The sequence below is a fragment of the Miscanthus floridulus genome, chromosome 8, assembly GCF_019320115.1.
Source record: "Miscanthus floridulus cultivar M001 chromosome 8, ASM1932011v1, whole genome shotgun sequence".
Taxonomy (NCBI): Eukaryota; Viridiplantae; Streptophyta; class Magnoliopsida; order Poales; family Poaceae; genus Miscanthus; species Miscanthus floridulus.
Window position 1 is genome coordinate 18,651,113 of NC_089587.1, and position 72,089 is coordinate 18,723,201.

The 72,089-nt window shown below is 46.7% G+C and overlaps 2 protein-coding genes and 4 non-coding genes across 7 annotated transcripts; all 6 read right to left on the reverse strand.

The window, feature by feature from the left end:
- Positions 1–16,309: 16,309 nt before the first annotated feature.
- Positions 16,310–18,627, reverse strand: LOC136475887 (B-box zinc finger protein 32-like). The gene is made up of 2 exons (XM_066473539.1): positions 16,975–18,627; positions 16,310–16,875 (listed from the first exon to the last, which is right to left on the reverse strand). The coding sequence occupies exon 1, from the start codon at positions 18,232–18,234 to the stop codon at positions 17,539–17,541; it is 696 nt and encodes a 231-aa protein (XP_066329636.1). The 5' UTR covers positions 18,235–18,627; the 3' UTR covers positions 16,310–16,875; positions 16,975–17,538.
- A 6,453-nt stretch (positions 18,628–25,080) lies between these two features.
- Positions 25,081–25,195, reverse strand: LOC136478552 (small nucleolar RNA SNORD14). Its single transcript, XR_010764278.1, has one exon. It is a non-coding gene; the product is annotated as a small nucleolar RNA SNORD14 (small nucleolar RNA).
- Positions 25,196–25,278: 83 nt separating this feature from the next.
- LOC136478544 (small nucleolar RNA SNORD14) lies at positions 25,279–25,397 on the reverse strand. Its single transcript, XR_010764272.1, has one exon. It is a non-coding gene; the product is annotated as a small nucleolar RNA SNORD14 (small nucleolar RNA).
- A 74-nt stretch (positions 25,398–25,471) lies between these two features.
- Positions 25,472–25,590, reverse strand: LOC136478547 (small nucleolar RNA SNORD14). The gene has a single exon (XR_010764275.1). It is a non-coding gene; the product is annotated as a small nucleolar RNA SNORD14 (small nucleolar RNA).
- Positions 25,591–27,571: 1,981 nt separating this feature from the next.
- On the reverse strand, positions 27,572–27,722 carry LOC136478911 (small nucleolar RNA snoR2/U65). Its single transcript, XR_010764568.1, has one exon. It is a non-coding gene; the product is annotated as a small nucleolar RNA snoR2/U65 (small nucleolar RNA).
- Positions 27,723–46,093: 18,371 nt separating this feature from the next.
- On the reverse strand, positions 46,094–54,542 carry LOC136475888 (protein STRUBBELIG-RECEPTOR FAMILY 3-like). 2 transcript variants are annotated; one of them, XM_066473540.1, is made up of 17 exons: positions 53,946–54,542; positions 51,808–51,937; positions 51,660–51,728; positions 51,429–51,494; positions 51,280–51,351; positions 51,100–51,171; positions 50,951–51,022; positions 50,808–50,873; positions 49,839–49,904; positions 49,286–49,695; positions 49,137–49,193; positions 48,657–49,042; positions 48,319–48,587; positions 48,068–48,206; positions 47,562–47,701; positions 47,295–47,451; positions 46,094–46,550 (listed from the first exon to the last, which is right to left on the reverse strand). In XM_066473540.1, exons 1-17 carry the CDS (start codon positions 54,064–54,066, stop codon positions 46,464–46,466), a joined length of 2,379 nt encoding a protein of 792 aa, XP_066329637.1. In that variant the 5' UTR covers positions 54,067–54,542; the 3' UTR covers positions 46,094–46,463. The 2 variants fall into 2 exon arrangements, with proteins under 2 accessions (XP_066329637.1, XP_066329638.1); XM_066473541.1 differs by lacking the exon at positions 53,946–54,542 and having other exon boundaries at positions 51,429–51,585; positions 51,808–51,839.
- Positions 54,543–72,089: the final 17,547 nt, after the last annotated feature.

A 72,089-nucleotide genomic window follows, 5' to 3' on the forward strand; every position in this document is an offset into this window, starting at 1 on the left:
CACTTGGTGTCCTAAATGAATTTTGATTAAACAAAAAGGCTATAGAACGCACGCCCGCATGCACCACTGCCCAGACCACACCGCTGTTGCCGTGCTTGGCACGCGACTCGTGTGTACTCGAGCGCTTTGACAGGATTTAGAATTATTTGCTGGTGTTGTACTCGGGTTTTGGGCCTCTTTGAGCCCGTGGCGTGAATGGGCCGAGAGTCTTATTGGGCCATCAATTAGCCAAGTAGTACTTTTGAACTAGCTTGTGACTTGTGTATATGTCTGCTTTCACGTTTGCACGAAAGGCCACGCAAAGTTTGTCATCACATTGTCTTGGACGGTGGCCGGCCGGCCACGCCGCGCTAAGGCCAAACCACTAAGTTGGCCCATCTGTGTTATCATGCACGTGTGAAGGACGGATGGGAGTATAGCTCGGTGCCTAACCCACCACTGCGCGGTAGTACGATGTCGGGGCATCAATTCAAGTTTTCGTCATTGTCGATCGCTTTAAGTTACGAACGGCGCCGCCTCTATAAATTTGGCCTCGCAATACTCCACATCTTTCTAATTAACCGTACACACTAAGAGCCAGTTGCAGCGCCACGAACAGCACACCGGTGTGCTCTGTTGGTCGACGAACACCACCACACCGCACTCGAGCAAGCAAGCAGAGCAAGCTAGCAGTCGACGGTGCATGCTGTCGCTCTTAGCTTGTTGACATCATCTCTGTGTCATCCCTACGTCACCCCTATTTTAGGGCCGCTTTCTTGTAGGAAAATAAATCATTGAATACATTAGAAATACGCCATGTGCTCTCAGCGTCTGCATCGCCTGCTGGGCCAGCTCGCCGCGCTGGGCCGCGCTTGCGTCCACGCCGCCGCTCTGGGCCACGCCCGCGTCCGCATTTGCCATGCTGGGCCGCTCGCGTTCGCGTGGGCCGCCGGCCTCGCCTGTGGCCGCGCGCGCGCCCCAGCCGCGACCGAGCTGTCCATCCTGCGTTGGGCCACCGTCGCTTGCGCCTGGGCCGGCCGTGCGCCGCTCCCGCCTGGGCCGGTTGTATGCGGGCCACTCGCGTGTGCGCCTCGCCTTGCTGGGCCGAGCCGCGTCACGAGTGGGCCGCTCGGTAGAATTGAGTTTTTCAAATTCCAGTAGAGTATAAATGTTTATTCAATAATAGTTTGAGCCGAACTTTGAAAAATAGTAGTAAATTCTATAAAGGTCCAAAAATAGTGAAACCAAGTTTGTTAGGTTCACAAAAATATCATCTATCTGTTAGTGTAGTTAGATTACAGTTAGATGTGGCAATGGTAGGTTCATAAATTCAAACTAGAAGGCTTAGAATTATGTAGATTAATATTTGTAGGAATTTTTGTGGTAAATTGGTGATAGCTATAGCTATAAAAAATTTACAGTAGACTCACTAGATTATTATGTACTTGTTGTAAATTTTGTAGACTTAGAGTAAGTTGATAAATAGAGTAGCTATCATCCTTATTTTATCGTATATAGATTAAATCCGTATTAGGAGTAAGAATACTTCTAGTTGTTGTGATGATGTATGTCATGCCTCACACTTGTTAGTGGTAACCGTAGGTAGCTTAGCAGTTTAGTTGGTAGAACTCACTTAGTAGTTTGATAGATGTATTTTTATTTTAAGAGTTGTTGTTGTCATAATACTAAGTGTCGTATCATCATTTCATGTAGATAGATCATGAGTTGGTGGAGTTCGTGCCGGTGGACGAATAGGAGTACGAGGAGGTCATCGAGGAGTATGAGGAGGAGGTCCTCATGTAGGAAGGAGCCTTGGAGCCTATTGGTGCTGACTTTGCTAACCCGTCACCTGCCCAAGGCAAGCCCCGGTGCATAACCCTTATTTTTAAATGATCACTGAATATATATCTATGATGTGCATTTACGTTGTAGGTATTTTATGGAAACTACATGCATAAATATATCTACCTATGAGTCCTACTAGTACAGGTTGAGTAGCTGCTATGCTCAGGATATCGGTAGCCCGCTGTAGCCTGCTTTCAGGGTGCTTAGTGTCTGGTGGTAGACGAGCACCTCCGTAAGCGTGCTATTTTGGGCGGTTCTACCACAGTAGGTACCAGAGCCAATAATGATTACGAGTTTCATCATCTTTTTCAAAACTTAAAAATTTGACCAATAAAAGATTTGTGAAAAGTAGGATGTGATTACATTATGTAAATAAATATAAGCCCTAGCAATATGGTCTATCTAGGATAGCGACACTGGTCTTATCTAATCAGGTTCTGTAGATACACTGACTTACGTCGCGTAAGAAATCGCTTAGTATATGGAAAGTGAGTGTGCAATGTGCTGAAAATTTTATGAGTCCCGCTATATTCTGGCTTGAGTGAACGTATAGGCCGAAGCATGCATCATGATAATAGCATCTTACTTAAACTAAAATCTTGAATTAGTAAATTGATAGGACTAACTAAAGGAATGCTTTAATAAATGTGCTGTCATTTCTCTAATCCCTTGCTTCTGATCGAGAAGGTTGTTCTAAGTGGATGATTCCTACCTCCTACAGATGAATCTAAGGTCTGGACATGGAAGCACCAGTTCTGGGGTGGCTCACGGTCTTGGCGAAGGCCAAGGCGACAGTGGCCGGGCCATTGAGCATAGCAACGGGGGGGGAGGGGGGGTCAAGAGGTTCCACCTCTGGCTCCTCATCCTTTCCCGCAACTGCCACCACCACCGCCACTGACTCACGTTGAGATGATGGTGGAGCTATTGGCTGCTCGCCGAGAGTCAGCCCGTGCCATGGAGATAATGGCATAAGCTATCGTGGGCTTCGCCCGCAGAGGCCACGGGGGCAACGGTGGGAACGGGGGTGGTGCCCGCCGTCCTGAGGGACCGTCCTCTTACCAGGACTTCCTCAAGACTCACCCACCCACTTTCACACCATCTAATGAGCCCCTGGATGCGGAGCATTGGCTTCGCATTCTAGAGCAGAAGTTTCTACTTCTCGATGTGGCCGACGAGCAGAAGGTGCGCTTTACAGTGCAACAGCTTTTGGGGTCCGCAAGTGCATGGTGGGATATCTTCCATGCCATGGAGCAGCCTGATCATCCGGCAACCTAGAAGGAGTTCACCATAGCATTCCAAGAGTTCTATATTCCTGCTGGTGTCATCAACCGAAAGGTGACTGAGTTCCTAGAGCTACGCCAGGGGAGTATGACAGTAACGGACTATGTGAATAAGTTCAATCACTTGGACTAGTATGCTGGCATTCATGTGGACACTAACGACAAGAAGAAGGACCACTTCTTTCGCAGTCCCTCTTCCATCCTTCAGGAGAAGTTGTACACGGCGAACTATCAGACCTTTGGGGCACTGATGAACGCCGCCATTGCCATGGAGGGTTTTTAGTGGGAGTCCCAGGCAGAGTAGAAGAGGAAGCAAGTGGCAGCAGTGTCTTCTAGCCACCCTCACACTCAAAAGGTTCAGGTTGTCTGATGGGGGCCCTATCAGTCATCAGGTGGGCCTTCGTTCCGGCAGCCCCAGCAGACTTCTCAAACTTCCTCCACTCAGTACCGTGCACCCCCGCAGCAGGTGCAGCCCTAGCAGTCTTAGGGACAGCAGGTCCCACCTCATCAGGGGTTTGGGAACAAGCCTGGTGCTTGCTTTAAGTGTGGCAAGGATGGCCACTATGCCTGGGAGTGTCCCCAGAACTAGCCAGCTCAGACCGCTCAACCATCGGTGAACTCTAGGCATGTCAGGAGGACCATAATCAAGAAGAAAGTGCCTAGCAGATCTGGCCAGGTGCATTTCAAAAATGTTGAGCAGATATTGCAGCAGGAACCAGTGATGGCTGGTATGTTTACCATAGATTCCCATCCAGCCTATGTTTTGTTCGATTCTGGTGCATCACATTCCTTTATGAGTATGGGGTTTATAGAGCGGCACAACTTACCACTTATGGCTATACCGTATGCCTATAAGATCCGTACTATGGGTTCACAAAAGTTTATCAATACCCAAACGGATATAGTAAGCTTGGTATTAGCCACCCACACTTACCGCCTATAGTTCATGGTAATACCTGGGCAAGGCATTGGTGCTATTCTTGGAATGAACTGATTGCGAGTGTATGGGGTAGTATTGGATATGAAGCAAAGGAGTGTGGAGTTATGGCTTCCTTCTTCTAAGGATAGGATGTCTCTTATTATACCCACAGATCCAGTCTTACCTATTGCTGCCCATGCTGAAGCCTCTCCTGATCTTACCTCCATTCCGGTAGTATGTGAGTTCCTAGATGTTTTCCCTGAAGATCTTCCTGGGTTGCCATCAGACAGAGAAGTAGAATTCTCTATTAAGCTAGAGCCTGGTACTGCCCCTATCTCTAGACGCCCGTACCGCATGGCTCTAAGGGAACTAGCAGAAATGAAGAAGCAGCTGGAAGAGTTGATGGAAAAAGGTTCCATCCGTCCAAGTTCTTCACCGTGGGGTTGCCCCGCTATTTTTGTGAAGAAGGATGGTACTCTATGGATGTGTGTGGATTACCACCCTCTTAATGTGGTAACAGTTCAGAACAAGTATCCTTTGCCCCGCATAGATACTTTGTTCGACCAATTAGCTGGTGCCAAGGTGTTCTCGAAGATTAATCTTCGATCAGGCTATCATCAGATCAAGATCAGGCCACATGATATACCAAAGATAGCTTTCTCTACTAGGTATGGGCTATATGAGTACCTAGTGATGCCTTTTGGTCTTACCAATGCTCCTGCCTTCTTTATGTACCTGCTGGATTTAGTTTTCATGCTGAAGCTGGACAAGTTTGTGGTAGTTTTCATTGATGACATCCTGATCTATTCCAAGAATGATGAAGAGCATGCCCAACACCTTCAGATAGTGCTGGCTCGACTAAGGGAGCACAAGCTATATGCTAAATTCAGCAAGTGTGAATTTTGGTTAGATCGAGTGCAGTTTTTTGGGCATGTGTTGACACCTGAAGGCGTTTCTGTAGATCCCAGCAAGGTGCAAGATGTGTTAGATTGGAAATCTCCCAAGTCTGTGCACTAGATTCATCAGTTCCTTAGTCTAGCTGGGTACTATCGGCGTTTTATTCTAGATTTCTCTAAGATAGCACAGCCAATGACCAAGCTGCTCGAAAAAGAAGCCGAGTTTGACTGGAGCCCAACCTGTGAAGAAGCTTTCCAAGCTCTGAAGACTTTTCTGACCACTGCTCCTATATTGGCCCAACCAGATATTGATAGGCCCTTTGATATATACTATGATGCCTTGAAGACGGGATTGGGGTGTGTGCTTATGCAAGATGGGCGTGTGATAGCTTATGCTTCGCGCCAATTGAAAAAGCATGAAGTAAATTACCCCACTCATGATTTATAGCTGGCTGTTGTGGTCCATGCTCTAAAGATTTGGAGGCACTATCTGTTGGGCAATAAAGTGCATATCTTTACAGATCACAAGGGCCTCAAGTATATTTTCACTCAGTCTAAGCTGAATATGAGGCAAAGGAGATGGTTAGAATTGATAAACGATTATAACCTAGAAGTCCATTATCACCCAGGAAAGGCCAATGTAGTGGCTGATGCTTTGAGCCAAAAGTCACACTAGGTTGATGAAGCATCTTTGTCTCTCAACCACGCAGAGGTGTTGGCTCATATTGCATTGACCTCAGAATTGTTGGAGCAGATTATTCGGGAGCAAAAGGAAGACCCCGAAGAAATTCCCCACATCAGAAAATTGATGGCCAAAGGGCGTGGCCCTCACTTTAGTGTTGATGAGCATGGAGTGGTGAGATACAAGGATAGACTAGTGGTTCCATCCAATGAAGAGCTAAAAAGGAAGATTTTGAATGAAGCCCACCATTCAAAGCTGTCTATTCATCCTGGCAGCAACAAGATGTATCATGATCTGTGCCACTTGTACTGGTGGTCTAACATGAAGCAGCACATCACTCGGCACATCGCAGAGTGTGACACTTGTGGAAGAGTTAATGCAGATCATATGCGTACTCTAGGATATTTATAGCCTTTGCCCATTCCTGTGTGGAAATAGGAAGATATTTCCATGGATTTTATTGTGGGTTTACCCCACACAACCAATGGTTATAACTCTATCTGGGTCATTGTGGACCGCCTCACCAAGTCTGCTTATTTTATTCCGGTGAAGATTTCATATACAGCCAGGAAGTATGCGGAGATATACTTTGATTGGATTGTGACACTACATGGAGTTCCCCTGACTATCATCTCTGATAGGGGATCAGTTTTTATCTCTCGCTTCTGGGAGCAACTCCAGGAGTGTCTTGGGACTAGTCTTCTTCGTAGTTCAGCTTATCACCCCTACACTGATGGCCAAATAGAAAGGGTGAACCAGGTGCTCGAAGACATGTTGAGAGCTTGTGCCATTTCTTTTCTAGAGAAGTGGGATGAATGCCTGAAGTTAGCTGAATTTTCTTACAATAATAGCTATCAGGAAAGCATCCGCATGGCACCATTTGAAGCTCTATACGGAAGAAAGTATAGGACACCACTCAACTGGGTTGAAGTGGGAGACCGCGGGTACTTTGGGCATGAGTTCATCAAAGAGGCTCGAGATCAAGTGAGCATTATTCGGAGTCACTTGAAAGCAGCTCAAAGCCGACAGAAGGCTTATGCCGATAAGCGAAGAAGTCCCTTGGAGTTTGCAGCTGGAGATTATGTGTATCTCAAGGTGTCTCCTATGAGAGGGGTGCATTGGTTTGGTGTCCATGGCAAGCTAGCCCCTCAGTATGTGGGTCCGTACAAGGTTCTAGAGCAGTGTGGTCCAGTTGCTTATCGTCTCCAACTACCAGATATTTTATCTGCGGTACATAATGTGTTTCATGTCTCATAATTGAAGAAATGTCTGTGGGTTCCTGAAGAAGCTATAGAAATTGAAGGACTTCCCCTCCAGCCAGATTTGACTTATGTTGAACACCCTGTCAAAATCTTGGATGAGAAAGAACAAGTGACGAGGAACAGTGTGGTAAAGTTTTACAAAGTGCAATGGCAAAATCATTCAGAGGATGAGGCCACGTGGGGACAAGAGAGTTACCTATTGAAGCATTACCCCCACCACCTCTCTGGTTCTGATAGTTAGTTGCTGCGTCAAAATGTATTTCCTATCTCCTTCTCACACTAGGCACATGAAATCTCGGGTAGAGATTTTGTTTTAGGGGGTAGATTTGTAACACCCTTGGTGTTACATTGTATAGCTTTTTGCTAAAACATTGCATGAACATTTTACTTGTGTGTACATGTATGTAATATAGAGTATAAATCAATTTATGGAACTTGAAACGTTCGTTTGAAACACAAAATGAATGTTACATTGCATGTCACGTTGTATCACTTGGTGTCCTAAACGAATTTTGATTAAACGAAAACACTATAGAACACACGCCCGCACACACCGCTGCCCAGACCGCACCACTGTTGCCACGCTTCGCGACCTCCCTCAGAATGCCTGGCATATCCAAGGGTTTCCACGCAAAGATGTCTTTGTTGTCGTGGAGGAAGTCGACGAGCGCGCTTTCCTATTCGAAGGAAAGCGTGGTTCTAATGCACATTGTTTTATCCTCGGTGGTCCTAGGGTTTATGAGGACTTCCTTAGAGCCTTCCGCTAGCTCAAAGGACCTAGTCGACCTCTTGGTGTCAGGCGCTTCTTCGGTGACCTCCCTCTTGATGGCGGTGAGCTCTCCGGAGGCGATGATTGCTGCGGCGTGACCTCGCACTCATAGGCATGCTGGAAGGAGGTGTCAACGGTGAAGACCCCACCGGGGCCTGGTATTTTTAGCTTAAGGTATGTATAGTTGGGGATGTCCATGAACTTCGCGTAACATGGACGTCCTAGGATGGCGTGGAAGGTTCCGAGGAACCCGACCACCTCGAAGGTGAGGGTTTCTGTCCTATAATTGGATAGATCCCTGAAGGTAACAAGCAGATCAATCTACCCAAGTGGCATGGCCTGCTTTTCGAGCATGATGCCGTGGAAAGGTGCTCGGGTTGGACGGACGCATGTCCAGTCGATGCCCATTTTGTTGAGCGTCTTGGCATACATGATGTTGAGGCTGCTGCCTCCATCCATCAGTATTTTGGTGAGCCACTTCATGCCGATGATCGGGTCAACCACAAGCGGATATCTCCCTGGATGCGGGATGCCCTCTGGGTGGTCGGTCTAATCAAAAGTTATGGTGAACTCTAACCACCGAAGGAAGACAGGTGTGGCCGATTTGGTCGTATAGACTTCGCGGCGTGCGACCTTCTGATGGCATTTGGAGTCATTGTAACACCCTTGGTGTTACATTGTACAGCTTTTTGCTAAAACACTGCATGAACATTTTACTTGTGTGTACATGTATGTAATATAGAGTATAAATCAATTTATGGAACTTAAAATGTTCGTTTGAAACACGAAATGAATGTTACATTGCATGTCACGTTGTATCACTTGGTGTCCTAAACGAATTTTGATTAAATGAAAAGGCTATAGAACGCACGCTCGCATGCACCACTGCCCAGACCACACCGCTGTTGCCGCGCTTGTCGCGCGACTCGCGTGTACTCGAGCGCTTTGATAGGATTTAGAATTATTTGTCGGTGTTGTACTCGGGTTTCGGGCCTCTTTGAGCCCGTGGCATGAATGGGCCGAGAGTCTTATTGGGCCATCAATTAGCCGAGTAGTACTTTTGAACTAGCTTGTGACTTGTGTATATGTCTGCTTTCATGTTTGCACGAAAGGCCACGCAAAGTTTGTCGTCACGTTGTCTTGGACGGTGGCCGGCCGGCCGCGCCGTGCCAAGGCCAAACCACTAAGCTAGCCCATCCTTGTTATCACGCATGTGTGAAGGACGGATGGGAGTACAGCTCGGTGCCTAATCCACCACTGCGCAGTAGTACGATGTCGGGGTGTCAATTCAAGTTTTCGTCATCGCCGACCGCTTTAAGTTCCGAACGGCGCCGCCTCTACAAATTTGGCCTCGCAATACTCCACATCTTTCCAATTAACCGTACACACTGAGAGCCAGTTGTAGCGCCACGAACAGCACACCGATGTGCTCTGTTGGCCGACGAACACCACCACACCACACTCGAGCAAGCAAGCAGAGCAAGCTAGCAGTCGTCGGTGTGTGTGTTGCTCTTAGCTTGTTGACATCATCTCTGTGACATCCCTACATCACCCCCATTTTAGGGCCGCTTTCTTGTAGGAAAATAAATCATTGAATACATTAGAAATATGCCATGTGCTCTGTTGAGCAGCGTCCGCACCGCCTGCTGGGCCAGCTCGCCGCGCTGGGCCACGCTTGTGTCTGCGCCGCCGCTCTGGGCAGCGCCCGTGTCTGCGCCACCACGCTAGGCCGCGCTCATGTCCACGCTCGCCGTGCTGGGCCGCTCATGTCCACGTGGGCCTCCGGCCTCGCCTGTGGCCGCACACGTGCCCCGGCCGCGACTAGGCTATCCGCCCCGCGTTGGGCCACCGCTGCTCCTGCCTGGGCCGGTTGTGTGCGGGTCGCTCGTGCGTGTGCCCTGCCTTGCTGGGCCGAGCCGCGTCGCGAGTGGGCCGCTCGGTAGAATTGAGTTTTTCAAATTCCAGTAGAGTATAAATGTTTGTTCAATAATAGTTTGAGCTGAACTTTAAAAAATTGTAGTAAATTCTATAGATGTTCAAAAATAGTGAAACTAAGTTTGTTAGGTTCACAAAAATGCCATCTATCTGTTAGTGTAGTTAGATTACAGTTAGATATGGCAATGGTAGGTTCATAAATTCAAACTAGAAGGCTTAGAATTATGTGGATTAATATTTGTAGGAATTTTTGTGGTAAATTGGTGATAGCTATAGCTATAAAAATTTTACAGTAGGCTCACTAGATTATTATATACTTGCTGTAAATTTTGTAGACTTAGAGTAAGTTTATAAATAGAGTAGCTATCATCCTTGTTTTATCGTATATAGATTAAATCGGTATTAGGAGTAAGAATACTTCTAGTTGTTGTGATGATGTATGTCATGCTTCATACTTATTAGTGGTAACAGTAGGTAGCTTAGCACTTTAGTTGGTAGAACTCACTTAGTAGTTTGATAGATGTATTTTTATTTTAAGAGTTGCTGTTGTCATAATACTAAGTGTCGTATCATCATTTCATGCATATAGATCATGAGTTGGTGGAGTTTGTGCCGGTGGACGAACAGGAGTACGAGGAGGTCATCAAGGAGTACGAGGAGGAGGTCCTTGTATAGGAAGGAGCTTCGAAGCCTATTGGTGCTGACTTTGCTGACCCGTCGCCTGCCCAAGGCAAGCCCCGGTGCATAACCCTTATTTTTAAATGATCACTGAATATATATCTATAATATGCATTTACGTTACAGACATTTTATGGAAACTACGTGCATAAATATATCTACCTATGAGTCCTACTAGTACAGGTCAAGTAGCTGCTATGCTCAGGATATCAGTAGCGTGAGTAACCAGTCGTTACCCACAAGTAGGTGATAAATATGATCACTCATGATAAAATAGTGGAAAGGAAAATGGTGACCGGGTAGGGATATGGTTTGGGTACTGGTGGGTGTAAGGGGTTGTGTCCTGCGGCCAACAGGGCATGGCTTGGTTACACTTTTTCCCTGCCTCTATCGATTAAGCACCGGTCGTTGCATAAGGCATCGTGTGCAAGTCACAGATTTATTGTCCCGAGCGCATACTTGGGTATGGGCGCAGAGAAGACTTGTTGCTCTCTTGTCGTGGATCTGGCTCTTTCTAGACCGACTGATGGGAGGCGGGATGGTGGACTTACTTGCACTGCACTGAGTCCGGGACTTAGGAGTGGGGGCTTAGAGTCCAAGTTTGGATGGGGACCTGGACACCCAGGACAGGAGGGCAATGGGTTAGTCCTGCTTGTGCCTAGGGTACAAGCGGGGTGTGTGTTTTTAGGGCATCCAGCTGGGCACATTGATTCGCGAATCGCCAGGCGATCTGGTACGGCTTGTTTCGTGTCTAGCACCGTAGTAAGAACTAAAAGATGAAAGGTAATGAAATAGAACTGATTGCTCAACCCTTGCTTGAAAGCAGAATAGGTGCTTATATAGACTGGATAGATAATAACTTAATATGGCTGATAATAATAACATAAATAAGGACTCACTTATTAGTATTACTTTCTGCTAAAAGAAAACCAGCAAACCATAAAGCTTATCATATTCCTTGGAGTCGGAAAATTATTTCCACTAGTCGGATAAGTCTTGCGAGTACATTGTGTACTCAGGGTTTATTTACCCCTATTGCAGGTGATGCTTGAGAAGTACCATTGTGTGGAGGATTCATCTGGTGGGCACAGATGGATCCTCCTTATCGCTAGATGTTTATTTTAAATTCTGTTGTTTATCATTCCGCACTTTGACATTTGGTATTGTAATAATGTATTTTTAAGAAACTCTGATGTATGAAATGGACAAGTATTGTAACTCGTTCTCATTATTGGATCCTTGGGAAAAATATGGATCTTTCGAGTTCTCCCTTGGGGTGTGCTCGACGGATACCGCCCGCTGTAGTCTGCTTTTGGGGTGCTTAGTGTCTGGTGGTAGACGAGCACCTCCATAAGCGTGCTATTTCGGACAGTTCTGCCACAGTCATAGGCCACCGATCCTCCAAAGATCATGAGGCAACCGTCCAGTGTTGGAAAGTTGCTATCCTTCCCCTCAATGTCATCTGTGGTAGGGTCAAGGTCCTTTCTCTGCTCCCCTTTGTTGGAGCCTTCGGACAAGAACTGCCTCATTAGGCTATAGTCCTTTGTATAGATGCTTAACAGGGAAGGCATGGTTTGGGCATGGCCCCTCAAGTAATTTTTTGAAATGGTTCAGAGTGCCCTCCATGGGCTTCCGACCACCCTTGCGGTCAACAGCAGCCACGAGTGAGTCCTCGCACCATTACTTCTTGTTCTTCCTTTTGGCAGAATGATTGGAGGCGCCTTCACCGATGCCCTCATCCCGCCTTGCCTTGCCATCGAGACGATCAAAGATCGCTCCGACCGCTTCTTCTCTTGAGGCATGGCTGGTGGCGATGTCCAGGAGTTCCTTGGTGGTTCGCGGGCCCTTGCATACCAGCTTATGAACCAAAGACTCATAGGTAGTCTCGGACAAGAAAGCTCCTATAACGTCAGTGTCGGCGACGTTAGGTAGCTCATTGTATTGCTAGAAGAAGCGTGGATGTACCCACGGAGGGTTTCACCGACCTTCTGTCGGCAATTTTTGAGGTCCCATGGGTTCCTAGAGCGCTTGTATGTGCCCTGAAAGTTCCCCACAAAGATCTCCTTCAGGTCCGCCCAACTCTGGATTCTATTGGACGGCAGGTGTTCTAGCCACGCTCGTGCCGAATCAGCCAAGAACAGTGGAAGGTTATGGATAATGAAGTCGTCATTATCCACACCACCGGCTTGGTAGGCTGGCCGATAGTCTTCGAGGCATAGTCTAGGGTTTGTTTCCCTAGAGTACTTCGGGATGTTGGTTCGCGGCTGGTACCTTGGCGGGAAGGCAGCGTTGAGGATGTGCCGGCCAAAGGCCTGAGGGCCCGGTTGGTCGGGGCTCGGGCTCTGGTCCTCACCGCTGTCGTAGCATCCGCCGCGATGAGGATGATAGCCGTGGCTGGCTCCCACTCTTGGATCATCATGGGTACGCCTAAGAGCATTGAGAATGCTACATGCGTCATGGTTATGGCCGAGACGCTGATACACCGGGACCGCGATGCGTTACCTACCGCCCTGTGGTGTCTGGTAGACCTTTGCATCCCTGACGGGATGCCCAGAGAGCGTGCATTGGCTGGCGTCGAGCTCGCATTGCCGAGATAACGAGCTCTCTACCTGCTGTGCCGCCGCACGCTCGAGCAGCGTGTGAATCTCATGGTGAGCCCGACGATCCTTGGGCGCCGTGACCTCTAGAAGGCCATGGAGCAAGGCCACTGCGGCGGTGATGTTCTGGCTTGCCTAAGCAAAGCGAGGGAGGGCTTTATCGTCGGCGATGATCCTCCGGTTCACATCGCAGGCCATGGTGCGTGCGCGCCCTTCGTCTTCGTGGCGTTTGATCTACCGATCGAGCTCCGTGCATTCCTGCTCAAGCTAGAGTCGCGCTTCCTCGATCTCCCGGTGTTGGGCTTTCAGCTGCTCCACCCTCATGCGAGGTGGGGCGGCTGCTTCCCCTTTGGCCTTGTTGCCGAGGTTGTTTGTCGGGGTAGCCTCCCCCTCAGAGACGCTTTCGACGTGTCCCTCAGGGGTACCCGTCATAAAGCATTCTCGAGAGGGGTGATGGCTTCCCCTGCTGGAGTCGGAGCCAGAGGGTGACCCTGGCTCCTTTGCGAGGAGGTCATGGAGAGATTCCATGACATGTTTGATCACCCCCATGAATTCATCATTCATGGGTGGCGGAACCATGCGTCATGCCGCATGGTGGCTAATGATCGTCGTAGCATTGCGGAGACCAAATTGAAGCACTATCGGGGCGCTTCATATGTGGCATTCTGGAGAGAGAGGTTCTCCTCCGGTGAGCCATGCCATGCTGTTGGCGTTGGAAAAGGTGAGGCGGCACTGGTCATCCCTGGATTGCAGGGGTCCCAGGGAGACACCAAGCTGGTGCTCAAGCCTCTCGTAGTTGAGGCCAATGGAGGGGAGAGGTTGGATGGCGGCGTGAGTCAATGCCAACTCTCCTCCCACCGTGATGACAAAGTCTAGGTCCCCGAAGCGCACGTGTGCGCCTGGGACCCAGCTGATACTATGGCTAACCATCCATGGCCTGATGTTAATGTTAGAACATGCAAAGGTCCCCTACCTGGCACGTCAACTATCGGCGTTTCGAGTAAACATCAACGATTAAATTTGTATTATTGCTCGTTCGGCCCGGATGGTGTGCTAAAAAGACACAAGGTTTATACTGGTTCAGGAAGAATGTCCCTACATCCAGTTCATAGTTGCTGCTCGTGTTATTTGCACCAAAAGGTTCATAGTAAGGGGTACAAACGGGCGAGAGAGGGATAGGTCCCAAGTCTCTGATGGAAAGGTCGCATGGGTGCTGAGGTCTTGGATGCTGCTTAGCTATATGTTATGTGATGTCTGATGTATTGAATCGATCAGTATCTCTAGTGGGGTGCCCTGCCTTCTCCTTTTATAGACCAACGGGAAGCAGGGATTTACAAATGGGAGAAGGAAGAAAAACCAAAGGCCAAGGAGATCCTTCAATGATGCTGGGTCCTCCTTTTCCTCTGAGCGAGTCCCCCTGACACGACAGACAGTGCCAGGGATAGCATGTCCACTGATCCTGATAGGGCCGTGCTCTAGCTTCGTTCAGCAAGTGGTCATGTCCCATCCTGCCCCAGCGGGCGGCGCGACGCACCAGGGTGCCGAATCATGACCCTACGGAGAGCAGACGGCGTAGAGGCCCCACGTTCGTTACTATAGATGACATGAGTTTCCTCCTGGACCGTAGTGGTTGTCGTATGTCCCCGTCAGGATTCGTGTCCGAGAGCAAATGCCGGCGCCCATAATACTGTAAAACAAATGTCGGCGCCCACAACACTGTTTGGGCTCTGACATGCATGGAAGGGCTTAAAGCGCCCGTCTTGTCATATCCTGACGGTACTTTTCTGTAGGCGTCTAGGGATGGTCCTCGGTATTACGGTTGACTTGAACGCCCTGCCTTATCTGCACGCGTCGTTATGAAGGAGTAGCGCATAGATGTCGGGGCGAGGCGGAGTCTGTCCCCGGACGTCAGGCAAGGCAGAGTCTGCCCTCAGACGTCGGGCGAGGCAGAGTCTGCCCTCGGGGGTCGAGCGAGGCGGAGTCTGCCCCTGGACGTCGGGCGAGGCGGAGTCTGCCCCTGGACGTCGAGCGAGGCGGAGTCTGCCCCTAGACGTCGGGCGAGACGGAGCCAGCCCTTGGACGTCGGGCGAGGCGGAGTCTGCCCCCATACGTCGGGCGAGGCGGAGTCTGCCCCCATACGTCGGGCGAGACGGAGTCCAGCCCTCGGGGGTCGGGCGAGTCGGAGCCAGCCCTCGGACGCCGGGCGAGGCGGAGTCTGCCCCAGATGTCGAGTGAGACGGAGCCTGTCCTCAGCTGTCGGGCGAGGCGGAGTCTGCACCCAGACGTTGGACGAGACAGAGTCCAGCCCTCGGGGGTCGGGCGAGGCGGAGCCAACCTTCGGTCGTTGGGCAAAAAGTGTAGTTACGTTCTTGTATGTTCGGAAGCATCAACGTTTGATGGTTATTAGCTCCTCCTCTTTGGGTACCCCAGTATTTAGTCCCCGACAATAATACGCAAAGCACAGGTCTAAGAGCAGCCCAGTCTCACTGGAGCCACGGTGTCGCTGTGTATGGAGGAGGGAGGCAGAAGTTCGGGAGTTTCCTTAACATGCGTGAGAATATCTTCTGTCTAGGAGGGAGGGCTATCATACACCCCGCAGGTATAGTTTTTTTATAATAAGACCATAAGGTGTATCGTGCAACTGGCTTTACTATCGCACTACCAATGCACGGCCCTCGGTCTAGTTAACACGCTTAAAAACCTTGTTAACTTCGTGACTGACACCGTTAGTTACTAGTGGCACGCATGGAATAGTCTAAAAACCATATGAGACATGTACAAATATTGTATTGAATATTTTAGGTCCTAAATAATAGTGAAAAAATTCAACTACGAAGTTTTAAATCTCGCCGAGCACTACAACTTTGATATAGTGTGCGCCTTGATCCAAGGTCATTTGAAACATTTGTAAATTTGAATTTCAAGATTTGAGAACTTAATATAATATATATCTGAGCTCCTAATCAATCTCAAATAAAAAAGTCATCAACTAAGAATTTTTAGAATTCATCATTTTCTATAAAATTTGTCTTCATTTAACTCCATTTGAAAACTAATATATTTATTTATTCTACAACTATCTTGTCCAATGTTGCCACTACTTCTATACCAACGTCTATACCAGCGGTATCGAGTACGTTGTTGTTCTACGGAAAAGGCCTTCCGTAGCCTGTAGTACTTTTTACCGTGACTCTAACCGGCGGGAATTGAATACCGCCGACCCAATCGACGACAAAAGATTATATTTACAGATTTTTTTTTTACTTGTAGACATTTATTCTTATAAAAAACAACTTTAAAAAATATAGAAATGAGGCCGAATATGTTACTGTACGTGGGCTGAGGATGCACGCTAAATGAACTTGATATATCTGGGCTGAGGTGGGGGGCTTGGCGGTTGGCTTGGTTGGCGCGTGCGGCCTGCCGGACTGCCGGACTGGACCAGAGCGAAGCCAGTCACGCCGGCGGTCCCCCGCCTCGCTCCGCTGGCCGTCTGGTGTCTGTCGCAGGTTCGCGCACGAGACTCGGTCTCGCCACTGGACAGTGGCCACGCACGCGGCGCGCGATGGCGATTTGTCGACGCGTTCGCCGTCTCGAGTCGTGTGGCTCCCGGGCCGGCAGCGCGGGCGGCCAGCCTTCGGGTTGGGGAGTCCGTCCCCCGACCACCACTGCACGAGACCCCGTGCACGACGCGTCCGGGCAGGCGGGTGATTCCACGCTTACCGCCCTGCGCACGCCCACGCGTTCTCAGAACTCAGAGACGAGCAGTGGCCGTTCCTGTGGTGCACTGCACCTCACCGCTTTCGAACGATTCCACGAGGTGTGTACCGGTTCACCGTGCCCTAGTAATAATATGAAATTCGAAGGTCCACGCCGCAACCACTACCTCCAAACGAGCGGCCAGGGGATCGAGAGAAGGCTGGACGGTCGGTGAGAACTCCTGGATGACAGCCGACAGCGACCCTTTTCTTCTCCCCTTTAAAAATCATGGTTGAGAGAGCAAAGCATCCAGAAGACCTTCTTGCCGCCGAAGCTAGCACACACGGTCCACATGTGGGTTTAGTCCCGATTAACAACGTTGATGTGTACGCATTAGGCACACAATTAGCAAAAGAAAATATCCAGCCAATACCTTGGCCTTGGCCCCCACCACAGCATCATCCTAGACCACATGAGTGTGTATGTGTGTGTAATAAAATAAAATCGGCCTTTGTTAATAGCACAACAGGCGGCCAACCACACGCAGCATGTTCATTTCGGCTGAATTGGTTTATAAGCTATGGTTAAAAATACTGCTGCCTGATTTGATATGAGAGAAAAACACGGTTTAAGTCATGGATTATAAACCAAATACGAGTGAATAAGCCGAAACGAACCGGCTGACGATCTCTTGACCTTCGCTCGTATACTCCTATTATTATCAGTTATAATAATAATTAATTAGTGAGGAAAAGAACAAACAAACGTCGCCCACATGTTATTGCTACACAACCTATTCGGTAGGCCGTAAACGATCGTATACGATCGTAAATTATAAGTTAGAACAATATTTTTCTTTCACACCAAACCAACCAAATCAGTGCGGTAAATAATCCACGATACAGTCAAAGCCAAAACCGAACAGGCTGACATTTTCTACGTACAGTGCAGGTGCAGCAGCGGCAGCAACGGATGTGGGCCCGGCTGGATCAGGAATTCAGGAGCACTCGGCCCATCCCTCCTCGTGGTCCTGGCCGTCCGCGTCCGCCGCGAGGGCGGCCGGGCAGCTCGCGCGCGCCATCCACGACGCGACGGTGAGCACCAGCCTGGCCGGCACGTGCGCGGCGGCCTCCAGCCGGCGGAGCAGCGCGTCGTCTCCTCCATTTCCGCGGCACCCGGCGGGGGCGGGGGTGACCTCGGACCAGAGCGCGGCGGCCATCGCGACGCGGAGCGGGACGCGGGCGGCGGCCACGCCCCGGCCCAGCGCCCGGAGCGCGGCGGTGGCAGCCGCGGCGCGCCGGCGCGCGGGCCCCGCTGCGAACCCCATCTGCTTGGCCCACCCTTCCAGCACCGCCTCCGCTCGCGGCCGCCGCCGCGCCGGAGCCCTCCCCGCGGACGCCGGCGCCGCAGCGGTTGACTCCGCGGAGTCGGCCGTGGACACGCAGGAGCTGCTGAACGTGGACGACGCCGACGACGCCCGCCCGGACTCGGCGGCGGCGGCCGGGCGCGGCAGGCGGCGCCTCAGGTGCCTGGACGCCAGGAAGTTGGCGCCGTGCACCTTGGCGTCGCAACGCAGGCAGAGGAACGCCGAGTCCGCGGCGCAGTGCACCGCCGCCGCGCCCCCGCAGAGCTCGCACCGCGTGCCGGTGCCGCGCTTCCTGCCCGCCGCCGCCACGTCACCAGCCACACCCATTCCCGTTGCCTTCCCGCTTCCTGCCTGCCTGCCTCCTTGATGGGCCTTCCCCTCGGACTCAGGAGCCTTGGTGTTCGTCGCCTCGTCGTAGACCTCCGACCTCCGCGCGCGGAGCTGGACAGCTGGTGGTGTTCAGTGGCTGATGAATTGATCGCCTCCCTCGCTCGCTCGCTCCTTCCAGGTCTTGGGAGCACCGGACGCCACGCGGCCGGCTTTATATGCAAGTCTCCGCGGGCGGGCGGGCGGGCGGGCGCGAGGCGTTTCGTCGTCCTTCGGCGAAACCGGCCGGTGCAAGTGGGAAGTCGGCGGGGGGTGGATGGAAACCGTGGGCGCGCGCTCGCGGGCGGAGGCGGCTTCGGATTTGTTTGTTTGGAGGCTTTGGGCTGCGCGTATGGCCGGCATTTAAAGGGGCCGCGCCCGAGCCACCACCGGCTGGTAGTGGCCGATGGCTACTGACCGTGGGCTGGTCGTGCTCACTCGCCGGCCACCACACATCACACATGTACTAGTAGCAACTAGCAAGCAAGCAAAGGAGTCGCGATTGGACTTTTCCCCTCTGACTCTCGCTCTTCGCAATTCGCATCGTTGGTGTGGTGGAAGCTGGAGAGGGACCGGGGAAAAGAATGTGGCGCCAGCGCCAGGTGCGGTTGATTCTGGGCGTGTTGGGAAATGTTGTTGAACGCTTCCTCTTCCTTCCTCTCTGTGGTCTCGGTTTGGGGACGTGCAGGTCGTGCTCACCGGACGTGCACGGTACCATATTTCAACGAATGAACGGGCGGAAAAGGTTCCGTTTTGACTCGTACTGTACAGTACCTGCTGAGATCTTTTGCCCCGTATATTGTTTACTGTCCTGTTAGCTTCGCTGAAAAAACAAGCCAAAACATTGTTCCGGCTGATTTGGTGTGAGAGAAAAACATCGTTCTAACTGAAAAAAGAACTTGAAAAGTACGGATTATAATAGAAGCAAGTCGTATAAAGTCGTATCCATATTTGCAAGTGCGCGCAGTAAATTTGTTTGGTACAACAGCCGAATCTTATATGCACACAAGATAATAAAGCAGCACATTGCCTTAAGCTACCAATATTAAGTCACAAGTGTGCTAGAAATGCTTGAGATCAACAACGTTTAGTCAACGGAATGAGATTTGTTGCAAAACAGTGTCAACAAACAGCAAAAATCTCTGACGCAATGGCTAACGGCATGACATTTGCAACGTATTTACAAAACACCTGAAATACTTTAAACATACTTTTGCAACATGCATGTATATATAACACATAGATCTATTTTTGCAACATAGAGATAAAATCACTTGAAACATACGTCCGAAATACATGAACACTAAAAAATACGCTTGCAACATGCATATATTGTCATTTCAATACATGCAACAACTTAGATATACTTTTGCAACGACCAAATCAAACACTTGAAACATAAGTCTGAAATGCCTGAAGCACTTGAACCACGACCTACCTGGTGGGGAACTGCAGTAGCCAGCAAGGTCGGGGTAGGGGGGACGTCGGCCCAGCGTGTCCGCTGCAGGATGTCGGCCCATCGCTCCTCCTATGATTCTCCCGCACCCGCTCGCTGCCCAAACTCATGCCTCGTCGGTGTGGCTTCTCTAGCAGCACCGTTGCTTGCTGCAGTTGTCCAGCGTCGTCCGCTCGTGGGAGATAGGGCGCGGCATGGTGGCGATGGGGCACGGCGCTGGGGGAGGGCACGACACGGCGGCAGACGGCGTGCTGTGGGGAAAGGGGGCGCGGCAAGGCGGAGCGCGGCGGGCGTATGCGCGGTGACACCGCGACACTGATGCGAGTGCGAGCGGGAAAATTTTCAGAGAAAGAAGACGCGTAGAGGTGCTGTTGGGCCTGTCCGCTGCGTAGGCCCTGGAAGGCACGCGCCCGGACGGGACGGACGACCATGTGCAAGCATTTGCGAATGGCTATAACGGGAAAAACTGTATTATTAATCACTAATAAGCTCCCATTTCATACAAACTCTAAAGTCCGCCTACATGTGCTTCGAAAGCTTGTCCTCGTAGATAATTGACCACACACGTGATTAAATATCACGCTGCAGCTGCTGCAGCTTTGATCTCTAGCATATCCTTCGATTGAGAGAAAAGAAATTGCCACTTGCGATCGATGTATCTATCGGCAACCAAATTAAACCGGCACTAGCGCGCTCATCAGGTGTACTTTTCACATGGCACTTGGACTATATAATATTAGGGATTGACTAGATAACTGTTGACAGATTTGTCACCTCAAAATCTATCAATTTTTTGACAAATCAAAAGCTGACACATCTGCCCAGAAAAACTGACAGACGCTACAAAGCCAAATCTGTCATATTTGCATAACAGGGTTCAAATACCCAAAGACAAAGAACGAAAACCCGTTAACAAATCACTCTTTCCATCGATACATTAGTGTGAACAAACATCAAAAACAGGAAGAAAACAGAGAACGCTGACTCTTCCAAACTATCGGTATTTATCCTCCATGAACGAATAGTAGTCCATGCAGATACAGCAGCCGCTAACACAGGAGGCCTAGTGCTCTGAAATATGTTATTCTTTGATGTTTCTATTTGCAATGCACTGAATTGCTTTCTTAATCCTTGTGGCATCTCAGGATGAGTTGAACCTTTCAGCAAATGTGCGTGCTGCTGTGCAGAAGCACTCTGCACTGTCCAGCTGGTCATCTGTTGCTGTCAATACGTAAGTTCTGGAGTCTCTGGTGAACCCCACTAAGGGCATTCCAGCATTATGTCTGCCAGAGGAACTGAGCACAAGACTGAGAAACCAACAACTGCAGGAGAACCAGCCTCATGCTTTCCTGAAGAACTCAACTGTCAGAGATCAGTTTCAAAACAAGAACACATCGATCAGCTTCTGATCATGGCGAATGGCCTCCCAGGAGCCTCAACAGCTGTACCTTCCGGGCAGAATCATGCACATGGTTGAGCTGCCAGCACCAGAAATGAGGAGCACTGGCGAGCAATGCCACCAGAATGAGGTAGTTGCCATCTATGACACCCCTCGCAGCATGTATGGCAAGATCCGGCAAGTTTCCACCTGCAGAGATTTCAACCATATTCAGTCATCTTAGAAAAACTGGATGCACCTCCTTTCAACATTAGCTTGGAAAATACAGTAACAAGTAAATGGGAAAAAAATTACATTTCAACCAGGTTTTGGATGAATCACATCCCAGATGGCTTTCAAGAGATAACTCTGTTTCAACCAAATCAGTTGCGCCAACAAATGTGATGGCAGCCAAAACAATCAAGTGCCTACAGAAGGTCAATTTTGATTCACTTCACTGAAAATGCAGATAAAGATCGGAAGTCCAAACATAAAATGCGGAGTGCTAAACTCAAATGAACCATCAAATGATCAACAACTAAAAATCAGAGAAACCCCAAAAGAACAAAACAAACAATTGCATAGGATCAACAAAGCTAATAACTAAATATCACCACCTACAAAAAGCAGCATAGGCACTCCTAGGACTTTGTTGAAGAAAAAATAAAAGCATAGTTTTTCCTCTACTCATCGGACCAAGGACCAAGCACCAAGAAAACAACAGCAAAATCAAAAAGATGCCACGAGCAGTCATACACCATGAGGAAAAAATAGTAGAAAAAACTAGCGAAACATGAACACAAAAAGGTTAAAACAAACATCTAATATCAGACATGCTACAAACTTGAGAAAAATCATCTTGTCGGTGCAGAAAGTGACCAACACATAAATATTTGTAGTTTTGCTGTACGTTGTGATCGGAGGTGGCCTAGCACTCAATGACATAGGGTTTATACTGGTTCAGGCAACGTGCTCTACGTCCAGTTTGAGTCGGTCGGTGACTTTATTCCTGAGCCCAGATGCTCGAAGTTTGCTGTGGGGTTACAAACGGAAGGGAGAAAGATGGGGGGTGCAAGAGGTCCGGTCGGACTCTGGTCTGAAGGGCCGAGAGTGACGGCAGCTCCGCTATGTGCTAAGTGTTTGAGCGTGTGCTCGAGGTTTGAACCTAGTGGTTCTCCTGTTGTGTGTGTTGTTCGAGTTGTTGTCCACTGATCCTCTCCTTTGGGAGAGAGCACACCCCCTTTTATAGATGAAGGGGATGACCTTACAAGTGAGAATGAGAGAGCGTACGTATGCTAAGTCTTGTTGTCCACGCCATCGGGTACAAGATGATTGTAGACGCCCATAACACTATTTAATGTCAGAGAGGCCTTCTTTGGCCAAACCTTTCGGTCGAAGAGGCGGTCCGGAGTCGGAAGCGAGCGTCGTTCCTCCTTTAGCGAGGCCTTCTGGTCGGAGATTGGATCGCCCTTCTGGCCTGCCGTTTAGGTATTTGGGCCAGCGTAGGAGTTTGCGCGTCGTTCGCAACATCGTCTGCTGGGCCGAGCCTTTGCTGGGAAGCCGGTCCATGAGGGACCCCGTGTTTATGAACCCGACACATCTAATCTTACACATTCAGAATTAAATGACATTAGATTATCAGAATAACAATTTTCTCAAATCAACCTAGGGAGAATATAGAAAACGACAATACTCTAAAAACAACGATACCTGCATCCCTACAGTGCAACACACATAGAAGCGAAGTCATGCAACACACACATACCTGAACATAAATCTGTACCAATTGGCCTTGAGTATCTCAACCAGCAACCACCCAACAGTAGGAACAGCTTTCAACTATTGCATCATCAGCAGAAACCAGCTTCAAGAAAAGAATAGGTGCAACATACATAGCCGAAGTTCTTGCCTTGATTGCCTAATCGAAACGATTTCAAGAAAGAATAGGATACCTCTTCGTGCTTGCTGATAGATGTAAGAGTAATTATCATTGCATGGCCATCCTTGTCCTGCAGTGGTATTCCAACAGCTCAGATCTGCCTTGCTGACGGCAAAATGGAATGACAAATGAACTAGTCCACTCAGACAAAAATGCACGCACTCACCTCATCTCTCTTAAATGCTTTGGCATTTGGACAACATGAGTGGTTTATGCATCTCTGCAAAAAGGAAAAGAATGCCATTCCTACCAGCGAGAAATCACTAGGGACAATAACTTATACTGATAAGCAAACATAGGCAAAAAAAAAACAATGTCAAGGAAACTTATAGACGTTAAACAAGTCTGTGGACTACTAAAAAGGATACAAGGTGTACACTCAGGATCAAATGTTGCAACCTTGAGAAGCTGCAGTGACTACAAAGCATAGAGCTTAACTAGACCTTGGTCATAAAACATAGAAAATATATAAGATTATATGATGCCATTGTTCCTGAACTCCAGTCTCAATCTACTTGCCAGTCACCTTATATGGATTCAGTTCAATAATTAATAATGCTCCCTTCAGCATGCCCAGGCCAAGGAACAACAAAATTATCTAATCGTGAACTACAACAACAATCAGTGATTCACTAAAAGCACCCAGGGATTGGCGAACAACTTGACACCCATGAGAGGTGACAAAGTCACTACAATAATAAAAACACATAGATTAAGTCATACAAAAGACCAGCTATACAACAAATTGCCCAAAATCATGATAACCATCCTCAAAGTCTGAGAATGCAAATGAAAGTCAACTAATAAATGACAAATTCTACTTGAAGTAGAGCAACTTATATATTGTTTATTCCACCACAATGAATAGGAAAATATCTTGGGTGGTTCAACTAGAACTCTTAATTACAGCATGGCTCACATGGACATGGAAGCGAACTAAAAAAACCCACACCCATACACACATACAAAGAAAAAGACACAGAGAGAGAGAGTGCAGCTACCAAACACAGCAAACTCAAAAGGCAAAATACAACTAAACTAAAGAAACAATCACACCTCAAAATCACACTCACACTAACAGAGAGAGAACAAATACTCCTACTCCTATAGTCACAGACAAACACAGATAGACAGGAAAACAAATAATCTCAAGGGCCTCAGGAGGCATGGTAGCAGAGAAAAGAGACTCCAACCTGAATCTTGGCTGAGGGAAGCGGGAAGATATCGTACATCTATACTTTATTAATGCATAAAATCAATAAGACGAAGGCACAAACATATAAACATACATAAAGAGATACACAGACAAAAAGAAAGATTAGCCCCAAAAATAGATACAACCACGCACACAGACGCACTCACACTCTCACCAAAGCTAGCTCCCACCCACCCACACACACAGATACACACAAAAAGCTACCAAAAAACGTACACAAAGCACATCTATAACTGAACAACTCAAATATAAAAACACACCTAATAAACAATAACAACCACACCCACACCCACAGCCACAAAACACACACACACATAGAGACACACACACAAATATAGGGAGAGAGAGAAAGATGGGAACACACACAAAGACACACACAGAGATAGAGGGAGAGACACACACACAAAAACACACACATAAAGACAAAGACAAACAAAAATAGCTGTCAAAGACACTACACCCACAACCAAAGACACACACCCAGAAAAAATTAAAACAAAAAAATATCACGCATTAAAATTTAGATCAAATCATCACAAAGAACTCAGGCACCTATCACCCTCACACAAAACAAATACACCCATAGCCACACAAAAACCCACACACCCACACACCCACACACACCCAAAAAAAGAGCAAAATAGGCAAGGCAAAAAAAACAGCAGAAACACACACACACGCACACACACAGACAAAGAGAGAGAGACACACACACACACGCACGCACGCACGCACAGGAAAAACACGCACACAAAGACACTAAGAAGGTGAAGGAAAAAAACTAAAAAAAGCCCACACACACACACACACACCAAAAAAACTTATCCAAGAAAGGATTTTGCAGCATTAGCTCTCAAAGCCTAGCAGGGCAAAAGCTCTTAGGCGACAACCGCGAATGTAGAGAAACAAGCCTTGATTTTGTCATCATAGGACACCACTACTCAGAAATCAAGTCACATAAACAAACAAATGAAGGAAACATCTGTAGGAAAATACCAAACATGAGGGTATTGCATTGCATCAGACATCTAAGGAAGGATTTAGCAGCACTAGCTCTCAAGCCTGGCAGGGCGAAAGCTCTTAGGCGGCAACTACGAATGTAGAGAAACAAGCCTTGACTTTATCATCATTTGCAATCCACAATAGCTAATAAAAATAGCACAATATACAGAATGCACTAAAAAATGAAGAGCTAGACAAGAACAGATATGGCTCAGACATCCAAGGAAGGATTTAACAGCACAAGCTCTCAAGCCTGGCAGGGCAAAATCTCTTAGGCAGCTACTTCGAATGTTGAGAAACAAGCCTTATCTTTATCATCACTGCCATATGCATAAAAGTGGACATGTTTACACAAAAATTTGGGAGAAGAACGCGGGAACTCGAAGGCTTCCAAGATTGTGTCAATCAAGGAATCGATTGCATGAGGATCGATATCAGCTGATTCAGATGCTACACTGGAATTGGCTCTCTTTGAATGACGTCAGTAGATAACGATGATGAGCTACGGTTGGCGTCGGAAAACTATATATCGGACTCTATAAAAAGGGAAAGATTAGGGTCCAAGTTATCTTAAGTTAGGAATGTTTTTCTGATTGCAATGAGTCGTACTTGAGTAGGATTTATGCTTAGGCTCCGGGTATAAATATTGGACCCCGGCTATTGTAAAGGACACACAATCAATCAAATACAAGTCATTTACTTTTTTTGGCTCTGGCCAACCCTTAGGAGTAGGAGTAGAGTAGATCTCGACGAGTTCTTCAGCAAGCAGGGCTGCATCGGTCCGACCGACCTCCGGCTTGTCTGTAAGTACCGTCATGGATTATACTTCTGTTCGTACGGCTGCATCAATCTGGTCGACCTCCACTGTGACTCTAGTATAAGTTAATTATCGACTCTTGTCTAGTTCAAGTACGGCTGCATCGATCCGATCGACCTCCACTGCTCGAACTAGATTAAGGTCAAGTTATCGGCTCTATCTAAGGGTGGCGTCCTTCGGGTAGATTCATTAAGTTACCGATCTTGCTGATGTTTTTTTATTGTTATTAGTTTACAACAACATCAATCCGCCTGGTCGAGATCGATTTAGATCGACCTTATATCCTTTCAGTCCGTCGTTCGCTTTACTTTAACACGATTTTTCTTACTCTGAGCGACAGATTATGCTTCATCGGCTATTTTTACTTCAATCTTGATCATGCATAGTACGCGGTTAAGGCATGAATAATCTTAAAGAGGTTTGCTAGCTAGTTGAATCTAGTTTATAGTTCACCATTATGGCTGTAACGATCTGGTCGATCCCCACTGATGGCACTGTAGATTGGAGGATGCTAGTTAGTAGATTTGTTCCTGGTTAGGCGTGACCTTAGCTGTTTGCTATGCCTGCATCGGCTAAATAGTCGATCTCCTGTGCGTTAACGCCTACGGTGTGCGTCCATGATTCTGTTAAGCGTGAATAGATCTGTATACTTTAAGGGTTTGATTCGTTGTCTTTTTCACGGCTGCATCGATCCAATGAACACCACTGTTAGAGATAGCAGGTTGAGTCTTAGGAGTCCATAGGTTTGTTCATGTGAAATAGTTGATTGTTCATACACTGTAGTCCTCTTCACCTGAATCGGCTATTTTAGCCGATTCATCTGAGCCTTCACGTATAGCATGTCTTTCCAAAAACCTGTCGAAGTATGGATGTTTTTGCGGATTCTTCGGTTTTAGTTTGTTACTACCATCATAGATGTCATCAATCCGGTCGAACCTCACTGTTGGTGGTAACATATTAGATTCAGAGCGTCTGTAGATCTGTTTGTATTAGATAGTTGATTTGTTCGCGTGTTATATCTTTTCTCGTTAGATTCATCGGCTCAATAATTCATACTGATAATATCCACCTAGCTGATGATCTCATTTACATATACGTGTATTGTACCTGTTAACATAAAATCAATTGCTACCCACAAGCTTTACAGTCTGTAACAGCCGATTTCTGTGCAGATCGGCTATTCAGTCGCTCTTCTCGTCTGGCTACTCCTGAAGCGACACATTTGGAATTATCTGGGCACAGACCGACACGTTCCACCTTAAATTATTGATAAACTTTCTCTTCTTGTCAATTACAGGGTCAAATTGACTGGCATGTCTCGGGAGGAATGCATAGGATTGATCATCCCTACGTTGAAGCCTGGCGGATCTCCAGCTCCATCGAGCAGACCCTTCCGGCTTGCTCGTGTGCTCGACACATTTTCGTGCCGATAGGATAGAACAAAATAAGCTAAAAGCAAAGCATTAATAATAATAATTATAATAAAGAATGAATGTAATCACATAAACTGGCTCTGTGGACAGATAGAGAAGCCGTCCCTAGGTTTCTATGAACATATGAAACATTGAAACAACTTTGTATCGGCCTAATCATAGCATCTCTGGTCAAAGCTCCTAGCTACCAGAGATGTGGCATCAGACCTAAACTACTTTATCATTGGCATCAAGATCGATAGACCAGCACAATACAAACACACAAAATTTAAACATAGTGGTAGTTCTGCAGAATCCCTCAGAGACCCGATTTAAATCATAAACTCAAGCTCAGTCGTATAAACCAAGGCCTACTCATAGACAGTAGACAAAGGCACCTATTCCAATCATTCAGCGCAACAAAGATCATTGGACACCAGAGACAGAGTGAGCATGAGCATCTCTAAAAGTTCAGGCTACAACACCAATTCTAGATGACACTGTAACTAGAAATCTACAATCGCATAGTAGCTAGTAGCTAATGCCACCTCTAACTAAGAAATCTATAATGGCATAGTAACTAAGAATACTGACAAAAAATAACAAAACTAGCTAAGTATCTCATGGCTAGCTATGATATCTCAAGAAGTGCAGACCTACAGTATTCTGCCCTGTAGGATGTTTATAGAATAATATGTAGCCATAGATGCCCAATACAACGCCTCAATTGAATGTGTGATTTAGTTAAGCTGAAATCTAAATAAACTAGACCAGAAACATCGAAGCAAATTACAACTAAAAAACTTCATTATATGAGCTGTATATAATCTCAACACCTAGCATACCCATAAGACCTGATGCAGGATCCATATGCTAATTTAACAAGTACAGCTACTACAAAGTATATGACGTAGAACCAGTAGACTTAGAGATCCTCGGTAATGAATCATAGATTCAATCCACAACAACAACGCCCTAGCGCCCATGTAACAAAACAAATCGACAGGAGAATTTATATTTGCAAGCCTTCAAAACAAAGCCAAAAGCCAATACACATATAGAGATCGAGACAGATTATGTCGGGTTCATAAACCTGAAGTCCCTCATGGACCTGCTTCCCAGCAAAAGCTCGACCCAGCAGACAACGTTGCGAACGATGCGCAACTCCTAGGCCAGTCCAAATACCTAACGACAGGCCAGAAGAGTGATCCAATCTCTGACCGGAAGGCCCGACCGAGGAGGAACAACGCCTGCTTCCGACTCCGGCCCGCCTCTCTGACCGGAAGGCCTCGCTTCTGACTCCGGCCTGCCTCTCTGACTAGAAGGCCTGGCCAAACGCCGCTTCCAACTCCGACCCGTGTCTCCCACTAGGGATGCACCGAACCTCAGCTTAGAGCTCTTCTCCGACTAGCGCAGTCAGAGCCGACTGGGACCAACCGACCGGGGACGCTCGCTCGGTGAGGACCAGGAAACGGGCAGAGCAAGTAAAATGGGACACTCAAGTCAATCGTAATGCTGAGGACTGTACCCTGTACACCTGTAGGAAAGTTCCGATAGGGAATGTAAGAAGGGTGCCCTACAACCTTCTAGGCATGTCAGAACCCAAGCAGTGTTGTGGGCGCCGATGTTTCGCCCTACAGTGTTATGGGCACCATCAACTCCCATATCAGGCGAACACGGTAACACCCCATATGCCTCTAGGCATCAACAGTGTTGTGGGCGCCATCATACATGGTGAACACGGTAAAAACACCGACATGCCTCTGGGCTTCAACAGTATGGTAGGCACCGACATCAGTCATGCCAATAGAAGATGATGGAACCGCCCACATGCATCTAACATTAACAGTAATGTGGGCACCTACAATCATCTTGTACCCGACGGCGTGTGCAACAAGACTTAGCATACATACACTCTCCCTCTCTCACTTGTAAGGTCATCCCCTTCATCTATAAAAGGGGACGCACTCTCTCCTAACAAAAGACGATCGATCAGTTCACAACTCAAACAACACACACATGATACGAATGACCAAGGATCCCAATGAACAACAGACGTTCGAACACTTAGCGCATAGCAGAGCTCCCATCACTCTTGGCCCTTCAGACTAGAGTTCGACCGGACCTCTTGCACCTCCATCTTTCTCCCTTTCGTTTGTAACCCCACAACAAACTCCGAGCACCTGGGCTCAGGAATAAAGTCATCGACCGACTCAAACTGGACGTAGGGCACGTTGCCTGGACTAGTATAAACCCTATGTCATTGAGTGCTAGGCCACATTCTATTACAACGTACAACAAAACTATAAATATTTACGTGTTGGTCACTTTCTGCACCGATAGTTGGCGCCGTCCGTGGGGAAGACGTTGTACGTTCACACTTTTGGTCATCGAATGGCCCATCTTTCCGCCATGGCAGGCTTAAGCGATATGACTCGCTTTAGCTCACTGGAGTTTTCCGCACTCTCACCTGTTGGGATGTGGGTTCCACCCATCTTCGAGCCATCCTAGGCCATCCACTCCGGAAGCCCGGACTTCATCACCGACCGGCTCGACGTACTGCACCTCCACGAGGAGGTACTTGTTTCGACGCCCGTCGAAGGGGCGCCCTCCATTGGCTCCGGGACACCCGACGAATTCAACGGCGAGGTGCCTACACTTCGTTCTGAGCATACGCTCTACTCAACCCCCACTATGAGTAATGTACGCTTTGTTATTTACTCGCTATTTACTATCTTTCACCGATTCTCCGGAGGGACCCCGTTGTCCCTGCCATGACTGTCATGCAACCGGTTCCCCTACCGCCTCGCGTCCCCCGTGGACGCGTACGCCTAGGGGCTTCGAAGGATGCTGGCGCCGCCCCCTCTCACATCTAAATTCATGGGGATGGCGAGCTACGCTCCCACCTCTTTTCATGACATCCTGGATGACGATGTTGAGAGCGACGACTTCAGCATCGGTGACGTCATGGCACCTAGCCACCCTCTGTCCTAGGAGTGCGCTATGGTAGATGTCTCAGGACAGCCATCGGTGGTAGTGGAGTCTCTTCAGACCCACACCCCTTCGGACCCTTGCGTGGATGCCCTCGCATGTGCCTAGGCACATAGTGAGGAGCTACAACAAATGCGGTAGAACCAGCCGCCACCTACGCCAGCGCGCTCGGCACACCATGATGCGCCCCGTGAGCATAACCCGACAAGTGGCGCCCGAGGTCACGCCCGCCAGGTCCAGTGCAACATCATGGACGGGGGGAATGATCCTCCATAGTTTGCTCAGGCTGGCCAAAACATCGCCGCCACGGTGATGCTTCTGCGTGGCCTTCCTGAGCCAGACAACCCCTAGGAACAGGCGATCCACCAGAACCTCCGGGCACTGGTGGAAACTGTCGCCATTCAACAGGTGGAGAGCTCCACATCATGGCACCAACTCGCGGCCTCTCTCTCCCCACCAGTGGAGTGCGGACGCAACAGACGAATCGCTCCATCCGCTCACTGCTATAGCCGCCAAGCGCGGCATAAGAGGGCGCAGCTGCACCACAACCTGACCCGGCACCCGATCCACATCGATCGCCTATGTGCGAACGCCTTAGGCCAAATCAAGATGCTCGCAGCGTCATCAGCAACCGACGTCGGGCCCGACATGATGATGATGTCCATCGGGTGGCAGTGAGAGCAGACGACACGGGCTCTGACCGAACCATCGAGGAGACTAGGGAGACGCACCCTAGGCGTGGTCGTCGATCGGACAATCGGAGTCCTAGCCCCGATGGCCTAGGACCACGGGACTTTGGTCAACGCATCCAGAGAGCGTCGTTCCCACAGCGCTTCCGACCGCCTACCAACATCGCCAAGTATACCGGGGAGACAAACCACGGAATATGGATCGAAGACTTCCGGTTTGCCTATCGAGCCGGGGGAGTGGATGATGATCACTTCATCATTCAGTACCTCCCCATCTACATGGGGGAACATGTTCGAGCGTGGCTCGAATTCCTCCCACACAACAGCATCCGTGACTAGACGGACCTCAAGAGGGTCTTTGTCGAGAACTTCTAGGGGACATATGTCCACCCTAGGAACTCCTAGGACCTCTAGAGCTGCCAGTAAGAGCCCAACGAGTCCCTGCGGGATTACATCCGTTGGTTCTCAAAGCGGTGCAACTCTCTTCCTGATGTCGTCAACGCGGATGTCATCAGTGCATTCCTCTCCAGGATGACCTGTGAGTCCCTGATCCACAAGCTTGGCTGCCTGAAGCCCCATACCACCCACGACCTGCTCGATGTCGCCACGAACCACGCCTCCAGCGAGGAGGCGGTCGGAGCGGTCTTCAACAGAGGCCGGTACAAGGGCAAGGCCAAGCACGAGGACCAAGACGAGAGCCCCTCCACATAGAGGGGTAAGAAGAACAAGAAGGAAAGGCGCCGACCAGCCAACTCCATGTTGGTCGCCGCAGCTGATCGCGCGGGCAAGCAGCCCCAGCAGGGCCTGCCTGACCACTTTGGCAAGCTCATGGATAGCCCCTACACCAACCATGCTTACCCTATCAAGCACCTCTACAAGGACTACGAGCTCCTCAAACGCTTCCTCCAACAGGCCAGCGGGCCAAAAGAAGGAAAGGGCAAGGAGGCAGCAGCCAAGAAAGGAGGCACGACGGGCAAGGAAGGGGATGGCTTTCCCGACCCCAAGGAATGCCTCATGATCTTTGGGGGATCTAACGTCGTCTACTCCAAGCGTCAGCACAAAGTGCGCTACCAAGAGGCATGCGTCGCCGAAATGGCCGTCCCCTCCTTTCTTTGCTGGTTGGAATCTCCGATCACTTTTGATCAGAGGGACTATCCATCCCACGTCGCTAGACTAGGGTGCTACCCACTTGTCATTGACCCCATCATCTGCAAGAAGCACCTCACTAAGGTGCTGATGGATGAAGGCAGTGGCCTCAACATCCTCTACGTCGACACCCTCGATGCCATGCGCATCCCTCGATCGGAGCTCTGACCGGCGAGCTCTCCCTTCCACGATGTGATTCTAGGAGCGTAGGCGTACCCACTCGGGTAGATCGACCTGCCCATCATGTTTGGCGACCGAGCCAACTTCCGCTTGGAGGTGCTTACCTTTGAGGTGGACTTTCTAGGGTCTTACCATGCTATCTTAGGGTGGCCATGCTACTCCAAGTTCATGGCGGTCCCCAACTACACCTACCTAAAGCTAAAGATGCCAGGACCGAAAACGTCATCACTATGGATAGCACCTTCTCGCACGCCTTCACGTGCGACCGCGAGCATTACAAGCTTGCCACTGTGGTCATCAACTCTTCTGAGCTCCTGCGGCCTTCCGCCCACTCGAGGAAACTAAGGCTATGGGGATCGACCCTATATGGTGACCGAAGCAATCCGACCGTGCGCCTACCGACTGAAGGACGACAACAGCGACGTCCTCACCAACACTTAGAACATCGAACAGTTATGTCATTTTTCCCTTAAAAATTTGATTTTACCGTTTTTTTTCATTCAACGTTCGCTCCTACAGAGCACCCTGACCCTAACACTTTCGGCCTAGGTGGCTCGGGGGCTCCACGGAGGTGCGGTGCCACCTCTCTTCTTGTTTACTATCATATGGTAAATACATTTTACCTGAATGAAAGGGTAGTCCGTTCCTTTGATTATCTTATGTAAACTTTGCTTCAATGTTTCGATCGATCACACCCCACCTCTACCTATGATTACGAGTAGCTGAGCCTCATGAGCCATGCCTGAGCTCTTAAAGTTATAGCCTACGGGATGAACGGGCAGGTGCGAAAAGGAAAGAATAAAAATGAAGCTATGCTAAGGTAAAAATAAGGAATGGACGGGACAAGCTTCCCCGAACGAAGTAAATTCATCACAAAACAAAAATGATGTATTCGTCAAAATGAACTGTTCACACGGGGGCTCTCCCACGAACTTAAAACTATTACACCTACTGCCTACTTCTACTATGGCCGCCCGATGGCATCGGCTGATGACACGACCGGCAAAGATAAAGGCTGCTCGCCCTCCGACGGGGCAACATTAGGCTCAGACGAAGCTTCTGACCCAACCTCCACTCCATTCGCAGGTTGGGTGACGTCTTCTTGACGCACGCCTTCAGTCATGCTCGCAAGGACCCCGTCCGGTTCTGCTCCCTTGACTTCAACAAAGCGCAACAGGTACCTCAAGGGTGTCACACCCATAGATGCTCAATAGAAGAACATGGAGCTCCAGACTTTCCCATACAGACAGGGCGCCCCTAGATAGGGACGCTACCTACCATAGTATGGCCGCCATGGCTGGAGGATGTCCTTGACATCTCATCAAACTTTGTGAATTGGCCGACCGAAGCAGCTGTAGGGGCAAAACCCCCCACCGGCATAGTCCTGGACAGCTTCCCCTCCGACAAGGCTCGCCCAGTGAAGATCCATCGAAAAGAGTCCATGAACGGCTCCATCCCGAAGAAGGCCTCACAGACGGTGATGAAGTCAGCAACATGTAGCACCCTAGTCAGATTGAGGTGCCGTAGCTCCAGACCCCACTCATCAAGGAACCCACGCAGGATCTAGTGTGCCACTTCCTTCAGCAGAAGCAGCCCCTTCTTGGCGAAGGTGACCAGCACCGCCTTGGGTGGCCTCCAACTCGACACTACGCTCTAGATTCACGACCAAATCTATGAGTTCTCCCCCTCGCTTACCCTCTCTCTCACTTAGGAACCACCTCGACACACAAGCACTCTTGGCGAGATGGAAGGAGAGCCAGCAATTGGAGAATAGGCAAAGGATTGCAGCGAGAAGTCCTCTCCCTTCCCCTATTTAAAGAGGAGGCCCAGCAGTTGAGAAAAGGTGAAAGGATTGGGGTGAGAAACCTCCTCCCTTCCCCCATTCAATGCGGATGGGATACTATAGGACGTGCCCTAATCGATGGGACACACCCTACCAGACAGAACACTACCTGGTCAGACGGGACGTGGCCTGGGTATGGCCCACCACTACCGCACGTCGAGTGCGAGAAACAAGGCGCAACTGCGCACAGGCGGCCTTCTGCCTTCCCAAGCAGGACATGGAAAGGCCCAACTATGAGATCTCCGCCCAGGAGAGACCAACGGGCTTCCTGAGTCGATCGGATGGCTTAGGCAAACACCAAGAGATAGGTAAGGAGCAGAGGGATGGCCCATGTGGGTCATGCCGACTCTATCACGAATGACAAGCGTGGATCCCGGTCGAACATATCCGATAGGAGCTCCTCAAATCCCATCACTTGAGTCATCAAGGTAACATTACCAAACCCCACTATTTCTTTATATTTTCATTCATTCATCTGCTGTTATTCATACATTCATGAACGCATTCATTCATCCCATACATCCAAAGCATTGCATATGCAGTTAAATGCATCACAACGCTCTGTATTGCATCACGAAGCGATAGTTGCCTCATTTAAACATGAGCAACGACCGACCGGGGTTCGAAGGCCAGCCTACGAAGGGCTCGAGGCCGCCTCGCGTCAAACAGAGCTAGGGGAGAAAACATAGATGAGCCCCAAGCGGCCCTCGCCTAGTCTGCCCTGAAGTAGACAGGGTCATCTCAACCTTCTTGTTCGATCCTATCCTTGAGCCATGCCCACAGAATCTCCATTGAGGGGAGGCCAGCGGGCCACCTGGGTCGGTCTCCAGAATGACCCAGGCATCTGCTAGGACATGAGTTAAGGAGCAGTGGAGTGCCACATGAGGGCTATGTCGACCCCATCACGAACGACAGACCCAGACTTCACTCGAATGTGCCTGTTAGCGAGCTCACCGAGCGCGTCACTCGAGCCATCGAGACAAGCGATGTTAGCTCAGCCCCTCCGGATGTGAGAAATCATGGACGGGGTAACGCAGGAAACACAACCGACCCCTACCAAGCCCAACGAGGCTCAGGCGCTCAAGACGCCCAATGCCTCGGCTGCGCCTGGGTCACGACTCTGACTCACCTAATCCCACGGCGTGCCCGACGTCTAGATCCGGGACTCCGACTCGCCCGATCCCACGACGCGCCCGACGCCTAGATCCACGACTCCAACTCACCCGATCCCTCGGCTACATGCCTAGGTCCGTGAGTTCGTCTCACCCGATCCCTCCACTGTTCATTGGCTACGCCCAACACCTCGGCTGCGCCTGGGTCCATGACTCTGACTCGCCCGATCCCGCGGCACGCCCGACGTCTGGATCCGTGATTCTGACTCACCCGATCCCTCGCCATGCCCGACGCCTAGATCCATGAGTCTGTCTCGTCTGATCCTTTGGCACACCCGACGCCTTGGTTAGCGACTCTGACTCGCCTGATCCCTGGATCCGTGACTCCGACTCGCTCAAACCCTCGACGCGCCCAACACCACGGTTGACGAAACTCCGTCTCACCCAGTGCCTCGATCGCGACCAAACACCTGGGACCATGCTCTCGGAAACGATGGGTCAGAAACCGGAAAAGACTACACCCACTACAGTGCACACACTCACGCCCGCTGACAAACCCCCCCCATGCGATTCCGCCCGAATCACCCGGGGGCATGGGGGCTACACCCATGGGTACGCTCGCGCGCACCCGTTGACGAAACCAAAAAATTTCCCCAATAGCAAAACAAACCCTCCCCAGACGATTCTTCCCGAATCGCCCAAGGGCTCGGGGGCTACATCCGTGGGTGCGCTCGCGCACACCCACTGTCAAGACAAAAATCTCCAAGATGATTCTACCCGAATCGCCCGGGGCTCGAGGGCTCCTGTCGGGTTCATAAACCCGATGACCCTCATGGACCTACTTCCCAGCAAAAGCTTGGCCCAGCAGACAACATTGCGAACGACGCGCAACTCCTGGGCTGGCCCAAATACCTAACGACAGGCCATAAGGGCGATCCAATGTCCGACCGGAAGGCCTGGCCGAGGAGGAACGACGTCCGCTTCTGACTCTGGCACGCCTCTCCGACCGGAGGGCCTGGCCAAACGCCGCTTCCAACTCCAACCCGCGTCTCCCACTGGGGATGCACCAAACCTCAGCTTAGAGCTCTTCTCCGAATGGCGCAGTCGGAGCCGACTGGGACCAACCGACCGGGGACGCCCGCTCGGTGAGGACCAGGAAACAGGCAGAGCAAGTAAAACAGGACGCTCAAGTCAACCGCAATGCCGAGGACCATACCCTGTACACCTACAGGATAGTACCAACAGGGCATGTCAAAAGGGTGCCCTGCAACCTCCAGGCATGTCAGAAACCAAGCAGTGTTGTGGGCGCCGATGTTTCGCCCTACAGTGTTATGGGCGCCATCAACTCCCATATCAGGCGAACACGGTAACCCCCCTCCCCCCACATGCCTCTGGACATCAACAGTGTTGTGGACGCCATCATACATGATGAACACGGTAAAAACCCCCACATGCCTTTGGACATCAACAGTATGGTAGGCATCGATATCTGCTATACCAAAAGAAGATGACGAAACCTTCCACATGCATCTGACATTAACAGTAATATGGGCGCCTACAATCATCTTGTACCCGATGGCGTGGCGACAGGACTTAGTATACATACACACTCTCTCTCACACACTTGTAAGGTTGTCCCCTTCATCTATAAAAGAGGACGTGCTCTCTCCCAACAAAAGACGATCGATCAGTTCACAACTCAAATAACACACACGATACGAACGACCAAGGATCCTAACAAACAACAGACGTTCGAACACTTAGCGCACAGCGGAGCTCCCGTCACTCTCGGCCCTTCAGACCAGAGTTCGACCGGACCTCTTGCACCCCCTATCTTTCTCCCTTCCGTTTATAACCCCACAGCAAACTCCGAGCACCTGGGCTCAGGAATAAAGTCATCGACCGACTCGATCTGGACGTAGGACACGTTGCCTGAACCAGTATAAACCATGTGTCATTAATGGCCCTGTTCGGCTTACCCCATATTCGGCTTGTTCGGTTTCTTTTTTCTGCGGGAACAGTGTTTTTCTCTCACAACAATTCAGCCGGAACTGTGTTTTTCAGCTAGTTTCAGCCAAGTTTCAGACCAGCGAACGGGACCATTGAGTGCTAGGCCACATCCGATCACAACGTACGACAAAACTATAAATATTTACGTGTTGGTCACTTTCTGTACCGACAGATCGGTACTAACCTGGACTTCGTGGGGGTCGACAGCTACTGCAGTGAGCTGCTGGAGCAGAGGTAGCTGGCCTGAGGAAGATGGGAAGAGCAGATCGATGGCTTCAGAACAACGGGTGGCCAGACAACGCAGGCGGAGGCCGAAGCGCGCCCGCACCCCGCGGTGCGTGGCCCCGCTGACAAGGGGTGCCTGGCCGGACTCCGGAGGCAACGAGACGGGCAACCGCTGACCAGGCGTCGGGGACAGCTGCGCCCCAATACACCAGCCCGCGGCGACAAAGGAAACACCGGCGCGGCGCAGGGCGTCCCAGCGCGCGAGGACAAAACCACGACCCCAGTGGCTCTGCCCCCCGGCTGGATCCACCAACAGCTTCAACGGGGAAACGAAGAGAAACGATAAGGCCAGCGCGGATTTCGAAATTAGCGGCTTTGTGGATTTCACAGTTTCTATCCGCGGATGCGTCAAAGCGTGGCGGACCCATCAGCACACCCATACAACAGCACAATTCTAAAAACAAATCAACGACCAAGAATTTAACAAATAAATGCCAACAAAATATGTTGACAGATAAATAGCATAAATCATAATATTAATATATATTATGTCACTCTGTGGCCTCTTGCGGTTGAGGTGACCTGTGGAATATAAGCGGCCACGGTGGAACGGTGGGAGATTAAACAAACCATACTTAACGTGTCAGGTGGTGAGGATGTGGCGGAGGCAAATAAACAGGAGCCGTTGGTTGGGGAGGCAGCGATCGTAGAGCGATCCCTGTCCACAAAACCTCGTCCGTCTCGAAGGGCCCATGCCAGCCGCGGCCCCGGCCTGTTCTGGAAGGCCGGACAAGCTGGACCCCTCCCTTTTTCGTTTTTTCTAAAACCTATCCCGTTCCCGTTTCGGGAAATCGACCTGTTCGTTTGAATATGACTTATCATAAATTTATAGTCGGAATAGTATTTTTCTCTTACACAAACTAGCCAGCAGTACTTTTTTACGAACCAGCAACGATACGAATCAGCCAACCGAACAGGTTGAATGTCCTTCAATCCCAATCTCTTCTAGCCTAGCCTGAATTATTGCTTAGAAAACGTTATCTGCCGTGAGATCGTCATGCTAGCTAATCTCTAATCTTCTTCTCATCATGATCGTACTTTTCGACATGATATGATGGATTTATTAACCTGGATAATCGTCTCTTTCCATTTGGAAGCGTTCGATCGATCTACTGGATATTTGCAAAACTTAAAAGGGAGTACTAATCTGGTAATGCGCTCGCGCATCTCCGCGCGTATCCAACGGTGGCGCACGTGAGGACATGTGCCCCCTAAAGGCAAATTTTGTGCGTCCATACTAACGTCGCATGTTCGTTAGTTTAGAAAACTGGACCTGCAGAGCAGTGGCGGATGTGGGATGCGGGATAAGGGGGGGCTAAAACAACAGAGATATTGATTTGCACGAAGATTTAACGGTGAAATCAAGTTTTTGCTACAGTAATTAGCATTGAATTCAAGAAATTAGGGGGGGGCTGGAGCCCCCCCCCAGCCCCCCCTTTGGATCCGCCACTGCTGCAGAGGAAAGCCACCCCGGGCATTGTATTAAGAAGAAAAACCTTCTCACGTAGGTCCAGAAAACCCCAAACCCATGCCCCACCCATACACAGTGGCACCTCAGTCTAAAATTCGCTCCCACGGAGAGTCGAACCCAGGATCTGAGGAATACCGCTGAGACGCTCTAATTAGTTGGACTAGAGGCCTTTTGTCGTTCGTTAATTCAGTGCAACGAACGAACAGGGAAGCTCTCTCTCTATATATTTTTTTAGTTTTCAGACTGTTTCAGAAGACCAAAAAAAAAAAAGAGGACTTGAAGACTTACGACTACTACCTATTACAGGCAGTTTCCATCATACTAGCAACGAAGCAGAAAACAAAAGATGCCCCATGGGCGAGCAGACTAAAAAGTATGACTCAACACAGAGTCAGCAACCCATTACAGAATCGGAAAGTTCAGAAACAACATCCATTAGATAGCCGATCATCCACAGCTCCAATCCTTCTTGTTGACGTCGGTAGCAACCTCCCTTCTTTTCCCACCTTCTTGTTGCATTGAGCAGCTTGGTTGCAATATGTAGCATTGTGTTTACTCCAACCGCCAATGCTTCCTTGTCATTCTCCATGAACAATCCTGTCCAGTAACTCATGAGCGCATATGCATGACATGTAATTGAAACAGGGGTTTTTAAAGGTTAGCTACCAAAACAAACTTTATTTCGAGTTTTTCTTATAGCCCAGCCAACGGCTGCGATTGGCAAGCTCTGTATATGCATGGTCCGTAGTTCATTTTTAATCATTCGTCTTTTGAAGATTCAGCGAATACTAATCTCGGCTACAGATTTGTGCTACGATCGATGCCATCACGCCATAGCGAATTATCTTCCGATCCGATTCCATCCTCTGGTAGCTAGCCAGGTTACGTCATCATGGCAAAAATATCTAACCGAAGAAGGGAAGGTTAGGTAGTAGGATAGGTGATGGATGGACAGTCGACATGCCATGCGCCCATGCCATGCCATATATGGCTGAGATGAACCAGCCAATGGCGTGCGTGTGTGCTAGGCACGGCGCATGTGGTCGTGTTTGCCCCCATCCCTGGCCAATTCTCAAATCAAATATATATACAGTCTCGATCTATAAGAATAATCTTGTGGACTATATATTATGTATAGTCTCGAGCTAATCACTGCAGTGATGCAGCAGCTAACCATATGTGACTTGTTTAATTATCCCACCAGCCCGGACCAGATATGCGTCCGGTCCTCGTGGCGTGTCGCGTGGTCACAGGGCACGCAGGATAGTGTGCAGCAGCAGGGCTTTCTATTCGTGGTTCAGCAGGAGACGCTGCGTGTATGTATTTTAAGTGCACCAACCACCTGCTTTATTTCCCTATGTATACAAATATGCCAAACGCTGCAGTGGTGTTTCTAAGTCATCCCCAACAGTATTTGGTTAGCTATTAATTATGACGTGGACAGAAAAAAAAAAGTAGGAGCAAAAGTAGTCACTAGCGACGAAGGAATAGCCGATCTATTTCACGTAGTCCAAAAATCTAAGAGAGGAGCATGTGAGATCCAATAGCATATAGAAAAATAAGAACGTATAAAATAGTCTTTGCTTTTGTCTCTCACCTCCACGTAAGCTACGTAGATAGCACCATTGCAGACACCCTAAGAGCAAGTGGGTGGAGGAAAGAGAAGAGAAGAGAGAAGGAATCCAGATTGTAAGTTTACAGCCAGTGCACAGGAACAAAGATACTTTGTGAGAGAAGAAGGTAAGCCATGTATTAGTAAAAAGATAACTATTAGACTAGCCATAGCGTTGCTTTTTATCGGTGCCCAAACACTCTCTCTCCTATTTGGAGCACCGATGCCCACGTTGTAGCCGGTGCTGAGATGAAAAAAAAGTGGGCACCGATGCATGTTCGTTCACCGGTGCTTCAAATGTTAAAAAATATTATTCCTCGTTCGCCTCTGCCTCCGCGGCCGCTACGACGGTGTCACGGGGTCCATAAGCACAGTGAAGCACTGGTGCCCACGCTGTGAGAATTGGAGAGCTGAAGCATCGGTGCTCTGTGTCAGACTGAAATTTTTTTCGGCACCGCTCACACTGTAGAAAGTCTTATATGAGTAGGCTGAGAAACGAGTTGTAAGGATCTATACAGCTAGGAACAGGCTGTGCTTCGTTCAAAAAAAAAGTAACAGGATGTGTTATTAGCCTATCGTGCTTTGGTTGGGACACGTCGATCAGAAGGCAGAGGCAGATAGCTAAACAGCGCCTAACTGTTCACGTATCTAGCGAGACAAGACTAGATGCTCGGAAAAAAAATCATACTGTCTTTGCTTTAACGATATGTATATCTGGGAGCTAAGCTAGCCAAGTAGTTGTTGCTGCTGCCAGTGGCTCGGTCTACGACTGGTGGGTCGTGGCAGGCAGAACATTCGTCTCCTGTGTGGACGTTTTTTAGTCGTTCGTCCTGTCCCGTCGACGCCGCGCCGTAATAGACCACTCAACCTGCCGCCGCCGAAGAAGAAGGAAAATATCCGACAACCAACCGGCACGTACTACGTACGTACGACGTCTCATCATGCTCCCCGTGCATCCGATCGAGCCGTTAGCCGTAGGCGTGGCAGCGTCCATGCACGCACGGTACGAGTTGTTCGGTGCCAGCCCCGCGCGCGCGCGCGCACCCGTATCATCGATCGCGGCGGGGCCCCAGCCGCCCACGTGATCGGTGGTGATCCCGGCGCCAACGCGGCCCGCGCTCGGGAAGAAAATCACATGCATACGGTATGCACCCAGGCTCCATGCATACAGACATCCATCTTCTGCCACGTGGATAGCCAGCAGCATGGACGGACGAGAGCTAGAACCGAGCATGATTACGAACTGCCACCGGATGAGCACATGCGTAGATGCTGTTGATTTATCCACGTGGGAGCAGATTAGCGTGTGTATGCACTCTGCCTGGGTGCATCCTGTATGCATGTGATTTTTTTCCCGCGCTCGCGGCGTACGTGTGGTGGCAGCGCGATCCACCACCCATCGTACGCCCGGTGCCGCTCGCTCGGTCCAGAGCGACAACCAACCCGCGGGGGGCTGCGCCCGCGAGGCAAGTGGGAGGACCTATGGTCGCGCCGCGCCGCGCCGCGCCCGCTTGTGGTGATCGGGGTTCCGCTTCTGCCCGCCCGCCCGCCGCCAGAAATATCTCGGGGTCCCAGCCCCGCGCGGCTCGGTGGGTGAGTCGGTGACTGGCTCGGTCGGGCCGGGATCGAGGGCGTCGTCGTCGTGGCGACGCGGACGGATCCTCGTCCGGTCAGGCGGCTCGTCGCGCCACGTCCGATCCGTTGCCTGGCGGGATGTCTGGCTGGCGTGGACGGGCGCGTCGGTGACAGGTGAGGTCCGGCGGTCCCGGGCCCGGCCGGAAGGAGGCTGCAACTGCTCCCTGTTCAATGTCCTCCACCTGTTCGTCTCACACCACACAGCGGGTCGTTGTTGGGTCAGCGATTCGGATACCCCAGCTGGGAATGTGCGTTGGGCGTGGTACTGTTCTACGCGCACGTGCGTGGCCAGTGGAAATGCCGATTGTACCCTTGTTGTTATCGTTGCTAGTAGTCGGCTACTACAGTCGCACTACGTATAAAGTATCCTGTTCCCAGGATTTGCTTTTGCTTTCTCTCGACAGCCCATTTGCTTGCTCGCCTCACCTCCGGCCTCCCTTCCTTCCTGCTCGTTCCCTTTGTTTTGTGCAGATTCAAAACAAACCTTCTGCTGAAAGATCTATCAGCTGGGGGCGTACAAAGTTGCATATCCTCATGTAGTCATCTAGTCATGTTGCACCTGCATACATAGTGCAACGCATGAGCAAAGATATCTTGTGGATGCAGTGCTAACTGCTAAGGCCCCGTTTAGATCCAAAAATTTTTGGATTTTGGCTACTATAGCACTTTCGTTTTTATTTGGCAATTAGTATCTAATTATGGACTAATTAGGTTCGAAAGTTTCGTCTCGCGATTTCTCACCCAACTGTGTAATTAGTTTTTTTTTCGTCTACATTTAGTACTCCATGCATACGCCGTAAGATTCGATTTGACGGGTACTGTACAAAAAATTTTGGGTTTTGGGGGGCATCTAAACGGGGCCTAAGTCATGCACCTGCAGTCCTGCACCTTGTACCACTGTATATATTATTGTTTTTTTTTAAATATCTGACTCCGGTCCCCATCAGCCCGAAAGGGCGAAAGGACCTCCACGTTTTTTAGATCCACAAGTCAGCGCACGTATTGGTTGGTATATTCTTGCGTGCCAGATACATCTACGGACCAGCCAATCGGTTATAAACTCATCAAAAGAGAAAAATCTCAGCAGTAGAGTACGTCGCAATGCAAATTGCTAGGAGTTGATCTCACGGAGAGGCCCTGCACTCACCGGGAAAACCAGGAAACCCAAAGCTGGCCACGAGAGACTGGAAAGAATGAAGTGCAAGTTTTCATATCCCTGTCTCAACCCGATTCAATGTATTACTGCTCATCACAACAGCGACATGTGTCATGTGGATCAGCGGATGCATGGATAGTGAAAAGCAAGGCGACAACAGGATCTCCCACCTGTGCAATAGGGCGACGGATAATCGGATATGTTGGCCTGTGCCTGTGGATCCATATGTTCGCATGCCGTTCCACGTAACTTTCGGCATGGAACTTCCTGTGCTTACCGTATCGGCAATAACCTATCATCATGAATAGAGGCTGGGAGTAAGCTCGACGGCACAGCTGAAAGTGGTTCCTGCCGTCCTGCGATATCACACCCAAGATACGCAGGGTCAGGATTCCACTATTTGGCAAGAACCAAGTGGTGGTCTACAAAGATACGTTGTGACAGCTATAAAGCGCTACGGCTGTGGCTGAGAGTAGCTCTAAGCTACAGGACATCACAATTGAAAAGCTGCAGTGGCAGCCGCAGCCGCAGCCGCTTTAAGCTGAAGCGAACATGCCGTAGATGAGCTGATACATACACAGATTAAAGATGCCCAAGTAATTAATAATATCTCCGACACATAAAATTTGAGTGCCATGTGATTTACTGTGAATTTAGCGGTCTCTGATCTGCTATGCACTATTCACTTAATCAGAAATGCATATGATCACAATTGTTCCCGAATGTACTCGCGATATTGGTCGCGTTGGGTGACTCTAGGAGTACTTCGCTGATGAGAAACTGTTCAATGTATGTATCCTGATTCATTCCAACACCAACCACGGGATAATGTGATAGCTGTGGACCAGCTTATCTAAATCAGGAGGCCACGGGGGGCACGTCAGGTATCCTGATCAAAATATATATGGACCACTAGAGACATAATAATGCTTAGATAATATTAATATATTATACTACGGTTCTATTTTCCTGGCTGAGATTCAGAGGGATAGAAGACAAGGGGTTGGCACTTGGCAGCGGCTCTGCCAAAGAACTCGCTAGCCTCACAAAATGCTGAGTCTACTTGCCCAGTTGCGACCATCCTCGTGGCATGATAAACTGCTCTCAATAAACAGCTGCAGTTCGCAACTCTCTCTACCCAACGGGCAACTAGCCATTCATGTGGCCAAACAGATGGCCACATGTCATTGTCCTCACAGACTTTATGATTCTCGTGGTTTTGTAGAATGCACAGATCGATTCAAATTGTGTTCAAAGTTCAAACAAGTCGTCTTACTAAAAGGTGGTCCGTCTCAAGCAGCGATGCCTTGGGTTTCATTACTCACGCCTCCATAGCCTCTCTTGAGTACCTACTTCCAAGCGAGATGAGATACTGATCATGCAACGTATGGGCTACACCAAAAGTCCATCAGCGCCATCCGCGTCCGAGCTAGAGGCATTTGACAAGATCTTCGACGGTAACCTGACTACGTCCAACGCCGAAGCGCTGGAAACGCTATTTCCGGATGGTGGCAAGGGCTCATCAAGGCAGCCGCAAAGACGCAAGGCCACCTCCTAGGTCGCCCCGCTATGTCGGTTTTGGTTGTTGTTCCATTTATGTAATATCAAAACTAGAGGTCCTTTGTTAGGATGGCCTAGCTACGACTGTTTTAGGTCGACTTCCTTCGGCGCTCGATAGAAGCGCGTCATCTGTATGTTTAAACTCTTATTCTTATTACAATGATACGCAAATATTTTGCGTATTCAAGAAAAAAAGTCAAAAGACAAGAAGGGCAGCGCTTTCACAGTTTTGAGATATAACTTTTTGTTTTTTCTAAAAGGCAAAAGGTGCTGAACTATTATATCAAGCATATACACCATCACCAAACATTCCCCCCCACAAGATAGGAAGCAGGGCAAACTTTCACAGTTTTGTGATATACAAAGCTTTTGCTCTGCTAAAAGACAAGATGATATACTGTCAGTTCAATCAAGCATACAAAAATGTAAGCCAAAATATACTCCCGGGCACTAGAATCGACTTTGCTGTTAGCAGTGTAAGCTGGGGAAAAAAAGAAGAAAGCAGCCAAAAGTGTAGAACAGCCAGAAATCCAGAACCTGACAGTACATGCTGCAAGGCACCATGACAGATCAAACTTGCAATCAACCACAGGGTGCCATCTATCAATTAAGAACAGATGAATACACAAGTTTATCTAATCCCAATCAAGCATAGTTCAACATTGTCCCAATTTATTCTATAGGTCTTGAATAAATCACAGGAAGAAAAGACAGGAACCAACCATTGCATACCTAGCAAAGGTGCTTTCGCTTCAAGGAGAGAATCTTCATGTACAGGTCGGTAGAAGACACCAGGTCAATTCGATGATCATGTCCATGTCAAGTGGGAAGGTCACTTTGCCTCTGAAAAGAATCTCAATGACAGTAGACTTCTAAGATTAACAAACCATATGGAGTTAGCAAGCCAGTATTTTCCCCGGAGAAACATGAGTCTCAAGACATGCATCATATTTAACATAACTAGCTATAATGTAATAAAGTAATAAAAATTGAATTAGTTACAAGAAATACTGCCTACAGGTGAAATTATCATGTCTAGAGGAGCACGGGAATCTGCTCAGCAACAATGCGAAGCCATATCTCACTGGTTGCACCATACTACCACAGTATCACTACATCTTTCCAGAAGTAAATGAGGCTCCAAAATGGCATGTACACTAGCCGCAATCTCGTCCAATATAAATGATGATGAAGTACCGCTGGCACCGCGCTAAGGATATAGGAGTCTTCACTGGCCACACGACTGACAAGCTGGATGTCTACTGTTCCTCCTTTATTTGTCACTCTGATACCTCACCACTAGCACCTACAATCCTAGATAGGTCTTGGACGATTTGAGACATTGCTGGCCTGAATTCTGGTTCCCGCTGCATAATAAATTTGAGAGATCAGTAGCGTGAGCCTTGAATGTGTCTTGGTATTTTTAGAAAAGAGTGCCAACCAGAATGCAATAGTGAATAGAAAAATAAAAACAGAAACAAAAACTTCACCTGAGCATGATGGAACGTTTAAAAAGAACTACAAACATATACATGCAATACAATAACTTATATGTCTGACATCTTGGACTTCCAACAGGAGAGGAGAGAAGCAGACACTCAACTTGCCGGAAAGGCTGGAACTCAGGTGAACAGACTCTATACTTGTGTTGATAAGCTGTTGTAAACCAACATCTATTTCTACAGCACAATCAAAAAAAAAAATCTCTCGAACACACAGGAGAGCTGCATATCATTATATTAAGAAGAAAATAGGGGTAAGAACCCTTATAACACCACACACACCTCCAACACAATCAAAATCAAACTTGTATACTACTTGCTCTCAGAGATAGATCTAGTCTTATTTTCTAAGAAAACAGAGCAAACCAACCTATATGTTGGCAGCTAGCTGAAATAAACAAAAGCTACTAATGCTATATGATTAAAGTATTAACACAAGGGCTATAACATGAAAGACATGACCTTCATATATGATTAATTCTAATATGAGTAAACTCCTGCAAGTTAACCAGAATGTTTATGATGTTTGTGCTCTAACTGTAGAGAGATAGGGCATAAACAGTTTTGCATGGAAACCTAAGCATGTAAGGTTAAGAAGCTTAGAATTACCCGAATACACCCACTGATGATGTCTGCAAAACGTGACAACAGTATCACGGAACACTCTCCTCGGATAGAAGGATCAATCATCTTTGACAGGGACTCCATGTCATGAAACTGAGAATCAGCCCATCTAACAAGATGTTGTTCAGCACGTGGACGAGAGCTGCATATTCCAACATAAAGAGGTAGCGAAAATGAGTTTTTAGGAGAGAAGTGATTCAAATAATTGCAAAAGGCTCTTGTTTAACATGCATATTACAATGGGTCTCTGACCTGTCATATGGCTTACGACCAGTAAGAAGTTCTAGCATCACCACACCGAAACTATATACGTCACTTCGATGAGTAAAAGGCTCAGATTCATGGATTTCAGGTGCTTCATAATTGAGTAGAGCTCTCATACGACCTGATAGCTGAATAAAAGGAAACACTATTATAAGGAATTTTACGTTCATACTCCCAAAGAAGTAAAGAAAAAAGTATTAATGATAACCAAGTAATCTAGGTAAGTCAATTTCCAATTGTTTTTCCAACAGATCATGGCATAAAATAGTTAAGATGTGGCAAAGGCTATCCAAGCTTGGAAGGAAATCATTTGATAAGACCTGATAGGTATCATGGGTTGGGAGCTGCTAGCTATACATGCATCAGTATTCTCAATGTTTGGATGCTCTCTGTGCATGTCCGTGCACCATGAAGGTGTTATGCTCTATGAGTACAGTTCTTTCAGCCACAATTTTGTATTATTGATTACTACAAAGCTGAATAGAAGAGGTTACCTGTGTAACAGAACCAGACGCCATCAATTCTGCCAGCCCACATTCAGCAACACGTACTGAGCATCTATTGTCGAGGAGCACGTTGGCTGGTTCAAAATTCTGGTGTACTACAGGAGGTTCACAGGTGTCATGGAGATACCTGAAAGAAAAGCGTGAATAGTAAATATACAGATTGTGATGGCATCTCTTGAAAAGCTAAGTTTAACACAAACAAGGTCATGAATATAATATCTAAGTTGAATACAGCTTACTCTAAGGCTTTTGCTGCATGAAGAGCAATCTGGAGGCGAGCATTCCAGGATAATGGTTCATCTAGATCCTCCCCTTCATGTAGTACATCATGTGATGTTTTTCTACTGAAGTGGTTATACACGAGCAACCGCTGTTCATACTCAGCACAGTATCCAACTAATTCAAGAATGTTAGGGTGTCTAATATCTGATATACGAGCAACCAACTCTAGAAAGTCATCTACTGGTATTCTTCCATTAGCATTATCAATCTTCATAACTTCCAGTAACTGCATAGGACAAAAGAAGATTCAGCATAAATCACTCGCTGAGTAAAAGAAGCAATACTTGATACATACTTTGCCGTCAGGAAGTTCTGCCAGATACATTTTTCCCAATCTACTCTCCCTTATCAAATTTTGCTCTTGAAAACTATTTGTATATTGCTGAAGTGATGCCACAGAAAAGGATGTTGCAGATGTCGAGGGACCAGTCCTTGGCGGGGTGCTAACTCTTTTTTCCAAACGTACAACGGGATTTACAGTTACTTTTTCAACGGGAAGTGGTGATGGCAGTTTTGGAGGTGGAGGTGGAGGTGGAGGTGGCGGTGTTGGGGGCGGTGGTGGTGGAGGTGGAGGAGGTGGAGGTGGAGGTGGAGGAGGCGCTGCAGCAAAGATCTCTGATTCTGTTCGCTCCAAATTAATTACATGCTCTTTTCTCTTTTCAGGAGGCTTCTCAAGGGCAACTGCCAACAGTTCATGATTAGTATGCACATCTATACTTGAAACAGCATTATAGTAACAAAAGAATTGATTGGTCAGATTTGAAAGCATATATACCTGGTACAGCTAAATTTATTTCACGGGGCTTCTTTCTTTCAGGAACCTCAGATGAACCTGTTAGTGAAACTTGAAAACCATGTATCATGATATGAAAACAACAGAAGAAAACACATAAATACATTGCAGAATGATCAATGAAAGTTGACCTTTTTGGGCTTCATGTTTAGACTGCACCGAAGCTTGCTTGCTTTTTGGCTCCTCAATCCTCTGATGCACCCTACCTAATTGAGCCGCGGAATAATCACGTCTAGACTGTCTTTCTTGATACTTGGACAGGCAAAAGATTACCAACAGCACTAGAACTATGAATAGCACAATAGCAAGAAGAACATATCCAACAGTTCTGAGGGTTGAAGACTTGTTCTTCTTGGATGATGGAGAGTTGCTATTTCGAGCAGTAGATCCACTAGAAGAGTTTGATGCTGCACTAGATGGTGGAGGAGATCCTGAAGGGGATGAAGAGGACGATGGTGTTTGTGTTGGTGTAGAGCCTGTAGGTGTTGAAGAGGGTGAGGTAGAGGGAGCTATGCTGGTATTAAAAGGATTCCCATCATTTCTGTAGGCAAAAGAAGTTAATGAGTTATATGTAACCGGTCCAATGATCAAAGTGTTGAAGGATAGGACAGAATATGGAGAAAAAAACAGGACTAATTGGGCTGCACCAAGAAGTTTGCAATCGGTAAAGGAAAAGTATCTCACTTGAAGTTTGGTATGTTCAGCAGCTTCGGAGGAACTGGTCCAGAAAACATATTATTCTCTACATTTCTGTTTAGAGGTACATAAATTATCAGAAAGAGGTACTAATATTGCATGCATGACAGAACATTTAGGATAATAAATTATTTGGAGTGTGAATTTAACATCAATTGGATTTAGACTAGAAAACAATTATATGTCCCATGCGTCATGTGAAAGGGATGTTGGTATATAATTCATGCAAAAGGCTGCTGTTTGTTGTAGAAATCTGGTAGGCAAGAAACAAACTGTTATGTATCCACTTTCCTGGGAAATAACTGGACCCAAAAGCAGAACTGGTCAATTATATTAAAAAGCCTAGACCAACCTAGGAGGAACTGGATGGTATTTTATTTTATTTTATTATTAATTAATTAATTAAGAAGAAAATAGGCACCCAAATTTGCCTCGACGAGGACTTCAACTTGGGTGGTCTGGGCATACATCCACACCCTTGAGGCCTTGACCAACTGAGCTAGCTCAGCTTCCTGTCAGTTATATTAGCAAAGGGCTCCACAAAAAACAGTGAAATAACTTACTCTGTCAATGTTTTTTTTTTCCTTTTCCAATTAGCAAAACTATGCTAAATGTGCATTTACAACAACTATTCTGTGAACTATACTTCTGAGCCTGAAAGCCTTAGAGAGCACTAAAAGGCTATGGACCTTTGCCGAGGAAATTCAAGGTGGCTTCGCTAATACAGCATAGAGTTACTACATTGCAAATCTAGAGCTAATTTAAGTCGCTTATCATCATAACCTGTAGTTTTGGTTTAAAGCAATAGACCTAGAGAATATTAGTTGGAGGCAGGCATTTTTTTTGTTAACCCAGTAGGTAACTGACCAAATAATTGCAGATGTTCTGCTTAATTTGTAGATTAGGATGAATAAATGAACAAGTTAATTGACAACAGAGAAGAGGGTGTGGACATACAAATCTTTGAGGGGGAGATCCTGCAAGACATTAAGGGTCCCAGATAGTTTATTATCTTGCATGTGGCTGTGCAATAGAAGATCATGAAAGAGTAAGTACAAGGTAAGAGGGTAAAAATAAAAAGAAAACAGTTGTAGAATTACAATGTAGTCAGTGATGTCAAGCTTCCCAATGAAGGTGGTAATGAACCACTGAAGTTGTTGGAAGAAATATCCCTGTGAACAAAGGTCAGGTGTCATCAAGCAGTTTGCATGGAGGGAGGGAGGGAGGGAAGGAGGGAGAGAGAACATACAGATTTACAAGTCCCGTGAGGGAATCAAATGCATCTGGTAGTTTTCCATCTAGATGGTTATCATTCAGTGACCTGGTAAACGAGGATCTTGACTCTTTAGTCAATTAATTGATGGAAGTAGAAAACAGTAATGTATGGTCCTGTCGTTTAGGAGGAAAAAGAAAAGGAAAAAGGAATTACATGGCTGTTAGACTATGGAGTTTTGATAATGACATTGGAATGCTTCCAGTTAGTTGGTTATCTGAGAGAAACCTGCAGTAGCAAGGAACAAAATATTCCATCATCTAACCAGAACTAAAGAAAATTTCAAGAGTAAGGATAACGCATACAAATTCTGCAGTGTGACAGGTAGATCTTCCGGTATGGTTCCACCGATATTGTTGTTGCTAAGATTTCTACAATGACAAGAAAGCAAACAATCACAAAGCTTGATGAGATACGGGTACAACATAACTTATACCAGTATATAAAGTGTCCGCTGTTCACCTGTGTAAACAGTACATTAGAATTGGTACAGCCATTACCATTGGCAAAGAAAATTGCGAAGATCATGCCCTTACATTTCAGTTATTGAAGTGAAGTTCCCCAGGCTGCCTAGCTGTCCTCCCAAATTTGCAGCATTGAAAACTCTGCAAACAATGAGTTGATAAAAGCACAAAATAGAAAAGTCTTACTGGCAAAAGGTGACATATAGAATAACTGGCATACATTGAGGTTATACTTGAGCCGGTACATGTGACACCCTGCCAGCTCTCACCACAGGGATCTCCAGCACTAGCAGACCATCCAGGCAGCTTTGGTGATCCAAGTGCAACATAAAGTCCATTTATAGCAGAAACTGCATTTGAAAGTAAAGCAATGAGCAAATGACAAGCAATGTTTTCAAATCGTGATATGGACTCTAGTCGCCTGGGCACCGACTAGGTCATTAATTGTGACTAGGCATCGACTAGTCATTATTAGTTTTGGGCTCGTCGACAGGTCGGCCAGCACAGCTTAAATAAGGCACTTAGCATAGCGTATTAGCATCTAGCAATTGGCATCCAGGCAGCATAACAGGTAGCCAACCATACATGCAAGTGCTAAACAAGAGTGCTTATTGCTGCACATTAAAGTGCTTAATAACCTAACAAGTTCTTAAAAGTTCATGATAGTAACTAATACTAAAAGAAACTATGAAAAACAGCTTGTCAATCGTCGTCATCAAAAGCCCAGTTTGCAGCACATGCAGCATATCCACATTCAGCCATCCAAAGCAATATCCAATTGGAAAGCCCCTTCCCCTCTTCAATCCTGCCTCCAGATTCACCCTCCTCCATTTCTTCATCTTCATCTTCCTGAGTTAGAAAAGTGGGATCATGTCCGCCACCAAGAAGCGCATCCTCCTCGGACGCTTCCTTGCATAACTGCAGTGGGAATTGTGCACTTTTAGGCTGACTAGAATCACCAGAAGCTGCTGTTTTCCTACTGGGATCATCACCTCGAGCAGCCCTATGAAAATTACAACCTCTGAGATTCTGAGATGCACCTAAAGCTTCATTGGTTCACGTTCGCTTGATTCAGCTGGCGGCTAGGTCAAAACTAGAGGATCCAGTATCTAACGAGTATAAATAGGTGGTGGTATGGGCCTTGAACGCTACCAGGCTAACCTACTGAAGCCCAAGTTGCTTTCTACAGGCTGATTGTTCGACTGCAAAGCACCAACTAGTCGTTACTAGTTGACGCTTAGTCATCTGATCGAGCAACTAGCGACTAGGGAAACTAATGAATCGCTTCACTTAATCGATGTCCAGGGGCCGATTTGTCGTTTGAAAACACTGATGACGAGGCATTATAAACACAGCAAATGCCTAAGTATGCAACCATACTTAGTCAAGCAATCTACATGTATACCAAAGGGCTTTATTTGTTAAGGGTGTCAATTACTTCAAACAAAATTCAGAACTGTATAAAACATGTATGGAGCACCCTGTCATGAACTAACCCTTTTTAGTCATTTACATTTTGTATTAACTCTCTGCCGCTAAGACCTCTGTCTGAATAGGTACTGAGCACATTGCCAGTGAAAGCAGACATTCAGTCTTTTGACATTCACCAGAAACCCAGCCCTCTGCCACTCTGAGCTCAGCCTGTGTTCCCCACTTACCAACTCCTGAGACTGTAAGCTCAAGTGCACCACTAAGATAAAAAAGTTCCCAATGTACCACAGGTAACCTTCAAAAAATCATACTACATTTATTTGCCCTTGACTATTTTCAACAGGTACTGAATCTCTAGGAAGCAGTCGTGCTCCTCCCCCGTTGCTATCCACGGATGACGATAATAAATTGATAATAACACAGGAAGCCGATGCCACCAAATCCCTCCAGGACCATAAACATCGCTCTCAATCCCCAGACCGAAAAGCACACGCCAATCGCCGCGTATCATCCCATCACTTTGGTTGCTTCCACAGGCATGCGTGCACGAATTCAACGCCACCATCAATCCCTCGCGTACAAAGCCAGAAAGCCGCGAACCCGCGCTACCGAAACGGCTTAATCAAGCAGGGCAACCAAATCAATCCGCATTTCTCAGCGCCCACCCACCCAATCCCCAGTGCAACAGTACTACAGCACCAAAACAAAACCCACCGATTTCTCGTGTCAGTACGCATCCGAATTCCATCACATTCCGCGACAGTAAACTCCAATCATCACCGCGCAAACAGCAAAACCCAACCAGACAAACATTCAAGCGAGCACGACGAACCAGTCGGCAGCCCGTGCAGGCAGCTGGTGGCAACTGCCAAGTTACAATCAAGCGGAGGAAGCGAGACGAGAGGCGAGCAGAGCAGGGCGCATTACCGTCGCCGGCGTCGGTGACCGCGCGCGTCCGCCGCGGCAATGCGGCAGCGGCGATCAGCAGCAGGACGAGGACCGGCGCCGCCCCGGGGCGGACGCACCGGCCGCCCCCCACCGCCCCCATCGCTCGGTCGGGGGCAGAACGGGCTCTCGGACGACCGACCAGCTAGCACCGCAGCACCACCGCCACAGAGCAGCATGGACGCATCAGCCGCCTCCGCGGCGGCGATCGCGGATACCGAGGCGGCTTGCGTAGATCTAGAGAGAGAGAGAGAGGGGGGGGGGGGTGGAGGAGGTGGATTCTCTGAGGCTTGCTTTCCCGGAGCACGATCCTCCCTCTCTGCGCTCTGCCCCCGTCTGTTTTTGTTGCCTTCTAGAATCTAGCTGTAAGGAGTGGAGAGATAGAGAGAGACTGGGGAGTGGCGGCGAAGTGAGAGAAAGGCAGGCAGGCAGCGGAAGAGATAGGAGGGAGGAGAGGGAGAGGGAGAGGGAGCGTGGGGGAGCAAGCAACGGGCGTGAAAAAGGTTGAGAGAGAAAGAGTGGGCACTGTGTGGGAGTGCTGACTGGTGAGGTGAGCGGTGGTGGCGAGGGAAGAAGGGGAAGGAAAAAGGGGTTGGGATTTGTGGGGAAAGGCCCGCGGAGAAAAGGGGGAGGAGGAGTAGGCTGTAGGCTTCTGGCTTTCTGGGTCATCGTCGTCATTTTTATTCCCGTGGCACATTGAGGCCCAGTTTAGTTCCCCAAGAATTTTGCAAAATTTTTCACATTCCCTGTCACATCGAATCTTTGGACGCATGCATGAAGCATTAAATATAAATAAAAAAATAAAATTAATTACACAGTTTAGACGAAATCCACGAGACGAATCTTTTAAGCCTAATTAGACTATGATTGGACACTATTTATCAAATAACAACGAAAATGCTACCGTGTCCATTTTGCCAAATTTTTTCATCTAAACAAGGCCTGAATGGAACTGGGGGCAGTCGGGCAGAGGAGCGGGGCCCTGCTGACGTGGAGCTCGGATGGACCCGTTTAGGGTTTGGGCAGCGTTTGCGTGCGGATCGTTGACGCACGTTTTGCTTGTTATAAAACAGGTTGGCAGCGATTCGGACCTTTTCCTTTTCGTCTCTCGTGATCAACACAGTAGATGAAAGTAAAAAAATAAATAGATATAAAATAGGGAGACTATTCTTTATTCATCTTAGTATTAATAATTACAATATAGAGCTCCCACATATATATATATATATATAGTCCTACCAAGACCTAAAAGTTTGGTAAGAGCCCACATACAAACGGACTAGGATTAGAATTCATTTTTCTTCTTTCCGTCTAGGATAGAGTCCGTATGTTTTACAATACCCCCTTGAACGATTACCACGATATGCATATGCCTCGTTAAAAACTTCATCTGAAAATCCAATGGAAAAAACGGTTTTTGGAGAAAAGAGTACATCGCATTCGTTAATTACACTGCACATGTTGTGTCATTAAAAACCTTGTGTGAGAAACCTTCAAATAAAAACTCACATAGAGAAAAAGAATACAACATTTAACATTCTTGTCATGTATTCTTCAGGATATTCTATTCTTCATGAATAGATATTTATCTTCATGATCTATGCATAAATTTTAATGTTTTAGCAAATATGATCTACTTGATCTTTGTAATTCTATTGGTTTTAATTACATTCAAGGTAGATTCACTCAAATTATTCCCCCTCATAAAGTCATCCTTTGAACTTCACTGTTCAGACCACACCTTTCATAAATGTGTGTTTAATAATGGTATGCAGTACCATAATACTATATCTTTCAAAATGTTGGCTTATCATTCTTTAATGAATTATAATATGAGTAAACAATAGCAATATGCTTCATGCATAGATAACCTGTCGACAGAATATCGTCGACAGTCATCCGAGGGTATCCCACGAAGGTAGATTGATCGGCAGAGGTGCGCATAATCAAGAACAAGAAGGCAACAGAGACACAAGAGTTAGACAGGTTCGGGTCGTCTGCACGACGTAATACCCTACTCCTGTGATCTGTTGATTTGTATTGGCTATTGTATGATATTGTGTGTGTTTTGAGGGGGTCTCCTACCCGCCTTATATAGCCAGGGTAAGGTTACAAGTCGGTTAGATCTAGGAGATAACCGGTAAGTAATAATAAATTACAGGAATCACGGGATCGAGCATATCCTAACAGATCTCGTAGCATCTTCAGGATATCACCCTTGATGTCTTGCGGTACGCGCCGAGCAGTACCGTGCACTGTAAGTCTTCATCTTGTGGGCTGGACCACCCCTAGCGGCGTAGCCCATATAGTCTGCCATGGGTATCCGGGGTCATACCCACCACAGCCAGTCCCCGAGCACCTTGCATCCGCTGTTCAACGTCGTCTTGAGTTTATCCGAGCAGGTGTAAATAAAGCCGAGCAGTCAGATTCATAGTCCGACCACCCTAATGAGTCGTCGAGCAGTTGTGGACCGTAACCGACCAGCTTAACTATCCGACTGAGCCCGGGCTTACCCAAATAAGGCTTGCTAGAAGGATGTAAGGAGCTCAAGTTCAAAATCGAAAATTTTCTCGTTGTGAACCAAGTGTGCCCACTTAGAGTCCGACTACGAGAAAGGGAGATAATCTTCTTCAACTTCAGGAGGCACGGAGTCTTCTAATGAACAGATTAAAGAAAACACACTCACCACAAGGTGAAGTGTGCCCACTTAGTCCCCGAGCTTAATAGTAGGTGACATGGTCACGTGGTGCCAGGGTCCAAAGTAGTAGTCTTCAGGTGCTGGCCCAGTCCCTAATGTAACTGGAAACTAGTATAGAAATAAATACAATCATCGCGAGATGATGTGTACACACGTAGTCCCCGAGCCTGCTGGAAGATTTTGAAGATATCTTGTAGCAGGGTCAAGGAATTTTTTATGATAGCTTCCAACGTCATCTGCCATGTACTTCATAAGACCCTAGATATACTGCCCAAGATTAACACCCTGATCCGAACAGCATGGAGCAACTTGATAGCACACCGATGAGACGTAGCAAGATCCGACCACCAAGGGAGTCCCTAGCTTAGCTAGAGACGCTTGCACGAAGAATTCGGATACCGAGGAGTCCCCGGCTTAGCTGGTGACACTTGCATGGAGAATCCGAACACCGAGCAGTCCCCAGCGTAGCTAGCGAGCCCCTGCGTAGCTGACGATGAAGCCCATGCGATGAGCAGTCCAACCAACTGGTCGATGGCGAAGTGAATGCCGAGCAGGAGTGAGGGCCGAGCAATCCGACCAGTTGGTTGGCGGTGAAGTCCGTCCGATAGGTGGTCCGACCACCCGAACGATGATCATCTTGTCCAGTCCCTGAGCGTAAGCTCATTGACCGAGCTGTGCCCCTGTGAAACAAATGTGTATAATATGTAGTATATGATGTAAAAATAAAATATATAAACTCAATGGTGATGAAATAGCATATGCATCTCGGTGATCAGTTGGTGTAAACACTTAGTGTTATTCTGAAGATGTGTTTATATTTAATATAAATTGTTCGACCAGTTAGTATGTAGCTGAGTCTCCAGCTCTAGCTAGCCTGTTAACCATAACACGGAGCGCGAAGCCCGTGTGCGTGTAGGAAGAGTAGGGCGTCGCTAAGGAGCCACTATCGACCACCCCTAACGCAGAGGGCAGGCGCTCGTGCAAGTGTAGGAAGAAGCCAGAGACAGGGTCGTCTCTGGAAACATCCGAGCATCGACATGACTGTTCAGGGATTTGCTGAGTTGAAAGCGTGTGTGATCTTCAAGATGGTATACACGGAGAAAAAAACCGTTTGGAGAATAATTATGGAGAAAATAACTCGGAGAAACATTAGAAGATATATGAAATATTTAAAAAAATATTAAAGCATGACTTAGCTTTAGACAGAACATCTGGTCGATGGCGTATGGCATTATCTGGTCGGCGTGTATGAAATTACCCGGCCCTTGAGCTTTCCGAACTGTCATCATGGCGGTAGTCACGGTTGTCATCATTACGATGCAGCAGACGATTGGAACGAGTAGTCCGAGCGTTGTCATCCTTATGTTACTAGTCGACGACATGGGCAGCTCGCTTAGTGGCTCGCTTGATGGCTCGAAAGGTTCGTTTGACAGGTCGGACGAGTACGCGGAGTCATAGGCGAACAGACGTAATCAGAGCCTAACAAAGTCAATCCACGTGGGGAGACGAAGTCCTCGAGCGTGTCTGATCGAGGCGAGGGCATAGTCCAAGATCTTCCTTGCATGCCTGAGATACGTGAGGTTGCCAACATCTTTGGTGGAAACACTGCTCCACATCGCGTTATCGTCGGCCGCCTTTCCTGATTGCTGGTTGTCGTGATCCATGGAAATGATCTTGCGTATCCGATTAGAAATCACGAGCAATAGCAAGATGTGATTAGGTTTCTTCCAACCGAATCATGCGGACATACGGATATATCTAGAAGTATAATAACAATATTTAATTAGGAAGCGACTTGACTTAGCTTTCTTAGATTGCTTGACTCCGATCTTGTTGTCGAGTGTTGCATCTGTTGGAGGTGCATGGGTGGCGTTTCTGTTGACGCGAGCTACGCGGCCCTCATCGGTTTCTCCATCCTATGGAGGGCTGTCGATGCTGACATTAAAAATCCCACCTCCACAGAAGGGTGGAAAAGGACGTTGGACGGCAGCGATTTCGGCAACAATCTCCGTAGAGCCCTAGGACTCAGAGTCTAGATTTTCCTCTAGGATGGTGTTGAGGGATTCTTCAGCATGTTGGCCAATTTGCGACATGTTGATAGTTAGCGAGAGCTGGTCGGTGATCGGGTCGATAAGAGGATAGATGCCTCCAATCTGGTCGGTGAATTTGTCCCTTAGGGCATCTTGATGGATGGTGGCTGTATCCCTTGGAGTTTGCCGATTGGCTTCTGATAGATCAGAACCGGAAGGTGGTTGGCGCCGAACCATAGTGGTCAGAGCCAATTCCGTGAGAGAGAGGCAGTCGGTGAGCTTCTGACCAACTTGATCGATGGATGCGATCAGATCATCGTTGTCGACCTGCTTCCTCGAGTAGCGGGGCAGCAGGCGGCGAGTTGTTGGTGAAAACGACCTCGGAGGTGGTTCCAAGATCGGATCTGCCATTGTAGGTGTTGGTGTGGTTGGCGCAGAATCGATCTACACTGGCTTGATGATCTCTCCATCTCCGTCAGCATTGATGACCCATGAGATCGATCCGACTATAAAGATCTAGCCAGACTTTGGAGAGGACAAAGAGCCTGAAAAGTGTACCATCTTGTTCGTCATGGAAACAACACGCACACCCCTACCTGGCGCACCAACTATCGATAGAATATCATTGGCAGTCCTCCTAAGGGTAAGGCTAGGCAAAAATAACCGAGAACCGAAAACCGAACCGAAAGAACCGGAACCAAAACCGAAAGAACCAGAACCGAAAATTTCGGTTAGCTGTTCGGTTCTCAGTTCTTTGGAATAGAATTAACTGATCAAATTTTGGTTCCTAGGCTCGGTTAACTGAAATAACCGAAGGAACCGAAATTCATAAACAAGCCCAATAAACCTTACAACCTAGGCCTAATACCAACTTAACCCTAGATATAAAAGGTGGATGACACCCCCTCACAACCTCACACCCTCACATTTTTTAAAACCTCGGCATTGTGCTTTTTTAAAAATCTTTTTTTCCTATTTTTTCTATTCTTTTTTTGCTGCTTACGTAAATCCTCGGTTAGTTCGGTCGGAACCAGAACCGAACCGAACTAACCGAAACCGATTTTGCTCGGTTCCAAGATTTACGAAGAACCGATCGGTTCCTATTTGTAGAGAACCGAATTTGTGTCATAAACCGAAGAACCGAACCGATCGGTTTCGGTTAACCGAATGCCCAGGCCTACCGAGGGGTATCCCATGAAGGTAGATTGATCGACAGAGGTGCGCGTAATCAAGAACAAGAAGGCAACAGAGACACAAGAGTTAGATAGGTTCGGGCCATCTACACGACGTAATACCATACTTCTGTGGTCTGTTGGTTTGTATTGGCTATCATATGATATTGCGTGTGTTTTGAGGGGGTCCTCTACCCATCTTATATAGGCAGAGGGTAGGGTTACAAGTCGGTTAGATCTAGAAGATAACCAATAAGTAATAACAAATTATAGGAATCACGGGATCGAGCATATCCTAACAGATCTCGTAGCATCTTCAGGATATCGCTCTTGATGTCTTGCGGTATGCGCCGAGCAGTACCGTGCACCGTAAGTCTTCGTCTTGTGGGCTGGACCACCCCTAGCGGCGCTGCCCATATAGTCTGTCGTGGGTATCCGGGGTCGTACCCCCCACATAACCACTTATTAGTTGTGCAAAACAAATAAATTTATTTTTCAGGGTAATAAATCCTTTCATATGATTATGGGGGTAAATAAGTTATATTCAATATCTTCTAGATAGTGTATCAAACTTATACTAGAGTTTGAATACTTATAATTCTTTCTTAGTGGATCTTCAATTATATGTTCTACAAATCTTCAGGATTTTGATTGTACCACTAAATAATAAATTCAGTCTTACATTTGGCATTTAGGGGATAATTCAATTGCCAAAGTAACCATTATTCTTATACCTTCTATGGTATTTTAGAGGATATCAACAATTTATTGCTAGCTTTACAATATATACTTTCTGAGTGTTTGTATGACACCTTCATTGAATTTAGCATTTCTCATTTTCTTTCTGTCGGGTCTACATCCACTTCAGAGATTAATTGTGTTTTTTTCAAGAATTGACTAGTAAATCCTTCAAGGATGTTAGTGAATAACATTTTTCTTCTATGAGATATATTCTCTACTACATGAGAGATTATTACGTGATATACACAACGTGATAGTGCTATTCACTTACAAAGTCACTTGATGACTATTCCTTCTAGGACATGCTCTTCTTGAGACTTTAATATTCAGGAATATATTATACCTTAGACTTCGTAATGCTTGGTATGAGATTTAATTTCCATACGTTGCGATTTATATTCTCTAGGAACTATATGGATCTTCGTAATCCACTTATTAACTGCATATTTCATATTCATTCATTTCATTTGCCAAAGATATAGAAGAACATCTATTTCTTCTTAGTAGGAGATTCAACCTCAATTGCTTTCTTCATTGACCCAATATAATCACTACAGACGACTTTGCCATGGACTTTATTTTTCAGATCCAGGTTCTCATAAGAGAAACATTTGCAATTGTAGAGGTAGCGTTGTCGACAACTATTATTTTCTCCAAACACTCTCACAATGTGAGATTATTCCATCTATTTCTCATTTTCCAAACAAGAGATAATTTATTGTTCTACGTACCCAACACTATGATGCGCGCGCTTAGTGTGTTGGATTTCATCTTCATGATGATCCTCTTCATGAGGTGCTTAACCTTATTTATGAGTTGTTCTCTTCATGAGAATGGAGGATTTTCATTTTATTTCTATTCAACAAGTATACACTAAACTAGAATCCACAGGCGTCTCCGTAGATTTTAGCTTAATAATATACAATATTTAGTTTACTACTAGTAAACATAACTTCTGATTTATAACTTCAAGTTACTCCTCTTATTTTCAAAAATATCTAGCATATGCTCTGCTTTATGCTTCATAAGAGCATTAGTCAAACTATTGTTTGATTTAGTGCGTGATACTATTCCTGCTTCAAGCTTCAAGGAATATTTTTCTCTTAAGACCATTTTCCTTCTATGGAAATAATATTTGGCATTCAACATAGACTTTCTCTTCCCCTAATACCAATATTAGATCTTTAATAGCATACGTCAAATGATATCCCCTATCATGGGCTTAAAATAATTCAAATATATGTATCTCCAACTACAAGTGGAGGCCTATTCATGTATGCTATGATGTAATTTTATGGGAAATATTCATGCACATATTTTAATATAGGGGTTATTATTCACTAAATGCAGCGAGCTAGAATACATATAGTGCACTTAAGAATGTTCAGCATTCCTACAAACTCAGGGATGTTCTTCCCCTGATTTGCACATATCATGGTTTAGAAAACTATTTCATTGTCTAGCTTCTTTATTGTTTAGCCAAAAAAAATCAATCCAATTACTCATACATAAAAAAATGGACCATATACTTCAAATGTATAAAATACGCAACATTCAAAATCACATGGAATTTCTTCTAGAAATTTCTACTGCCATTAATATAGAATTCCCGAAATGCCTTTTCTTTAAAAATCCTAAATCATTTAAGTGTGTTATCCACCATCTTAATTCCATAATTATTTATCCCATCAATTGGGTCTCTTCTTCATTTAGCTAATTTCATATTAACCGACTCTCCCTGATCTTAGGCTACTTGGTCATAGACCAATGTATTGCTTATGCATGCAACACATTAAAAGTAAAATATTTCTTAGTTCAACGAGAACTAGCGTGCAAGCTAGCTAATTTAAAATTATGATGGGAAAATGTAGTAGCTACAAGCTACGAATATAGCTTCTATGCTAATATTCATGCAGGAGTGAAGATAGTTGAAGCTCAACGAGAGCACAACATAGTGATACACATTCATGTGTAATGTGAAATATTGATATTCAATCCAACGTAATAGATAACAACAAAATGCAAAGCTACAAGCTTACTTGCAATTAGTGCAATGTAGAGAAAGTTAACTCAGCCAAAAGAGATGCGGCTAGGACTTCAAGTCCTGATACATGCACTTAAAGATAGATTTAGGAAGGCTATGCCTATTAAATATATATTACCTATATTTTCTTATGCCTTTACCCAAAATTCTTCGTCCTTTTCATGCCACAATTACTTCAAGTAGTAATAAACTTCATGCATCTATGAATAATCATTTCAAATGTTCCATAGAATTCAATCATACTTCTAGTATTTAATGGTTCTGACATGAAATTCACATATCCAGTATACTATTCAGTGTACAACAAAAGATTTAAGGTAGGACATAAACTTCTAGTTTCTTGGCTAAAGTATTAAATACTTAGTTTATGGATTATACTATTTCTTGGCTAAATTGATCCTTCTAAGATCAGTTTATATGCCAGTATAGTAAAATCATTCATGTGCTTCTAGGAAATTCAATTTTCCTTCTACCTATATGATAGTAGTGCACAAAGAACTATAACATTCATGGTTAATTGAGGCTTCTTTGTGGATAAATAATTGCAAACTTATTTAGATAGGCAAAAATAGATAATTATTTATATGTGAAACATATAAAACTTATTTATTCCATGCAAGATTGACACATGTTACTAAAAGTAAGAATTGCAACTAAGAATATATAAACGCTTCATATTAGTCTTCAAGCTAATAAAGTAACCATTAACTCTTCTTTGAGTTTACATAATCCACTTAATTCAACCAAAACTAAAACTTAAAGCACCATCACCACTACTACTAATACTTCAGGATAGTAAGTTTAAAGACATACAAGTCTATAAGCACATGGCTAAGCTCTTCTTCAAGAGAACCTTTAAATATTCTAATTCTTATCTATTTTTACATGTCTTAGCTTCTATGCTTGACATTTGGCAACTTCATGCATGCTCTACTTCATAGTTGTGATATGTAATCATGATCCTTCTAGGAGTACAACATATGCAAGTCATATATCCTGATTCACAATGTTGTCCAAAAATTCTAACTCAATTTCTACTTGATATTGAGTAATTATGGATGATAAATGTGGCAGAACCACCCGAAATAACATGCTTTCGGAGGCGCTCATCTTCCACTAGACACTAAGCACCTCGAAAGTGAGCTACATCGGATAGTTCCGTCGAGCACACCCCAAGGGAGAACTCGAAACAATCCGCATTTTATATCCAGAATCCAATAATGAGTACGAGCTTATAATACTTAGTCTATTTTATACAACAAGAGTTCTTGAAAATTATTTATTATAATACCAGAGTTCAGAGTGTGATAATTAAATAATGGAATGAAAATAAATATCTAACGAAAATGATACAAGGATCTGTCTGTACCCACCAAAAGAATCCTCCACACAAGAGCTACTCTTCAAGATACACCTACAATAGGGGTAAAATAAACCCTGAGTACACAATGTACTCACAAGACTTACCCGACTAGTGGGAATAGTTTCTCGACTCTCAACGATATGATAGGCAAAATGGGTTTGTTGTTTTCTTTTTGTTTGCAGAAAGCATTACTAATAGTTCATCCTTACAGTCAAGTTTTATTAGCAGTCGTGATTACTTCATTAGCTAACCATTCTAAGTAAGCACCTATTCTACTTTCAAGCAAGGGTTGTGCAATTAGAACCATTTCATCATCTTTCATCTTCCAGTTCTTACTACGAGACTAGACCATAGCCAAGTCGTACCGTCTCACGAAAACGGCGATTCATGAACCATCCCAGCTGGGTACCTCGAAACACATGCCCCATTTGTACCCTAGGCACAAACAAGACTAACCCATTTCACTCCTATCACAGGGTCTAGGTCTCCGTCCAAACTTAGACTCCAAGTCCCCACACTTGAGACTCAGTCTTAATATGGTGCTTAAACCTCCACATTTCCCCGCCTTCAATCAGTCGATCTAAAAAGTGCTGGAACCCATGACAAGAGCGTAATAAGCCTTCCTGCTCCTATAAGCAAATATGTGCTCAGGATAATAAGTCTGTGATCTAACTACCATCCACAGCAACGAACGGTCCTTAATCGACACGAATAGGGAAAACAGTGTAACCAAGCTAAGCCTCGTTGGCCATGGGACACAACCTGTTACACCCACCAATACCCGTACTATATCCCTACCATGTCTCCATTTTTCCTTTCATCATTTTATTATGAGAGCAATAATAATCTCCTATTGTGAGCAACGGCAGGTTACTCACATTACCGATGACCTAAGCATAGCATCTACTCGAACCTGCACTAGTAAGACTCTTTGGACAGATATATCTATGCATGTGGTTTCCATAAAATTATTGTAACGTAAATGCACAACACATATATACGGTGAATTATAAAATAGAGATTATGCACCGGGGCTTGCCTTGGGCAGGCACAGTGTCAGCTGAGTCAGATGTCGGTGGCTCCAGAATCTCCTCCTACATGAGAATCTTCTCCTCATACTCCTCGATGATCTCCTCGAACTCGCGATCGTCTGTGGTCTCTATCTCCACCAACTCGTTCTCTACATGCATGCGATGATGATGCAACGCTTGACATGTAGGCAACAACAACTCTTAAATAAGAACACACATACTAAGCTAATAAGCTAGCTCTAATGACTAAGGTACTAAGCTAACTACCATCTTCATCAAGCAAAGTGTTGGGTTCAACTAACAAACACCTAGCTTTATAAATTAAGGACACGTCTTTATTTCTACTAGTGATTTAATGTATATTGAAACAAAGAACATTTAACTATCCTAATGCTTAGTCTATTCTAAGGCTATAAAAATTACTGTGAGCACATAATAATACAATGAAGCCACCATAAAATTTTTAGGACTAAAGCTATTACCAATTTACCACAAAAATTCCTACAATGATTAATTTTAATAATATGAAGCACTTTCAAATAATTTAATAACTTCTGGTATCAACATGTATATATGAACTAAATACAGTAACAGATAAATCACAATTTTAGAAACTTAACAAAATTTGTTTCACAATTTTTGGACACCTACACGATTTTATATTAATTTCCAAAGATCAGTTTAGAAATTAAATTAGAAAACTATTTACTGATCCCCTGGAAAAAAGAAAATGGATTCTCCGCGCGGCCCACAACGCATGGCCTGCGTTGTGCAGCGCGCGCGCACAGTGGCCCGCTAAAGTGGCCCACGCGACATCGGCCCATGCGCGAGATGGCCCGTGGCAAGGGAAATCCCGCGCGCGCTGTTGCTTTTGCAAAATAGACGTCGCACTTCTTCTGAATTACATCTAAGTCCTAACGCTATTTCCCCTTCTCACAAGACTTCTCACTTAACCCCCTGGCTTTCCTAGAATTCCCCCGCGAGCACCCCTGGCTAACCCGTGCCTGGCGACGCAGCGAGCGGTGGTAAGGGGTAGCCACGCCGGCCACCAGAGACCCGCACTAGCTCATCGGTCAAGCCAACACTCAACTATGGTCCATCCACCTACACCGAGCATCAACGTGGGGTGGCAGGACACACTGGAGCGAGCTACAGTGGCATACGACCATCTGCGATAGTGATGCGACTGCTCCGGTGAAACAAGGCACCTAAGAACCTAACCGGCTAGCGAGTGAGCATCAGTAGACTACCGTGGACTTAGCTGAGGTGATGGTTGGAGAAGAGGGTGACGGAGAAGGGCTGGCCACGTGTGTTCGAGCCGTGTGGCGGCGCACCGCAACGGCACGGTCGCGTCAGCGATGACGGGGAGGTGGTAGCGGTTCGGCTAAGGTGCCCAGGGTGAAGAGGGAGTCAAGGCGATGCTAGTGGTGTAGGTCAATTGGTTCAAGATGGGCGGTAGGAGGGCTGCCCTCGACCATGGCCAAGCTAGGCCTTAATGGCATGACGGCGGGGAAAACTCCAAATTGGAGCTTGGCCTTGCAGGGTTCCAGGCTGGGTGGGGTCGGGCAATGAGAGGACATGATGTTAAAATCATGGATGCACTAAATTGAATAGAGGTGATCGCTCGCTGGGTAATTTAATAGCGCGGCACGACGGTGACAGTAGAGGGAGAAAAAGAGAAAGAGAGAGACGTGGCACGACATGTGGGCTCGGCTCAACCACGCCTTGACGGGATGCAGTCGGTGTGATCGTGTAGGCCCACGCGTAGGCGTTGTGGACAAGGGCGTGCGTCCACACCTAGGCATGGCCCGTGCGACCATAGTGCCATAAATGGCAAGGCGACGATGAGCTCCACCATGTGCGTGCGGCTGTGGCGAGCACCAAACCGGGCCAGCAGTGGGGTAAGGGTGTAGAGGGAGGCACAGACATGGCGGTGAGGCGACGACACCTGCAACGGCTGTGTCGCGGCACAGGGCGGGTCGGCGGTGCGGTGGGACAACCCACGTGCGCGCAATGGCAAGATGAGCAGCAACAGCGCAACACGGCACCACGATGATAGCAACCTTGCGCGGCAGCGGCCGAGGACGGTAGAGGCTTTGCCCCCGTAGCTCAGCGCGGTGGCCACGGCGGCGACGACGTCGTGGTGACGAATGGGGCGACAGCGCAGCGGCCCGCAACGTCAGGCCATAGCCAGGACACGGCCTAGCCAGAGGCGGCCTCAGCCAGCCGCGCGCGGGGTGAGCCAGTGAGGCGACATCGCGCCCCTGGGACATGGTGACTGCACCCACCCGACCAACCAACCCAAGAACGTGTCGCGCACGAAATTTAAAGAGCCTATAACAACTAAACGGTTGCTTTTGAACCTAAACCATCTTCACCATGCTCCAGAGAGCATATCAGGCTACCAATCCGAGTTAAAACACGACACCACCTCCTAACTCAATTTCACAAATTAAATCGCCAAACATTGCATTGTCTTGCTGCTTATATATACTTAAATTCTTCTAAGTCCTTAGCTGAATTTGATTTCAAGTTCTATTTTTAGGCTATTAGAAATGTTAGCTAGCAATGTTATTTTTTCCACAGCAAGTATTTCATTATCATCTACAAAGTTTATACTTCAAGCTTTATTTAAGCATCACACACATGTTCTATAGTATTTTGTTCCATAAAAATTGGTTTAAAACCCTACTTGATAATTGCCTGAGTTATGGAATAGCTTCTCGTTTAGCATTTTTATTGATCATTTTAGGTTACAATACTTCATCTATTCATTCCATCACATGTATTATCACGTAAATATGGTGCTCATGATATGGTTTAGTAATTTGTTTAGGGCGTAACACCGAGGGTGTTACAATAAATTTGAATACTTCTAGTACTTCAATGCTCTTGGTCTTTCTATTTCAAGAAATATTTCTTCTGGAATTAGACAAAGTCTTATTTACCATCTCGTCTTCTATGACTTTTAATCACAAAGCTTCAAGCTTATTGTATTTGTTTATAGAGCAGCATTATATCCCATATGGTCATATAGCTTGAAAATTTAATTTTCAATATTTTTGGTATTATGCAATCATAATGTAGGATATCTTCTAGAATTTCTCATTAAGTGAGTCCCATAAGACCTTCGGGATTTAGCTTGGTCACATACTCATTCTTTGAGAGTAATATAAGGAACTATAATGCTTAAGGTCCACTCCACTTCAGTGGCAGTAGAATATCCTACTAGGATTTAATAAATGACCATGCTATATAATTCTGTCATTCAGAACAAATCCAGGATATTCCTTCTTCCCGAAGGTGTGCATATATTATTATTACCGGAATCATCATGTGCGTATGAGTTTACTACATGTAAACAAGTGGCCAAGTGCAAAAAGATAGCGGATGGTTATACAAAATACTCTTAGAAACATTCTAGCATTTTTCAGGATTATGGTATATGTAAATTTTCAGAATTAATACCAACCATTCATTCATCCCAAAAATTCATTATGCTAGGGAAAACAAATATGAACCTCTCAAATATGATAAGTCTAAGGTCTGCAGGATTTATAGAGAACTCATATACCTTATACCATATTTCTAGTGTAATTATTCAAGATTTCATTCTTATAATTACATGATATATAATTCATAATGTGTGATAGATAAATGCATTCAAAAGAGCATAATAAAATATCAACACATGGTACGTTTATATAAACATAAATTAAATATTATAAATGCATACAAACAGAACGATTTTATTGTTCAAAGCCTACACACAATTTCTTCCAGAAATTTAAGTAACTTTTGGTTCATGTAGCTGCAAGCTTCATGCTTAGCCACGGTGATGAGCTGCATGCTAGCATCAAATTAATAATCCGTCATGCATGTTCAAACTGTAGGTTCAAAATTTCCAAGGCCAGATAAAAACAAGACCATATATTAGATTAGCATGTAGGAACTACGGGTTTCTAAATCAATCTACTAACGGCTTATCTAACAGATGTATAATCAACAGGATCAATCTACTAGATGATTGTACTAGATAGTACTAATACACAACTTCATGTCGTATGTAATGGAACGCCCTTTAGGGCTTCGTTATGCATATTATTGCTGACCAATGCGAGGGGATTAGCAAGCCACGTGTGGGCGGACGATGAGTAGACGGCGTGCAAGCCGCATTGTTTGATGGCATGTGAGCCGTGGATGACTCGGCGACGTACAGCCAGCGGAGAATACAGCAACATCGTTCGTATCACAAGCCCGCGACTGGGGGCTTGTGGCATGCGGCGGAGGCGGCATGCAGGCCGTGATGCTTTGTGAGATCGTTCAGCGACTTGCCGACTTGCAATCCGTGTTGCTCAAGGAGATGGCAGCGGCGTGCAAGCCGCAATGGAGGAACAGGACATTAATGCAAACGAGCGGTCTTGCGACGTGCAGGCCGCGTGCAGTAGGAGTGGCGGCAATGCCAATGACTTCGAGCCGGGGATCATGAGCCGTGCGGACCACTGCAGGATGTCCGGTGAGTTAGCTGCAGCATGCGGGCTGCTTTTTACACAATGACGTGTAGGCTGTACAGCAAGACGGTTTGGATTTGAAACCACGCGTGACTCGGATGCAATCCAAATTTGAGTAGGACGTAAATGGCAATTGTTGACGGCTTCTTACCAACATATGTTTGATGGATTCCATACCAATTCATGGCTGTTATTTTGGATCTTCGAGTCCAATTAATATTGCTGCAAGCGACTTTAATGATGATGAGGATGGATCTTGCTGGATTAGCCTCTAATCCTAATTTGCATGGCACCGCGATGGCTACTAGACCCATCATACAAGCATATGTACTGTTCATGTATGCATGTATGTTCGTACTTCATGTACTCGTCTATACTGCATGTACGGATGTCATGTAAAAGACCAACAAAATCTAGCTCAATGGCTAGGACATACACACAATCTGCGAGACGTGTTTTCTCATACCTTCTTTTGATCCGATGCCAGTTGATTTACTTCACAAGCCGCTTAAGGCAGTGGTTAGTAGATACATACCGCGTATGACATTTGGCATTGTCGTAGATCTGTCTATTTGACGGCGAAGGTGTGGTCGATGTAGTGCAGATTAGTTGCAGGTGGAGATAGCAGATCCGTTCCGCTAACAACGTTGGGGATGTCGACGTCGTCGAAGTAGTCGCGTCAGGAACATGTCGGCGTCGATGATCAGCGGCGGCTTCAACGGCGATGTCGACGTAGAGGTTGTCGTGCTGATAATGTGTTATAAAACATGTTGCCAGCGTTTCGAACCTTTCCTTCTCTATCTCTCATGATCAACACAATAGATGAGAGTAGAAGAATAAATAGACACGAGATAGGGAGATTATTCTTTATTCTTCTAAGTATTAGTAATTACAATATAGAGTTCTCACATATATATAGTCCTGCTAAGGCCAAAGAATTTGGTAAGAGTTCACACACAAACAAACTAGGATTAAGATTTCTTCTTCTTCTTTCCTTTTAATATAGAGTCTAAGTCGTCGCCTACGCTCATGTACCGTACAGTGTTTCATTTTCACAACATGAAGATTTTGGGCGCGTTTAGTTTCCAAAATTTTTTGGGTTTAGCTACTATTTGGCTACTGTAGCACTTTCGTTTGTATTTGGTAATTAGTATCTAATTATGGACTAATTAGGTTCGAAAGTTTTATCTCGCGATTTCTCACCTAACTGTGCAATTAGTTTTGTTTTTCGTCTACATTTAGTACTCCATGCATGTGCCGCAAGATTCGATGTGACACTTTGGGTTGAAAATTTTTGGAATGGTTGGTACTTTCCTTACACAGAATTCTGTTGATAATTTATCAAGGCAAAATGAGGATCCATAAAACAAGATCGAGATGGAAGGGAGGGAAGAGTGTATGAAGGTTGTACTCACACGAATGGATGAATGAAGGACCTGTCCTCGGAGCAATGTACAAATCATTTATATAGGGACATGGCAATGCAGTCCACAGGTTATTTCTACAAGAAATTTTGTGGATATGCAAAAATGGTTGTACCTATGTTCTTAGGGTTGGCATTCTGTATGCCCGTTTCTAATTGTGTTTGGATTGTATCTTAGAGTTCTACTGCAGTGCACTAAAAATTCTAAACCAAAAAAACCATACTGATATTCATTCATATAGATGTGCACTAAAAATTCTAAATCCAACTGGATGTTGATTTAGAATAAGAAAGCAAAACAGAGCTCCTGAAATTTGCACCTAAAAGAGTGATATGGTCATAAAGGCAGTGCCTAGATCAGTTTATTATCCATCCTGCATCCTGGCCAGTGCACGGTGTCTTCGAGTAGGCACAAGGTAAGCATCAGGCCTTAAGAAACAATGGTCAAATTGGCTGGGACTATGGGAGATCTTTTTATACTTTGTTAACTGTGGTTGAGCGCGCCAGCTCATCCACTTACGAAGTTGATCCCGAGCGCCGGCTCCAACAGCGTCGTGGGCCTTTTCTTTGGCGGACAGAACAATCATATGAGAGACAGCGGTAATAATCAGGGGGCCAAGCTTTTTACCCGTCAGCGGAAAGAAGGCAGGAGTCGTCTGACCATTGCAGCAAGCCACCGCCCTGTGATCGCGGCCAGTGGCTGGCGGCCAACGAGCACCAGCAAGGGGGACCCGCCCATTTACCTCTCTGTCGCCCCCGCCCCCGTCTCGATTCTGCTAGCGTTGCCGCCGTGGGCATTCCTTCTGCCCTCCTGCAGGGTACAGGAAGTCCTCAATAGGTGTTTGGTTCCATAACTAAAATTTAGTACATGTTATATCGGATATTTAACACTAATTTAGAGTATTAAATATAGATTACTTATAAAAATAATTACACAGATTGAGACTAATTTGCGAGACGAATCTATAAAGTCTAATTAGTTCATGATTTGACATTGTGATGCTACAGTAAACATATGTTAATTATGGATTAATCTCTACAACTAAAAAACAATCAGCGTTTTCGTCCACCCGGCGGTCTTCACCGTGTGCCTGCGATCTATGCGCCCTCCTT

Coding starts and splice junctions, on each gene's coding strand:
- LOC136475887 (XM_066473539.1), bottom strand. CDS start 18,234: ATGGGTGTGGCTGGTGACGTGGCGGCGGCGGGCAGGAAGCGCGGCACC.
- LOC136475888 (XM_066473540.1), bottom strand. CDS start 54,066: ATGGGGGCGGTGGGGGGCGGCCGGTGCGTCCGCCCCGGGGCGGCGCCG. Junction 49,194..49,285: donor TAAACATGAAGCCCAAAAAG/GTCAACTTTCAT, acceptor TTTCACTAACAG/GTTCATCTGAGGTTCCTGAA. Junction 48,588..48,656: donor CAGAACTTCCTGACGGCAAA/GTATGTATCAAG, acceptor TGTCCTATGCAG/TTACTGGAAGTTATGAAGAT.